The following is a 72,089-nucleotide window of genomic DNA, read 5'->3' as shown; positions in this document are numbered from 1 at the left end:
AGTCTTGCAGATTGCTTGGGATTATGCTTTCATTGTCTTGCAGGTTCCTAATCAACAATTACCTTCGAGAGACAGCTCCAAGCAGTCATGCCGTGGAACAGCGGGTAGAATGGCAAGTTCAGAACCTTTCCATAACAAACTCTTCATATACTTAATTCAGTCTACTTCTTTCTTCTCATTCGGAATTCTAAAACTCTGCATCTAGGGTTAATGAAATTTCACTTTCATTTATGAACTTTCTCACTTACGCACTTTCTTGTCTCTCATGAAGGTTGTATGCATTTGATGTCCACTGCAACTCTTTCTTCCCTATGTTTGTTTTGCTTTACGATAAGGGAAGTGTCAAGATGAAAACGTGCTGTTTGCGCATCTTCTGGCACAGTATATTAACAGCTACTGATTTTTTTTTTTAATAAAGACTGATGGCTTTCTTTTTTGTGGCAGTCATACATTATTTTCTCTCCCCTGTTTTGGTAGCTCATGGTTTCATTCCTGTTTTTCTGTCAAATTTGCTATTCATATATCATTACCTCAACTCCATAGCCTAAGAATATTTGTTGAAAATTGCTGTCAAATTTGCTATTCATGGTCGCAGCTGCCTACTATCGCCGTATGCGCATTTATTTTTATTTTTTTAATTCCTCAAAATTTATTTTTAAAACTTTTTAAAAAAAAAAGTGAATTAAAAACTGATTTTTCTTTTAAAAAATTTATTTTTAAAACCTGTTTAAAAAAAAAAAAAAAAATGGTAAAAAAATGATTTTTCTTTAAAAAAATTTATTTTTTAAAACCCGTTTTTTTAAAAAAAAAAAAAATGGAATAAAAAAGATAATTTTATTTTCCATCGAATTAAAAAAAGATTTTTCCTAAGAATATTTGCCTGATTTTTCTTTAAAATATGGAAAAATGGAAATAATATCTTGATTATTTTTTTTAAAATGTCTTAAAAGAATTTTCATGATTTCACATGAGGTGTCAAAATTTGAAAAAAAAACTGATTTTTTATAAAATTTTGAAAAAATTAATTTTTTTAAAATGTGAAAAACTATATTTATATTCATATTTTAAGAAAATACAAATTTTTAGAAAAAAATTAAGCTTTTTCCTCTCTCAAAGAGGGAGCATTTAGGGGTAAAATTTCCCCAGTTCGCTAAAAGCATTTATATCTGTGCTGAAATGACATAATATATTTCTGGTTACTCTCTGTACAGAGATTTTCTGTGGCTAAAATTTGTTGACAACCTGTGTACACAAAATAGTGATGAATTTTCTTGCTTCCTGGTTTGTGTGTTCAAATTCAGTCGTTTCTGGTCCTAGATGTCCAAATTAAATAAGTCATTAATTGTGACTGGCGGGCAGTGCTGTATGAGTTTTTCTTCCCCAAGGTATGTTTCCAATGTTAGTTGGATTCAATGTGTTTCATCCCTAGGTACTCTGAACAGATAGTAAGCATGGTCTAAAAACACTTGTGAAACTTAATATTCTGACTTAATGCACGACCGTCTACTGGCATGCTTTTCGTTTATGTCAACTAGTCGATATGGATAATGAACTCATCCCCCCCTATGCAGTATTACCCTTTTTGGAGAAGACAACATTCTTCCTGTATCCAATAGGCATTGTGATCGTCCTTTCACCCATCTGTAAGTTCTTATATTAATTCATGATTGTGTCGCGTTCATATTGGTCAATAAGGTGACAAATTTTGTTTCTTGCTTATAGTTATTTTGATTGGATTCAATCCATCAAGACACTTCATGAATATATACTTCAGCAGAGTATTATGAACTCAAGCTAACACTGGATGAGGACATGTTAGGATGAAAGATGCCTTCAGACAGGTCGTGAATAGGTCATTATTGAAATCATTTGCAGAGGCTTTAATTGTTAATGTGATTGGGGAACGTTTGTTTAGTATCATCTCTGGTTAGGTAATTTTGATGTTACGAATGAGAAATATATTTGACGGGAGCCTTATTTGTATGTCAGCTATAAAACTTCACCCGATGAGTTCATTTAATGTAAAGATTCTATTTTTGATTTGTTGAATCACAGAGGTGACTGTAGCATTGCTCGTGAATTCTCGTTCTGCGGTTATTAACATTTCCCATTTGCTGGTGTCCATGACTAATTAGCTTTTGTTCAACGTTGATCGAAATCTTTCTGTGTTTGGATCAAGAATTGTTCCACCCTTTGGTTAATTCAGTCTATTCAGCTTGTATAAATCAAGTCTTTTAGGGCATTGATAACCGGGGAGTGGTAATCACAAATTGAAATGGGAGGCCCTCTCGCACATACCAAATCAGATGAAGCGGGTGATCTACCTACCAACTTGACATATTTGAAGGAATCAAAATGTTGGACTTACTGGACCCTTAGCAATTACTGCAAGGATTGGTCATTGGGATCTCAGAAAGTTCTTTTATGAAATTTATGAGAAATCAAAATTCTTCAGCCTTAAATCCAGAAAGTCCGGAAGATCGTGTTTTTTTTTCTTTCAAAGATCATGTTGTTCCAACTCGAAACCGTCTTGACTACTGCATGGAAATAGGTTCACATTTGAGGTATTTTTCCTATATTTGTATTGGAGCTTTCATATTTCTTTGTCAAACAAATATAATGATGCGAATCGAGCTTCAGTGAGTATGTAAATATGCAAACATCAAGTGTTTCCTCTTTCTCGCTCTGGGGAAAAGCATTGTGATGAACTATCCTGACTAAAAAGGTTCATGAAAGAATGTTCTATCAAGTCAACGGATAGTGAGTCCTATTGAACATATTACTCCTTTGTGGACAATATATTTTCCCGGTAGCTTTGCCCATCATTGTTACCTTCCTAATGCCAACATTGGTGTCTGAAGATAATTTCTCTTGAAGGAAGGATAACATTCTCTTCTAGAAAGACTGCTAAAAGTGTTTAGATCAAATGCAGTGAGTGATTCCGTCCATACATGTTACACCTCCGCCAAAGGAAGGATAACATTCTCTTCTAGAAAGACTGCTAAAAGTGTTTTAGATCTTAATTCAAACTTAATACTCATTTAGGTCAAGTGATAAGAAGCAAGCGTGAGAGTGAATAGTGAAACATGGAAAAGCTCTTGCAGGATTAGGTTACTTCACTCAAGAAACTAGTGTATCTTGAATTTTAATATTACATAGGGTCAACACTTAATCATAATGCTTGTTGTATTTTCAAGTTTGAATTGGTCAAGCTGACATATTTCATTTTTTCCTAAACATGAAAGGACTTTGATGACACTCTCCAATCATCAGAATTTTAGAAATGGAAAATTAAAAAACATATAACCAAATGAACCCGGCTCTTACATCATTCAAAAATTCACCTTCCACCCACTATGTTAAAATGTAATCAGCTATATTCTACAATTACATATAGTTAGTGAAATTGAAGGACCATCAAATCTCAGTATTAAGGTCAGATCATCTTCTTGGATTTGTTTGGTTACTTTAGTCATTAAGCTGATATTAATGAGTTATGTTGTCATAACTCACATTTTTATTCAAAGAGGTTGGAAGAATAAATAAAATTTAGTGACGGATCCACCAATGAGCTTGGGGGTTTAATATAACTAGTGTTTCAGAATCAATCAAACACTATATATGCGTGTTGTGGGCGCCACCAAAAACAAGTATACACAAGTTAGATATACATTTCGAAATTTACTCTCTTAATTCAAAATCGACACCATCTAAATTTTGAATCCGGTAATGATAAAAATATAACAATTTTGTAATATGCGGTCACGAGAAGAGGAAGTTGCTTTCACGTACCAAACAAAGTTTTGGTTGGTATATTTCAAAATCGTCACCAACAACGAAAATAAAGTTTCACAATTATATTGCTTTCAAGAAAGAAAATCAAATACACTGTCACACTCAATCACCAAATACGAAAAATATAGGTGCAAATTAAAGAAAAAACAGGATACAAAGATGACAATATCAAAGTTGAGTACTTTAATTTCTCTTATACATAGTTCATATTATAGCCTTTTTTGATGAACCATTCCATGTTTTTTTTTTTTTTTTTTTTTTTTTTTTGTGTGTAATTACTGTTCAAGCTTGCTTCCAGCAACATCCACCACAAATCTGTACCTCACATCATTTTTCTCCAACCTCTCCATTGCAATGTTGATGTAATCCATTTTCACCATCTCAATCTGTGAAGTCACACCTTTTTCTTTGCAAAACTGTAGCACTTCCTCTGTTTCTTTCATGCTCCCAATAAAGCTTCCTGTAATGCTCTTTCTCCCTGATAAATATAATAATTAAGAATATAAGTTATACTGTTGATAGTATAAGAAAGTTTTACATGATTCAGCAACGGGGCTTAAAGGTTAACAAAGGGTTCGACTAAATTTAATAATTTTAGTTCAGATCCTATATTTGTATCAAGAAATCGACTAAATATGTACAAAAATCAAATTCAGAACACAATTACTAGCAATTGATGCCGCTATCGTAAAATCTCAAACACATAAAATTTAAATTCTGACTCTGCCCCTGACAATATTAATTCTATTTAATATAATAAAATCCATTTAAAATGGTGTAAAAAATCCATTCAAAATGGTGAAAAAAATTCTTGAAGTATTATTGCTCAAAACTTAAAACTTGTATAATAGAAGGTTCCATTAAAGTAATGTTATCAAATCCATTAGCTTTAATACGTGTATGGTTACTGTTGCTAATGTTGTCAATTATTGCCAACATGGTTCCCTAAAGACAGAAAATCAGATAAACCCAGAATGACTTTGTCCTTATCCGTCTCATTATATGCCGCAAAAATAGACAATAAACTTTGGCATTCTTTGACTGAAGAACCACTCTTTGCAACCCTTTGTTCTATTCTTTTCACATGTATACACATCCAATGTTGTTAGAAACCAATATTAACTTATGGCAAGAAATATTTTTACACAATCAAAATATAATAGCCAATTATAGCCTTATTTTTTTTGTTGTTCAGTTTTTATGGACAATACATGTAGTTATCTTTTATGTGACCGGATAACATTTAAAAAGATTTACACTGTAAGTATAAATCAGTTATAAATGACTTACCAAGCATAACCATGGGGGAGACAAATTGCAAGGGCTTGTTGATAACTCCCATCAAGATTAACTTGCCGTCAACTTTAAGCAAAGAAAGATAAGGTTCAAGAGGGTGATGAACAGGGACAGTGTCAATGATATAGTCAAGTGAATCAGCTGCCTCTTGCATTTTCTCAGTGTCTGAACTAACAAGATAATCATCAGCACCAAGGTGGTCCAATGCCTCTTGTCTTTTCTTATTTGAAGAGCTAATGACAGTAACATGGTGTCCCATTGCCTTTGCTACTTTCACTCCCATGTGTCCTACTCCTCCTAATCCCAAAATGCCACCTCTTAATCCACTCTGGTTAAAACCAAAATGGTTCAATGGACTGTATATTGTCACACCAGCACATAATAGTGGTGCTGCCTGTTCTGGTGCCATACCCTCTGGAATTTTCACCACAAACCTATGCCAAGGCAGAAAGAAACAGTTTAGTCTCATTTTTTATTTTAAAAATTCAAGAAAAGTGATCAATTAACCTATCGAATTGTATTGATTTCTTGATCTCCCTATTAACATTTTTCTTGATTTAGTAGCCAAATGATTTAATAAATTCTTTCGGGTTAAATGTAAAGGATCTAACTAATATACACAAACTTAATAAAATTTCTATGCTGTCAATACAATTTAACCATTATAGCTTTGTCTTATTTTTTACAATTTAATTTTTACAATTTAACTAATAGACGTTGTTACTGTAAGTTTTTTTACATTAGGTCATTCAAAAGTTAATTACATATATTCAATTTTTGACCAGCATGATCAATAACCTGTAAAATATGGTAAATAACAGGTTACAACAAGTAAATTTACACTAACAACGTATACATTCTTTTATGCTATCAATTTATATAACATTAGTTTCATTTTTTACGGGCGATTAACTATATTTATCTTTTGAGTTTAAGTTTTATGCATTAATACCTCAACACAATTAGGTCACTTATAAGAGAATTATAAGTAAATTTCTATAATAAGCATTAATCAGTAACAGGGTAATTCAATCTACTATAAATACTCTGTAGTATTCTATATATATATATATATATATATATATATATATATATCTACTTTAAATTCTTATCTTTTAGGTGATATGATATAAAAATTATTCTATGGACGTATATATATATATATATATATATATATATATATATATATATATATATACTTTAAATTCTTAGCTTTTAGGTGATCTGATATAGAAAAACTATTCTATGGAGGGGGTAGGCTTACTTTTGCTCAACCACCATGAAATTAGCAAAACCACCCTGGGTGGGCTTGCCATCAGTGTAGACATCATTGTAGTTCCATATTTTCTTGCCACAGTATTGCTCTATGTCTTGCTTGCAAGGCCTGCACTTCTTGCAACTTCCAACTAGCAATCCTACTCCAACTGTGTCCCCCACTTTGAATTTTGTCACCTCTGGCCCTACCTCCACCACCTCACCAACAACTTCATGTCTACATCAATTTTCACCAGCACCACAAAATAAAAAGTTACAAAGGGATAAGGATCAAAATAGACAATGAGCAAAAGACGTTATTCTCACCAACAACTTTACTTTGGCATCTAGGCCAAGTAAAAATCATTTACATAAATGATTAACTTATATATTTTCAGTGTAAGCTAAGTTACTAAATTCACTTTCATTTTTAGGTGAGACCAGTATATAAAAGTTAAACTCCTTAGGTATATAGTATATACTATGGAATATGCCACATCTCTTGATTAATGAAAAACATTTCAAGATTCGATCATAAGAAATTCTGATTTAAGAGAGATTGATTTATAAAAGTCCGGTGACGCCTCAACGGCTCAACCGATAGCTAAGCTTCGTTCTGCATCGATTTTCAAGCTAGCACCCCTTTCAACACGTTATCTCGCTTAATTCCCAAAAAAAAAAAAAAAAAAAAAAAAGAGAGAGAGAGAGATATGCAATTTTTTATTATGTATTTTTTAAAATCGAAAATGAGCCATTGATCCCATGAAAACAACGTTGGCTTTGTTGCGGTTCGCATTTGTGTCATGATAGAAAAAAAAGACAAGATATTTGGAACAGTCAATCAAATCCCAACAACTAATGGTTGCAAATTTACAAGGTTTTCGAGGATGGTGGACTGGTATTAAAAGGCAAAAGGACCACTACATTTTGTTGTCTTATTTAGCGGCTAAGATACGAATATCAATTTCTATATATATAATCAGATTGGCTAGGTGGTTTTATTTCCACCTCAAAATGTCATTCCTTTTGGTGCTACCAAGAAAACTGAAATTGACATCAAACAAATATTCAAAGGGCAGCATTTTGTTGTTGAAAAACAGCAGAATGAAAATTCCCCTCGCTGCTAAACGCTATTTTCCCTTCTAATTAATCAGATAGGGGTCTCCACTTACCCGTAGCGGAGTCAATTGAATTTTCTTCGTTAACAGTTATGCTGTAAAAGAATAAAATAGAGCAAACTTTTTTTGTATGCATATGAATGATTGAATCCTCTTGGTAAGACGAAAGCTTTAACTGTAGTGGTAAAAATGATTCGAAAGTGACTACAAGTCGCCATTTCAGAATAGCTTTCTTGCATCTTTTTAAATCGCCTTATTAGAAATCTTGGTTCCGCCACTGTCATTTATACCCATACAACTCAAACTTTCGATCCTATGCTGTGGATACCGGAAAAGCAGGGGAAACAAGAGAAGTGAAAAGAGAAATTACCCAGGAACCATAGGGTAGTTGGACATGCCAAGATCATTTTTAACCTGGTGAAGATCACTGTGACAAAGTCCACAGTACAAAACTTTCACTTGCACATCTTCAGGCCCTGTGTTCCTGGACATCATTAAAAAGCAAAACAAGTTCATAAATAATCCTAAAATTGGTTGAATTGTTACAACAACTAACAAGAATGTAATCGACTATATGAATTCTCACTGTCTATATCGTAATGTAATTTACGTTACCTGAGAGTGTAGGTATAAGGTGAAAGTACACCAGAAGGGTCTCTTGCAGCCCAACCAATAGCTGTTTTCTCAACTTCCAAGCCACCCATAGTTCTTTAAACTTTTACTTCTAGGAAGAAAGAAGAAGGACTATAGTTGGAGAGCAGAAAATAGTTCAAAGGGAAAGAGAAATAAAACGTTGTGAGCTATTTTAGTATCGTTTGGTTCACATATATATAGTTTTAAAGCAGAGGAAAGGCAGAGCTTAGGTGGCCTTTATAATCCTGGGATTATAATTTCGGGACTAATTTATCCCATATCTTGGGACTATTTTACACCATCTAGGAGATGGTATAAAATAGTCCCAGGATAAGTGGTATAAGAAGGTATATAGAACATACCATGGGATGCTTTTTATACTTTGTTTGGTATAAGGTATAAATTTATTGCAGGATAAATTTATACTTTCTACCAAACATGGTATAAAAAATTAGTCTTTGGGATATCCCAACTATACCTTTTCTACCAAACGACCCCTTAGTGGTCGATTTGGTTGTTTCAATCAATAGTCCGGATTATAATCCTGGACTAATTTATCCATCTAGGTGGGATTATTTTATACCATCTAAAAGATGGATAAAATTTGATAAGTGGGTTAAGAAGGTATAAGGTTATTCCAAAGGCGCTAATTTTTATCACGCTTGGTGCAAGGTATAAATTTATTCCCGGATTATTTTATACCTTATACCAAACGTGGTATAAAAATTAGCGCCGGGATAACTTCTCTTATACCATGAACCAAACGACCCCTTAGAGTTAAATAAAATTGATTTATTTCAGTAGCTAAGGTATTGACATCAAAGAACTATAATTAGATTGACTAATTAAATGATTATATTATAGAATTTCCACGTTTACGTGAATAGTAAGATAAAATTGCAATCCCTAAACTCTTTAATGAAAACTTTAATGGCGTTTGATTTAGAGTTATTGAAAGAAGTGTTTGTTTCAGCTTTTATGGCAATATTTTATCCAAATAGCGGGCCGGATTTCACCCTTTACTTTGTCTAACTGATATACATTGAGTATAACATGAATTATACATATATCATATATTTGTCCGCTATTTTTAATTTAAGCAATTGGGTCAACGGTTATTTAGGTTAATAATTTTGAAAGATTTTCAAACTTAAATTTTCGAGTTTTCTCAGCCATAAACCTTGCAAACTGAGTAAACCACCTTTAATATGCTAAGAATAAGCCGTAAAATCTGGTTATATGTGTTGCTCTATTGATACAACCACTTTAATTTCTCGTTTTCTTTTCCATCAAACATTTTTAAAAGCACATTTACAGCCTGTTTGACCAAGCTTTTAAGAAATTATAAGTATTTTTTTAATTAAAAAAATGTTTATTATAGAGAATTGTGGTGTTTGGCCAAAATTTTAGGAAAAAAGTAAGTGCTATTGAGTAGTCTTTCAGAAGAACAATAACAACATACTCAGTGTAATCACACAAGTGGGGATAAGGAGAAGGTCAAGTGTTCGAGAAATTTTTGTTTAAAAAAGGTAATTTTCTCGAGCAGCACTTTTCAAATGTTGACAAAACACAAATTGTATTCACTTCACATATGACATAAGTTAGTCAAACACAAACGGCTACTTTGTAAAAGTATTATTCCGAAAAACATTTTTCTAACATAAGCATATTTTGGAAGGTTGGCCGAACAAGCTATTAACTTGCTTTGTAATTTGGTAGGAAAATTATTTATTGTAAAACAAAATAGATCTAGAAAAAAATTGTTGTTCTTCATCTTCTAAAAGGTCTCAATTAACTTGTAATAAAAAGAATTATTATATTTACAACTTTACATTCCTTAAGAAAGATTGTTTGTTCTCTTCTTTATTTTTTCTTATTTAAGCATTTCCCTCTCACCAACTTTTAGATTGAAATTTTTTGGAAGGTAGAGTGTTAATTTTATTTTTTCCCTTTGGTCTGTCTTTTTCTTTATTCCTACAACAACAATAGATGGCTTTTCCAATTATCATCATCACAGGCCTTGATGAATTATGATTTCTTCCTTAAAAGAAATATTGTTCGGGGGATAGTTTTGGGTCCCAAGGGATTAGGTGGAACAGTCCGTCACTAGAACGTCAGTTTTAGGTAAGGTTTTTCTTTTTCTTTTGGTTTGATTTTTAATTTAGATTTTGTATTCTTAAAAGTTAGGTAATATGGGAAAGATGAAAGAGGTTGCTCATGCAAAAGCAGGTAACAAACGAATTAAGCCGAGGGAGTTTAACTTATATCAGTTCACTTACAAGATATTTACTGGTAACTTTTTATAAAAAATAAAATTTATAATTTTAGAAATAAATAATTTGATACTTTAAATTCATGTCTATATATATTACTACTTAATATAAGGGTGGATCCTTACTTTTTGTCGTCCTCACAAACCTTTGGTGGGGCCTCTTAGAAGAAATTCCTAATATATCCCAAAGCTTAGATTGTGATGTTATTTTAAAAAGACAACTTAGGCTGTGAAGATTTGTACAATGAGCTATGTAAATGGTACCTTGTAGTTGGTCTTATCTCATACCATCACCATTAGCTTCTAAATAAACGCGTGTATTTACTAAGGAAATCACTATTGTGTATTTCTTCCTCTGTCCTTTTCATGAAAACAACAGTTGTCCCCTTATCTATTTCTTTTTTTTCTTTTTGGTTTTTCACTCGGTATTCGGTATTCGTATTGAAGCCCTATTTAATTCAGATTCGCGGAATGTAAGACCCATTCAGGGGAAGCGCTCCCTAATAAGAATTTTTTCATACCCAAGGCTCGAACCCGAAACCTCTGATTAAGAAGGGAGTAGCACCTTCCATTGCACCACATCTTTGGTGGTTCTCCGTTTCATTTCACAACAAATTTGTCTAATCTTGTTAAAAGCCAATCACTCCAATAAGTACAACACCTAGCCAGCACATGTACAACACGTAAAAAGAACTACAACATTGAATATCCAAATGAAGATACAAGGGGTTACTTAAATGATAAGCACCCTCCTCCTCCAACCCGAACGTTGTGGGTTCGAGTCATCAACGGAGCAAAAAGGGGGAGCTCCTGCCCTTGGGGGGGTGGGGGTAAAAGAAAAAGAATATCCAATCGAAGACCTAATTTGATCTCTATCTCTTCATCCCTGATTTTGTCCTTCTAAGCGGAAACAATATTGCTATCATGGGGTTTTAAACCTATTGATACTAGCTTGCCAATTTTTCTACTATCACTAGGAAAGTTATTTTTCTCATTTTTAAGGAACTTATTTTCTACAAAACCAAACATGAAAAAATTGAAAAAATATTTTCTGAAATGTTTTCGTCCATATCGAACACACTAGGAGTGTGAAAAATCCGGTTTAACCGATGAACCGAACCGAGAAAAATGTTATTAATTTATCGGTATCGGATTATTGGATTAACGGTTTTTAAATAGTTTTTTAAATATTTTTTATTGGACTATCGGGCTGGTTTCCAATTTTGAGGTTTTAGTTAAAGGTTAAACCGATAACCCAATAAGATTATATTAAAATTACCTTTTTATCTCTAATTATATTAGCGACTTTAGCTTTTAAATACAAATTCTATTTCCAAAATTCTTACTTTTGTTCCAGGACCCTATTTCCGCAAGTGACACTTTAGTTCTCTCAAACTCGATCAGAAAGAAAACAAGTTTGTTTTAGCAATAACATCTTTGAATTTGCTTCTGCTTGTAATTTGTGTAGACTTTTATTCATGAAGGCAATGTATAGTCGTCCTCATAAACATTTGGTGGGGCCTCCTAGAAGAAATTCCTAATATATCCCAAAGCTTAGGCTGTGATGTTATCTTAAAAAGACAACTTAGGCTGTGAAGATTTGTACAATTAGCTATGTAAATGGTACCTTGTACTTGGTCTTATCTCATACCATCACCACTAGCTTCTAAATAAACACGTGTATTTACTAAGGAAATCACTATTGTATATTTCTTCCTCTGTCCTTTTCATAAAAAACAACAGTTGTCCCCTTATCTATTTTTTTTCCACTCGGTGTTCGGTAACCGTATTGAAGCCCTATTTAATTCAGATTTGCGCCGCGTAAGGCCGATTCAGGGGAAGCACTCCCTTACAAGGATTTTTTCATACCCAAGGCTCGAACCCGAAACCTCTGATTAAGAAAGGAGTAGCCCCTTCCGCTTATTTTGGTGGTTTTTAGTTATGCTTTAAGGCAAAGTCTGCCGCATAAGGCAGACTTTTTGCAAATCCTTGCCTTGTGATTTTTTTTAATGACTGAGCGGGGCTTCGAAACCAGAACCTCGGAGTATTTTCGGCCACCATTTTAAGCGAAGGGCAAAATTAAAGACCAGCAATTTGAGGGACAAAAATTAAAGACCACCCCAAAAGATGAACAATCCGCGCCAAAAAAAAATTTTTAACGTCGGTTTGGCCCGGGCCAAATGACACTAGCCTCATGCTAACAAATCATTTCACAAGCTTATGACCATGCCAATCTGTTGGTTAATATTATTTTATGCAATATTAATTCTCATTTATTCTTTTATATTTTCTAGTTGTTAAAATTTATTTGGTCCATTGTGTTATTAGAAAAAAAAAATTATGTTATGTAGGCTTTGCACTTAATCAAACGCCTACTACCCTATTCATCTTGTACGAGTTAGGTCATAGGTGTAGAATTCTTTGCACTTAATCAAACGCCTACCACCCTATTCATCTTGAATGAGTTAGGTCATAGGTGTAGAATTCAAATTTCACTAAAAGTTTTTCATCAACGCAATTTAACATGATTTCTAATTGAAGATAATTAGCCGCTTTAGCGATAACATTGTGCATAAAATAAATGTCACGTTTTAGTATTAATTAGTGTAAACATCGATTGTGAGTAAGATTCTTCTGTAGGTGTATCTAATCAGCATATGATCAAGAATACACACTCTCGTACTTTATCTCCAAATCTCTAATGGATAAATTTATTTTTACTGATTAGCTGTGATATCGAAATTTTACTTTCTTGCCAATTTGTTGGTTAATATTATTTTATGCAATATTAATTCTCATTTATTCTTTTATATATTCTAGTTGTTAAAATTTATTTGGTCCATTGTGTTATTAGAAAAAAAAAAAATTATGTTATGTAGGCTTTGCACTTAATCAAACGCCAGAATTCTTTGCACTTAATCAAACGCCTACCACCCTATTCATCTTGTATGAGTTAGGTCATAGGTGTAGAATTCAAATTTCACTAAAAGTTTTTCATCAACGCAATTTAACATGATTTCTAATTGAAGATAATTAGCCGCTTTAGCGATAACATTGTGCGTAAAATAAATGTTACGTTTTAGTATTAATTAGTGTAAACATCGATTGTGAGTAAGATTCTTCTGTAAGTGTATCTAATCAGCATATGCTCGGGAATACACACTCTCGTACTTTATCTCCAAATCTCTAATGGATAAATTTATTTTTACTGATTAGCTGTGATATCGAAATTTTACTTTCTTAGCTTGTACTATTTTCATTGCGTAAACCTAAATCTATACATACATATATTTTCGTATATAAAGAAGTAGAGAACTAATGGGATAAAGTAGACATGCCCCCACGACATGTCCGCTACAACTAACGAATCAGAGTTCACGTCGTTTCTTCTTTTTTGGAATATATTTATTGTGTCATTTCCACAAGGTGATCTTTTAGTACAATATTTCCTATTTAAAAATAGAATATATCCAATAATCGATCCATGCTATAGTAAGCTGTTATATATTTTTAACCAAAAAAAAAAAGAGCTGTTATATATTGATGTGGCTTTCTCACCAACTCATGCCTCAATCACGATTATAACAACAACAATATAGGGGTGTACAAAGCAAACCGACAAACCGCACCAAACCGATAAATCGAGTCAAAGTGAGAAAAAAAAACTCGACTAGTGATTTGGTTTGACTTGGTTTGGTGTTGGAAAAAAAAACGACCATAATTGGTTTGGTTTGGTTTTAACTAAAAAAAGTCAAACCGAATCAAACCGACCCAACATTACGTGTATTCGATTTTTAAAACATTTTATACATAAAATATTTATTTGTAAATATTTCCTAAATTTTTTCATAGTTAAGTCTTTTATCATATTATTTTAAACTTGAACTTAGAATTTTGAATGTCAATACGTTTTATATCTCATGGATGTGAGTAACTCAAATAAAATCCAAATTAAAACCAACTCAACACTAATCTTTAACAAAAGAAATTCCATTCTAACACTAGGAATGACAGTAATGTTGGATATCTATTCTTTAGTTTTGCATAATAGTTTAGAGCGTAAAAATACATAGCTTAATTATTTTCTCTGTCATGTAATTAATACTTATTAGCCGTACTTAATTAAGCATAACTTAGTATTTAGATTAAAGTCATTTTCTTGATAGCTTATTAATTAGCAATACTTATTTTAACCGATTTTATTATCTTTTTTGTTGAATATTTTAATACGATGTCATCACCCATCTCACCAATTTGTTATTTTCTTAAGAAACACCTTAGTTATATAGTTTTATCTTCTTAGGACTAAAGAAATATTTGAAGTAAAAGTCATATGTTTTGTATGAAGACTTTTTCGGAAAAAAACAAAAAAAATCGAATAACTTAGAAAATCCGAAGTTGAAAAGCCGAATTTTATTGGTTTGGTTTGGTTTATAAATTTAAAAACCCGACACATTTAGTTTGGTTTGGTATTTGAAAAATCCGAACCAACTCAGTTCATGTACACCCCTAAACAACATGATTCAACTACACAAGCTGCTTTTCCCCACTAATTCTAACCCTTCAATGTGCATAAAATTCAGATTCCATTCCTCAAGTAGTAATAACAAAATCAAGCCTTGATGTACAGAGTTCTAGGAAAAACAGATAGTACAAAACAGTTCTATTTACTATTTGAATTAAATGCGGGCAAAAATCCATCCATCTTTAAATTTCTCTATTACTCCCTCAGTCCCAATTTGTCTGGCTTTATTTATTTATCAGCTTATTAAAAAGGAATGACTCATTTATATATTTGAAAATAATTATTTTTAAACTTTTAATGTTATCTTTGATGCATTTTTATAGCCAAATAAATATAATATCGTTTAAGATTACGAGTTTCAAAAATCTTTTAATCATACAAATGTTATAGCTAGCTTATATCTTTACAAGTTTTAAGAATATGCATTTCTTTCTTAACCTTCGTGTTGAGTCAAATTGTACCAAACAAATTGTTGTAAAGGAGTACTATTCTGGTTTAGAATTTTAGGATTCTTTTTTATTAAAGAGTAATATTTCTCTAAAACCCACCTCTTCCATAACAAATTATCGTAACAGACACCTCCAATGATCAGGCTTAAAGACAAACCAAAGATTTCTGTATGTCATACATATGCTGTGCACGACGTGCAGACAGCAGAATCATGAAAATATTAGAACAATTAAGATACTGATTCCTCTATGTAAAATACAAATTAGGGATATTCTTGTTGAATGTTAACAAAGCTGTATATCCGTGTGATGTTCTTCTATAATATGTCGGTGAATTCAATTATTAATAACATCGATATTATTTTGTTAACAAAGGACCGACCATCAGGTGATGGCTGAGAAGCTAATTAGTATGCTTAAAAGATTTTTACACAGATTATATTATGATAAAGTTGTGTCTCCCGGCACAGTTCAGACGTAACATTATTGTTACTTTATGAACCATCTTTTACTAAAATTTAATGCCCTACTTTTAAAATCATGTTTTACTCCCTCCTTTGCGTTGGAACATTACTTCTTTCATTTTTCTAGTATTTCTTTTGGACAGGGTGGAATGTGGGTGAGGGAGGGCACGAGGATTTTTTTGGGGAAAAATGTGCACTTTAGCCAAAAAAATCCAACTAATGGGTTAATTTATGAGAATTCCATAAATTTGCAAATCATATATTAGTATAATGCAACTTACAAGTTGGCTAGTATAATATAAACCGACGTAGACACAAGGGAGATGAGGTTAACAATAAGTTGTGTTCAATAAGATTTATAAAGTTTACTTACAGAAGAGAATACAATTTGTAAATCGCGATTAACAGTGAAATTACTAGTCCAGCTATTCTTTCCATTATCTTTTAACCTTAAAATCACGTTATACTTGTGCAATTTGCACACTTATGGTATTCTTGTAAAAAACACACCAACAACAACAACATACGTAAGTATATTACAAGGTGGGGATGCCGGGAGGTAGAGTGTATTTGAGACCTTATTCCTACCTTTGGGAGGTTGGAAGGTTGTTTAGATAGACATAGAACAACTTGTAGAAATAATACACCAGTAAAAAATATTTGGTCCAAAGTGCACATTTTGGGAAAATTTTCGGGCACAAGGCTCAGAAAAGGGTCTAATAAAATTTGAACTTTACACCTCTTATCAACAAACAGCGTTAGAAACTCTATCAGTTGGGTAACACTCAAATCTCAGAAGTAGTACCAACTTTCTCAAATCGGGAAAAAGAAAAACAAGTATTCGCTTCAACAACTTCAATTATTCTTTTAAATGTCTTTTTAATAAAATCAATACGATGATAGCTCTAAACCTTTTATTTAAACTTCATGAAAGTCAATAACGTGTCTTTGTGGTATAAAGCACAAATTCTTTTCTTTTGTCCCATTAGTCTTGGGGAAAATTAAGTTTGTCAACCGTTCTAAAAATAACGGATTAGGACGAACGTCTTTAATCAAATGACAACGTTGTCATCTGACCGGAAACCTACCAATGCACACAATTGACTTCAAAGCGTGCAAGAAATAATGCAAATTAAATAAACCATAGCATCAGAATTGGAAGGAAAAAAAAAAAGAATCTGGTGTTTTGATTTCCAAGAATCTCCACAAATGAAGTTGACAGCTTGGTCCTTCGATATTCGATCTCATCTTTTACCTAAATAGAAAAAGAAAATCCTATAGTTAGGAACATTAAGCTTCTTTTGCGGGCTTGATGCCAACGCCAAGACTAACGAAGAAGCCTTTCGTCGTCAGATTAAAGAAAAATGTAACCGAGGTATGAATCTGAGTAAAAATTTCTCGGGCATATTATTTGTACACCACTATTTAACCTGTATTTAATTTTTAAACTTTTTATGCGTTTAACCACATCAGAACAATTTTAGGCATGGTGTCTCAAGTTACATGTTGGTAATGGCAGAAATGACTAAATTCAGCACATATTGCTAAAATTCACGCAAAAATGATTATATTCAGCCACACATGACTGAAAATTCACGCAAAAAATTGGTTAAACTGCAACCATATATGTCTAAGATTCAGGGAAAAATGGTTCAACTTCACCTATATGAATGTGCCTTAATTTCAACTATAAAAAACTTCAGCCGTATGTCTGAAGGTGTCTCGAAGTAGATAAGCTTGCAAATGTTTGCGCACTGCGAATATCCCTTAAGTGGGGCGGTCCCAAAATCAGGTATATGTGAACTTCAGCCTGAGTCTGACCTATTTAATGGGCCGAGTCCAGGTTCTGGCCTAAGGACTGATGCCCAGCCCACTCTGTCCAGTGGACTTGGACCTGAACTGCAGTAATGTCTCTAAACTGAGAGTCCTCTACTAAAGAAAACCGGATACAAGGCTTATTTCACGTTACGGGCCGAATTCATGTAGGCCCAACCATACAAGCTTTTGACTTGACTAATACAACCAAAATAGTTTTAGAACCTTAAACTCTAAAGGAAAATGACATAGGGTACCTACTTAAGATTCTTTATTACAAAATATATAGATTATTTTTCTTATTTATAAAACATAATGATATTTTACCAAACATGACAGATTTTCATATTTTTTTGTTTTTTTAAAATATATAATAATTTTTATTTATTTTTTAAATTTTTTTTGCTCAAAGGCTTAAAAAATTACCTCAAATTTTTGTGTATGAAATATGTATGTGGGAGCGAAATTTTTAATATATTTTTCATACCAAATGAACTTTATATACGAAAAATGTGAATGAAATTCTAAGTCTTGAGCGAAATATATACATTTCATACCATTCTCATACATAAAATTTTGAGTGTAATGTTTAAGCTTTGATCAAGATATACACATTTCATACGTTTTCATACACAAAATTTGAGTGAACTTTTTAAGCCTTGAGTAAGATATACACATTTCATACACAAAAATTTGAGCGATTATTTTAAGTCTTGAATGTTGTATACAATGTTGTTATAGTTGTATTAATTTTCCAGAAATCTAACATGAACTTTATACACGAAAATGTGAACGAAATTCTAAGGAGCCGTTTGGACATGGTTTGAGTCCATGGTTTAAAACCATGATTTGAAACCATGTTTAGACATGCAATTAGGATTTCTTAAGTTGTAATTTTTCTTATAAACATAAAAACCCCACAAGTTGTGAAAACTATCAGAATATTCTCAATTCTTATACAATATTACCAAATGAGCAAGTCATAGTTCATAACAAAATTAATACGCTACTAAAAGGCCTTTCTAAAAAATACAACATCAATTGATCAAACTTTAGTTCAATAAAAAAGAAAAATTAACATGAAATGTAACTACTCTTTAATATAAACCTCCCACATGGTAGACATAAATAAAGGTTGGTAAATGGTTGGTGAGGGTAATTGTTAAAAATATCTACCAATTTATAGGTTTTTTTTTTTTAACAAAATATAAACTTATGGGTCAAGTTTTATATTTAAAAGTTTTGAAACCATGAGATGAAATGCATGTCCAAACGCTGATTTCCATCTCAAAAAAAATGTCCAAACGCTGAGTTCATCTCATGATTTCAAACCATAGTTTCAAATCGCATGTCCAAACGCCTACTAAGCCTTGAGCGAGATACAAATTTCATACCATTTTCATGCACACAATTCTGAGCGGATTTTTTAAGCCTTGAACGAGATATACACATTTCATACATTTTTCATACCGTTTTCATACACTAAATTTTGAGAGAAATTTTTAAGCCTTGAGCGAGATATACACATTTCATACTACTTTCATACATAAATTTTTGAGCCAAAAAAATTATTTTTTTAAAAAAAAAAAAAGATAATGTTTTTTTTCAAAAGTATGTTTTGTATAGGATTTGTAATGTTATGTTATGTAAATATAAAACTATTGTTACCTTTAGTAAATATTTCTTCTTAATATGTATATATACGTACTTTACCCAACTCTAAAATGACGGGTTTTGGGCCAAAAACATCCTTAAACTATTCCCCAAACTTAGACTACATCCTTAAAATGTCCTTCTTAGTAGAAAACATCCTCCAAGTATTTAAAAGTTAACAACTTTCATCCTTGGTAGAAATTGTCAAAAAAAAACTAACGGATCCCACAAAAACATGTGCAGGTGTACGTGACTCTTAGCAAAACTCTCTAAATAAGTAAATCTTCAGAAACTATTTTGAAGAATTTCCTTACAGGCCAAAAGGAAGGTCATCCATTTCCTTGCTCTTTCATTTTCCTTCAAGGAGCTCTTGATAATTTCAAAAAGAAAGCAGAAAAAATATGAAAGAGAAAAGTCATATACTACGTTCTTTAAACCCTTTTAGGGTTTGGATAAGAAAAATATTACTGTGAAACAATCTTCATGTATTGATTTCTGTGTACCATGTATATATATACAAGAAGGAGATGCCTTACGAAGGCCAAAGAACCTTCTCAGCTAACAAACTTTCTAAAGCATAAATACAAAAGGGATATTATAAATATACAAAGACTTGTACTAAAATACCTTAACTAAAATCTATCCAGAATGTACATAGCTGCCTTATTTTGAGATGAGACACAATCTCCAGTATGCTTGGCCAAGTTGATCCTTCAATTTGAAACCTATATTGTAAAGAACTAAAGCAAAACGTCTATGCACCATTTCAATTCTCTCCAATAAATCAAGTCTTCATTCTGAGATACGCCGATAATATTGTCTGGCAACTGCGTTTAGCATTATGCAGAACCTGCTAATTAGCAATTTTTTTCCATTTAGTTTTCATGTGATTTAACATCAAAGAACTACCATTTGAAATGTGTTTCTTCTCATCAATTGAATCTGTGACCGTAAGAAGTGGTGTTTGCTGGAGACTTCCACTTCTAATAATGGAGAATGAAACTCGAATGCCAGACATTAAGATCAGAATTTTGGTCTCCTCTCTATCAGATTGCCCCGAAAAACTGTTGATCTCACTATAATTTGGCTTTGGAGAAGGTGAAGATGGTGTGAAATTAAGCTCCAGTTCCTTTCAGTTCGTAAAGGAGAAGAAGAGTAGATCATATCTCCTCACACCTTCCTAACATTTTTTGTTACATCAAACAATGGTGTCAGAGATTTCTAATTTTCTTTTTGAGTAGCTTTTTACAGCATGTAAAGGAATTATGGAGAAAATTTTCTGCTGAGAGTCACGTGAGCTGCACATGTTCTTGTGGGATCCGTTAGTTTTTTGACAATTTCTAACAGAAGGATGGAAGTTGTTAACTTTTAAATACTTGGAGGATGTTTTCTGCTAAGGAGGATATGTTAAGGATGTAGTAAAGTTTGGGGTATAGTTTAAGGATGTTTTTGGCCCAAAACTCCTAAAATGACTATAAACCACGCTAAAAAGAATAGAAGAGATCTGTGGATTGAGAAAACTTTAAAAAAATGCCTAGAAATTGCCAGGGAACATTTACAGCACCAGCTGCAATCAAGATTCTGCCAACTTTCAGAGTAATGAATTATGCTCCAACTTCAAGTCAATAGCCCAAGAAACTCTCTTCATTCAGCGATGATCTTGTTAACTACAAGTGCATCACATTCGCATAAATAATGGTCTCGTGACTTGACGTTCCACAAGGAAACATCATCTATTCCCAAGTTCTCGCGGGAAGATGTAATAATATAACCATATGTTCTCCAGTTAGTATCCTCATTCCAGTTCTGTAGTGCACTTGTGTTCAGTAGAAGCCATCATTCTAAGATAAATCAAGAACTCAAGCAATCCCAACTTCTTTGCATGTGGAAGGGTAAAGGAGCTTCCAGCTTGATACTTTCAACATGTACGAGATCAGCATCTGAAACTACTTGAGCTCGTTTCAAAGCTAGAGAAATGTTGGGCAAAACCATCTCCTTGCAGTGAAGGTGAAGATGAGGCTGCTTGTCTGTAATACTTCCATTCCCTAAACGAAGGCTGAAGGGATCTGTTTTTAGCCTGGGACTTTGCGCACCTCGGTTCACAGCTGAAGCTGGTGAAGGCAGATGTTTCAGCTTTCTATGAGCTTGCCAACCATACTTGTAATCCCCAACTATCGGCGTCCCTAATGCCTCAGCACAATGAACCCGCAACTTCGAAACAGAGATGGCGAAATGATCAGTCACTAGCTTAACAGCAAAAATTGAAGTTAGCATTACAGAAAAACAGTTTCCTGTACCTGGTGCTTTCGGCCGGTAAGTGGAGATAATTCTAGCCATGTGTAGCCTACAGTTCCAAAAGAGAAAAATATATATCCATAGACAAAGCTGTTTGAGAAGATATATGACAGTTGATTTCTTAAAATCAAACGAGGAACTTCCTCTCCACCAAAACAAGCAACCAAATTCTTTATAAGTGATTGTGTACCAATCCAAATAATGCAAGCTACGCTAGTAACTAACTTTGACCATTAGCACATCTTTCTGTTGTATAAGCAAGAGAAAAACTAAGAGTGATTTGGATAATACGTGCGTAGGTGCATTCTGCAATTAAAAATCTATCCTCGAATAAGTATACTTATGAGGAGTTTTTCCCGTTTTCCAATAAAGAAAATTCATGCTATGTCAAAAAGCAGCTCAACAATAGCATAAGCCCTAATATTGCCAACTATCCAGGACCTTTATTTGTTGCCTCCATCTTGAACTATTCAGAATTGAATATCATGCTTATTTATTGAAATGATTTGCAAAAAGAAGTTTTTCACCTATAGATTACTCTTTAGGTATGGGTGAAATTTGCACACTTCACATAATCATTTGAGATTTCAATTATTAACGAGAAATTGTTATGAAGTTGGAGTCCACTCAAAAGAATTACAACTCTCTTCAACAAGAACTTCGGTCTCTCTCTCTCTTCTCTATATATATATATATATATCTCTCTCTCTCTCTCTCTATATATATATATATATATGAGAGAGAGAGAGAGAGAGAGGATGCAGAGAACCCTCAGCAAGTTTTATGATTGATCTGTGTAATTTGTAAGGAATAAATAACTGACCGCATTTCATCCATCAAGTTACATGCCTTTGTTTATGTACGTATTCCGGTTAGCATCCAAAACTAACCTTTCTCGGAGGATCCAATGATGCGATACTCTGTTACAGCATACTGTGCCGATGGTTCTCTGACATCAGGCATAATTGTGATGCGCTCAGATTTCCCATTGTCCAACACCAGCTGAGGGAAGGAAAGCTAAGAATTCAATCTTACAGAAAGCGTATTCCTTAGCAAAAAAAATGTTTATCAATGAATCAAACAATTGATGCAGGAGAAAGAAAAGAGTAGGTCGAATTTCTGTTATGAAATCCCCCCTACGGTCCCAGACATAGCAACTCTACAGCTCCAGCACCGATAATTAACTAGCTGGAGCTCCATTAGAAAATAAGGGTGCATATGATACGATTGAGTACCGGTAGGGGTTCAGGGAAAATTTGGCATTTTCCCTAGATTCATAGTTATCATAGTTATTCATACCTGTGCATATATTAGTTGTGCATTCATCATTTTTCTAGGCAAGAAATTAAGGGGAAAAAACATCATAATCATATAGATTTTAGTTTGACATGTTCAATGCATTTCTTTTATACAACAACAACATACCCAGTGTAATCCCACGAGTGGGGTTTGGGGAGGGTAAGATGTACGCAGACCTTACCTCTACCTTTATGGGGACATGTTCAATGCATTTCTTTTATGAGGTTGAGATATTCAAGTCAATTATGCAACTACATAGTAAAATTCATTGGAGTTAATGAAATTGAGTCTTGAATCACGAGGCTCCAATTAACAAAGAACGAATATTTTTTTATGATCAAAAAATCCATCTAGATTCAACTCTTGGTTGGGGCCAACAGCATCCTTCGAAACTCGGAGATGATGGGGTCCACCCCTCTACCATTTTCCACTTCTATGCCAGACTTAGTTCGCATGGTGCAGGGCTCGAACTTGTGACTTAAGCCACAAGTCCCTCAACCTTTGCTAATTGAGCTAACCCCGAGCAACAAAGAACGAGTATAGTATACAGGTCAATGAACACGAATTGAAGTCCATCTCGGATTAGAATCTACATGATTATAATGAAGTCTTAACAAAGTTCTTAAAGTTATTTCGGACACAGAAAACTCTTTAACTTTTCATTTGTTAAAATACAAGCCATCTTTTTTGATAAAGATATCGAAGCCATCTGTTACAAGGTTGTTAAAAATCTTATATATAAGTCTTCACTTCCCGAAAAAAAGAAAAAGTTAAGGGCTCACCCCCCCCCCCCCCCCCCCCCCCCCCCCCCCCCCGGTCTTTTGTTTTCCTATTTGTTATAGGACTCCCCTTAAATTGTCTTAAAAGATAAATTATTTAGTATTGGGATGAACATGCTCAAATAGACTAGAATGAAAGTGGGAAATTCATCTAGACAATTCCAACTAATTTGGGATAGAAACATAGTTGATTGATAGATAGTTTTTCTAAGATTGATCGATACATCCTCTTTTTTATTGTTAAAATTGATTGATACATCTTAATACATGGAGTTGCTTAAATTCGCTAAAAACAAGATCAGTTTGCCAAACCTTTCCCAGTGGTGCTGATATTATCCCTCCGGAGCGTCTTGGACATCCTATGACAAGTGCCCAGTATTTCTTTTGCAAAATTCTTTTCTTGCTTTCAAGATCCTTTAGAAGAGAAAGGCAATATATCAGGTTTGAAAAAGAAAATCGAATTGGGAAAATAGTGCGATCATTAGCAAGTTCACCATAATATATCGCAAGGAGTAACAGTATACCTCATTTTGTGTATCAAATGTTTTCTCACGGAAGATCGAATGCAGAGCTGAAGCACTTAATTGTGTTCTTCCCATCATCAATAGTCCGCTGCTGTCTCTATCCAGTCTGTGTACCTAATAATCAATAAGCTTGTCCGCAACAGGACAGACAGACATAAGATTCACCAGAAGGGTACTCAAAAGACAAACAGAAGGACATTCAGAAATTAGAATGTCTTCTAAAATAAGTAGCTGAAGAAAGGGAAGAGCAATTAGAGTAGCTTCACACAGGGAAGAGAGATTTTCTTATTGCATAACATCCATGAAACTCGTGTCTAGCAATATGGAAGTATTCAAACAAAATCTATTGTTTCATGTGCACAGTTTCTAGACTTTAGCTAAAGAGAGAGATGTCCATTTTATGCACATATTTCTTTTCACAGCAATGAGTACAAAATGCTGCAGAAAAATTAGGACAAAAACAGCTACAGTTACTTGTTAAATCAATGAAAACAGAAAAACAAAAGAGAACAAATAAATAAAATGTTAATAGTACATCCTAGATATGACCATTGTGATTTTGAACAAACACTAAAGAAAGAAAAACAGGCAATTGATTTGGAAAAAATATAAACGCAGAAACCATGAAACTTACCAGGCGAGGGGCCTCTGAGTACTCGTATTTCATATACTTAGCAGCAAGTTCATCTAAACTACGTTTTATGCCAATTCCACCCTGTCCAAAGTTCCATTTCTGTAAGAAGAACATCAACTCTCACAACCCAAAAAAAAAAAAAAAAAGAGAACTTGGGTGTTGACAACTAACCTGAACTGGCATTCCTGGAGGTTTATTGACCACAATAATCTCTGGATCCTGAAATTTTTTCAGGAAAACAGAACTGCATCAGACTTAAAAAGCACATAGGTTGTGTTCGTTCCCCTTCATATGCAATAGGTTTGGGGATGTAAGTCCAAAAATGAGCAATAGATTTTGGACCTTATACAATTCGAGGCTATGTACAAACTTCCTTTCTTCTTCACTAGAAGGGTAATCAACTACTTTCTCGGAGGGAAACTTCTCAACAGTTATTGGAAGAAATATTCGATCTCCAATGTTCATTGACTCTTTCGCAGAAACCTTCCGGAAACATGAGATATTAGATTAAGACTTTGAAAATGCATAGAATTGGTCAGATAGCAGTAGAATACATCTCATTGAGATGTCAATAGATGAGACTAGGAAGATATCTTATGTGAGAATCAACAATTAAATCCCAAAAGAGAAACAAATCATACCCTCTTGGGTCTCTGTTCTTCAACATTAGAAGATTCTCTTCGAACCTGGAAAAAACAACATTGCTAAATCAACCGTGTGACATACTGTAGAAGAAACATTATAAGTAATTCTCTTTTAGTTTTGATAAGTAAGACATGTAATAAGTAATTCTTGTCAAAACTTGATGAAGGCTCATAATTGAGAATAATGTGTTCATCCCTGACAATGGCTTTTAACATGTCGAGAGAGCAAGAGATCTCTAACATAATAATATGTTTAGCAACAAATTCCATATATAGATTTTGCATCATCCAGTATTGTCTTACTTTTGGTTAAAAAAACAAATGCAGAAAGAAACATGATATCTAACATAGCTGCAAAATATTGGAAGTTAGAATATCTACTAATAGTCGCGGAATTCGTCAGGAAATATTCTTCCATAAAGTTGTTAAAGAAATGTATTATCTTTTACAAAGTATGCCCAGTCAAAAAGCTGAAAACAAGTTCAAATAAGATGACAAACTGTAAATATCAGCCATGAGCATTGCATTGTACTTGAACAAAAATTTTATGATTAGCCTGGTTGAGTTAGACCAAAGGTCCATTTTTAATTATGATTCTTAACAAAACACTACTCTATTAAAATAATTAAAAATGGACCTTTGTCCTAACTCCACAAAAATAACAGTTCTTAAAACCATGCATGTCTATATAATTACGGAACTTTCTATTCGGAATATGCAACTTAAATAAATATCATTGGCATATTATAGGAAATTTAGGCAAAAAAAGTTGTATCTTTGATGTCTTTTTCCTTTAAAAGTATACAGTCATAAAAAGATACGACACCATTAATCTGTAAAGAAGCATAGTAACAAAAATAATTAAATATGGTAACATTATGCGACCTGTCTTAAGCGAAAAAGTTTCTGGACTAGGGACTTAGGCAACTCAGGGCAGCAACGCTGAATCCATTTAAGTGCTGTGACGGAATTATCCATTTTAACACCGGCGAGCTCCCTCCCTAAAGCAGCACCGTTAACGGCGGCAGTAAAAGGTGGTAGGGTGAACCACTTATTGCCTTTCTCATTTTCATTTTTATTATCAGTTACTGTGGTGGCGCAGTAACACTGACACCGGTAAAAAGATGAGTGCGGTGTCTTGACGACTCGCCGGAGTAGTGACATAGCGGTGGTTCTTTGTAGGTTTTGGGCTTTTGTGATGACCCGAGAGGGGTTTTAACGGATTCCGTTTCAATTATTTGACCGATACGATTAGGGGTCTTTCAAAATGATCCTGAACTTTTGAACAATGTTACAGTTTCGTCCTTGAACTTATCGCTTTCATTGTTTCCTCAATTTGGAAAAGTTTTTCAAAAAGTTGCTTCTCAAAGTGCTGAACGTCTTATGAAGTTAATATAATGAAGTTGTTTACACAAAGAAAAAAGTGTAAATCGTCCCTTTTTTTTTTTTTTTTTTTTTTTTTTTTTTTTTTTTTGGTATCCGGGATATCTTGCTTCTGCTTTTCATAACGCTTATCACGCTTTTTCGCTGTTGGTTTCATTTTCGTATCGCTTTGAACTGCTTCGCTTATCTCCACCTTTTCTCATCACGCTTTCTCGAATGAGGGTCTTGAGAAAGCAAATTTCTCTATCTTCCGAGATGGAGGTAAGGTACGTACATTTTACCTTTTCCCTGCACTTTAATCGTGGATTTCATCGGATATGTTGTTGTTGTTTGGTATCTGGGATATACCTTGGAATTCGACTAACTCAGATTTGCACCAGAAAATCTCATTTTGGAAATAAAGATTTCCTATCAAATATGACTTCATTATCTCGAACCCAAATCTCTTATTAAGATTGGGACGTCATTATTATCCCAGCCTTTGACAATATTGTTGGTCGCCTTTTACTAATATAATAATCCCAAATTATAAGTACACCAAACGCTAACAACCATCGGAGAATAAATTTTAAAAGTTGGAGATTTAATAAAAACTAAATTAGATTAAAAACAATGTTGTAAATTGGACAAGGAACAATCTTAGTATTATGTTCTATAGTCTATACAAAGCGCAAATAAAAAGATATTGTAATCTATCGGAAAATAAAAACAAGCGGAGATTAAAAGTTAACAGGAAATTATATCAAGTTTTCTATATGTAATTTATACCAATAAAGAGTCTCACTCACAAACTTGACGCATGTAGTAATTTATCTCCATTCACAAAAGTTCTTTCAAAAGGAGACATCTAATACACTTGGTTGAGCTGTAAAAGTGAGAGATTAAGTTGTAATATCAATCAATGAAGCTTCACCATTAATGGTGAACTTAAGCTTCACGAACAAGCAAACAACAAGAGAGAAGAAAACTGGGAGAGAAAATATCTCATTTCATTAGAATGAAGAAGTATGTCATGTATACAAGTATGCTGCTCTATATATACAGTGCTAACTAACTATGCTAACTACCTTGACAGCTGGATCTTAGCTGTGCTAACTAACTAACTAACAGCTGGCAACTAAACTACAACTAATCATGAGCTTAACTAACACTAATCATGAGCCTAACTAAGTCCCTAATTGATCATATATACATATGCGAATATACAGAGGGATATACATATGCAGAAATGTGGCTAAATGTATCCATATATCTCGATACCCCCCTCAATTTGGAGGTGAGGTAAACACAGTCAACTTGTCTAAAATGGAATGGTGCTTGACACCAGTGAGAGCCTTAGTTAGAATGTCAGCCAGTTGATCACCAGTGCTAATGTGATGAAGGGAGATGAGGCCTTCTTGGAGCTTAGTCCTCACAAAGCGACAATCCACTTCAATGTGCTTAGTCCTTTCGTGAAAGACAGGATTCTTGGCAATTTACAAAGTGGATTACAGAACACAGGAAAGGGATTAGCAAATGAGACAGTTAATTTAGCAAATACAAATTTGTGCAAGTTCACCAACCATCTTTCTCGAGGATCAGTGCTCGGCCTCGGCGAGTAGGGATATAGTTTCTTGTTTCTTGCTCTTCCAACTAATTGGATTGTTGCCTAGGAGCACAATGTAACCAGAAACAGACTTTCTAAAGTCAGGAGTACATGACATGAATATGCCCAGGGTAGGATCATTCTTAAGGTATCTAAGCATGTGGAAAGCAGCTGATAAGTGAGGTTGTATGGGATCTTGCATGAATTGACTTAACTGTTGTACACCAAATGCAATATCTAGTCCTGTATTAGCGAGAAAGTTGAGTTTCCCAACTAGTTTTCTGTAGTAAGTAGGATCATCCAAGAGTGGTCCTTCACGAGCTCTGAGTTTGATGTTGGGATCAAGTGGTGATGATAAAAGAGACTGAGAATCACAGTGATACTCTTTGAGAAGATCCAACACAAACTTCCTTTGAGAGATCAGAATCCCATCATCCTTGTATAGTACTTCTAAGCCCAAGTAGTAATGAAGTTTCCCAAGATCTTTGATCTTGAACTGCTGGTGTAGGAAGGCTTTGAGTTGAGTGATCTCTTCAAGATCAGTACCAGTAAGCAAAATGTCATCAACATAGACTACAATAAAAACAACTGAACCGTTATGTTTTCTATGAAACAAGGAGTAATCATGCATAGAATGGTTGTATCCTCTAGAGTTCAGGGGCAATGAGTGCCCTTACAATAGTCATTTTGACAACAGGACTGAAGGTTTCAGTATAATCTATGCCATGGTGTTGAGTGTATCCTTTCACAACCAACCTAGCTTTGTACCTTTCTATGCTACCATCAGACTTGTGCTTAATCTTGTATACCCATTTACATCCAATAGCCTTCTTGCCACTAGGCAGTGGCACAAGATCCCAGATGTTGTTATCATGAAGAGCTGTGAATTCTTGTGTCATGGCAGCTTGCTAAGCAGGGTCCATGGCAGCTTTTCTATATGATGATGGTTTACAATCATGATAGATGTTTATGGCAAGTAACTGACTTGTGGAATCTAGAGTATCAGGAGAAATATGGTGTTTGTACAAAAATGAAGCTTGTAGAGAATGACCAGGTGGTGGTTTGAGGTTAGGCAGAGTGTAGACATAATCCTTAAGGTGAGATAGTAAGTTGTGAGTCCTGTTGGATATCCTAGTTGGTGGAGTAAGAGAAGAGGGAGTAAGAGTGGGTACAAGTAAGGTATCATTTAGGTAAGATGAGCTAGGTGTATGTGTAACTAAACTAGGAGGTGAAATGGGAGGTTGAGTATTTGAATGTGCATGTGACATAATGGGAGTAGTAGGATGAGGACTTGTTGGAGACTGTTCACAGGTAGGACTCTGAGTAAAAGAAAACTCATGCTCAAAAGGAGAGGGAGATGCATGAATGGTAGGAGATAGAGTGGATACACAAAAAGGGAATATATTCTCATGGAACACTATCTCTCTTAAAACTTGAATTTTCTTGGTTATCAGACTTAACACCTTATAACCCTATGTTCCAAAGGGATATCCTACAAACACATGTGGAGTAGCTCTTGGATTAAATTTGGCTATGTGTGGCTTTAGGGTAGTGGGATAACATAAGCAACCAAAGCTTCTAAGGTGTGAGTAGAAAGTTTTTTGGTTGTATAGGATCTCCAATGGGCATTTAGACTTGAGGGGTGCAGATGGTAGTCTATTCACAATATAGGTTGCAGTTAAGATGCATTCACCCCAGTATTTGACTGGGAGTTTAGATTGGAAAAGGAGTGTCATTGCTATCTTAAGTAAGTGCTTGTGTTTTCTTTCTGCAATGCCATTGTGTTATGGTGTTTAGGGGCAGCATTTCTGATGTATGATGCCTTTAGATTGGAAAAATAATGTGGACTCATTGTTATTGAATTCTAGACCATTATCAAACCTGAGAGTTTGTACTGTTGTTTTGAATTGGTTTTCAACCATGTTCACAAAGGCTTTAATGACATGTAGGGCATTGCTTTTACAACTAAGTAAATGTGTCCAAGTGGTTCTACTAAAGTCCTCTACAAGGGTGATGAAGTATTTAAACTTGTCATGAGTTAGAGTCTGATATGGACCCCAGAGGTCAACATGGAGGATTTCAAATATCTTAGTGGTGTTGTGTGTTTTAAGGGGAAATGGCAATCACTGTCTTGCCATGGGGTAAATAAGGCAAAAGAAAGGTTGTCTAGAAGAGAACTCCCTTTGGTATTGAGGATATGTTTTTCATTTTCACAAATGGAACATGACTAAGTCTGTAGTGCCATAGCAAGTCATCATCAAACTAATGAGAAACAGTAGGGAAACTATCAACAACATTGTCTTTATTATTGTGAATGGAGTTTATTACAAATGAGTAGGGTTGATAGGAGTGGAAATGACTTGGACAATGCACCTTGGTAACATGAAATGGAAGACTAGGAACAAGATTTAGATGACTTTGACATTGCACTTTGCTATTACAACAGAAATGACTAGAAACAGGAAAAGAAACTTGAGTCTTATTATGATCTTTAGGAGTGTTCCTTTGTATGCAGTTTGAACAAATGAAGTATAGACCATCAAAGATTTTACCAATTTCCAGAGGGCTCTTCATTTAAAGGCCCTGCAAAATACAAGAAATGTCAGAGAATGAATCAATACATTTAAGATGCATCACTAAGGAATGAATGGAGATCAGATTGTACTTGAAGGTAGGAACAAACAATACTCTGAGCACTAATTTTGACACTTCCAATTTCTGTGACATTTACTCTATATCCATTTGCAAGTCTAAGTAGTAAAGGTAAGGTAGGGTAATGAGGTTTGTCATCTGTTTTTTGTTGAATGTCATGTGGTGAGTGGCTCCTGAGTCTAGTATCCATAAGTCAGATCTATTCTTGAAACATCCACATGATGGTTTACTAAAATCAATAGAAGAATTAAATGTCATAATAAAACCTGCAAAGTCAACAGCTCCACTGTTCATTTGCACTTCACTTGTACTGTCAGTATTAGTGATGTGAAACTGCTGCATCATATTGATGAGTTGGTCATACTGTTCCTTGGTTATGTTTGGTGCTTGGTTCATCTGCACCTGTTTTTCAGACTCTGCACCTTCATTTGCACCAAAGTCACCAACTGCATTAGTTGTTATCCCCTTCCCCTTTATGAACCTCTGACCGAGTATGTTCTGATGTCTTTGCTGAAAATTGTTGAACGGACTTGTCCCTTGAGTATTGTTGTGCCTGTGTTGAGCATTATAGCTTGGATTCTGTGGATATCCATGCAACTTATAGCACATGTCTTTGGTGTGACCTGGTTTCCTACAATGTTCACAAAACAGCCTAGGTCTGTTGTTTGATGAGGAACTAGCAGCGCTATAGTTGGTTCTAAAATTCCTTCCACCTGAGCTTGAGCTTGCTCCTGAGGAACTTGCACCTGAAGGACCCACACTAACATTCAAGGAGCTAGATTTTATAAACAGCTGATTACTTGGTTTGAACTCTCTTTGCTTCACATCTTGAATTAATATAGCAAAGGCCTGTGCCATAGATGGCAAGGGATTCATCATCAATATACTTCCCCTAATCATGGTATAAACCTCATTTAGTCCCATAAGGAATTGGATTAACCTCCTATCTTGCTCAGCCTTGTGCATGTTATCCTTGGCACCACAATTACATGTCAACTACACTGAGACTTGGAGTTCAGGTTACTCAGCTCTTCCCAAAGTTTATTCATCTTTGTATAGCATGTGGTGATGTCCAAAACTCCTTGATTCAAGTCATTTATCTCCTTTTAAATTTGGAACAATTTTGCCCTATTGGTTTGATTATATCTGTCCTCTAGTTCCCTCCACAGTTCCATTAAATCACAAACATATTTTACACTATCTGCAATGTCCTTACTGAGAGAGTTTAGGATCCATTGAGTCACCATATCATCACATGTCTCCCATTGTCGACAATTTGGGGAATTCGAATCAGGTTTTTTACATTCTCCATTTATGAAGCCTTGTTTGTTCTTAACTGAGAGTGATCTAAGTATACCTCTTCTCCATGAATAATATCCTATTCCTTCAAATCGAGTTAGAACTAAGGAGATACCTGGACTATCAGATAGATGAATATACAATAGACTGGTTGCATCGATTGTGGTAGCACCAGTAGTTGTTTCTCTCTACCATTTTCCTTTTGTAAACTCGTATATCAACTAAACAATATTGTGTTTTCAACTGAATTTTGATCACAAATTGATTTAAGCAAGTTCGTATGAGCCAATTGAAAGTATATATTGAAGAATTATCCAAAACAAACTTCGAACTTATGAGAAGAACAAACAATTCTGATAAGCAGCAAAATTGAAAGAAAATTGAAAAGGAATGCAGATAAGAGAAGTGTATATCGATATGGTATATTAGTTGTATACTTGCTCTGATACCATGTAAAAGTGAGAGATTAAGTTGTAATATCAATCAATGAAGCTTCACCATTAATGGTGAACTTAAGCTTCACGAACAATCAAACAACAAGAGAGAAGAAAACTGGGAGAGGAAGTATCTCATTTCATTAGAATGAAGAAGTATGTCATGTATACAAGTATGCTGCTCTATATATATAGTGCTAACCGACTATGCTAACTACCTTGACAGCTGGATCCTAGCTGTGCTAACTAACTAACAGCTGGCAACTAAACTACAACTAATCATGAGCTTAACTAACACTAACTAACACTAATCATGAGCCTAACTAAGTCCCTAACTGATCATGTATACATATGCGAATATACAGAGGGATATACATATGCAGAAATGTGGCTAAATGTATCCATATATCTCGATAATGTGCATTCGATGTTGTTTAAAGGCTTCAGTAAGATTTTTGCCTTATAAGAGCTACTCAAAAGTCATTATTTACTAAAAACCAGTAATTAAAACATACGCATTATAATTCTCTTTTTGAAAACAATCAACAACAACTCGAATCTGAAGAGACCTAAAATTACTAAGAAGTATTTACACCAAATTCTTTATTCTTAATTTAGAGGATTGAACAAGCTGTTGATTTTCTTTTATTTTCATTTTGGCAAGGCTATGACAATGATTCTTTGAACATAATTACAGTAACATCGCTCATGTACGGTGCCACAACCTTTCTTTTTCCTCCCCAGGTACGATGATCCTCGGCCACATATTATAATTTCAGTATAACGTATTTCCAAATCAAACAACTCATAACAGTATCGTCTAAAAGGTACATCCAGATGAATTTTCGTGGACTCCTCCCAGAATTGGGGAAGAAACCTAATTAGCTTCCTCGAATTTGAACAAAGTAAAAAACTAGTATATATGTTTGAATTTTGATACTTTCCCCTACGTACTAAAATATAAGCTGGACTGCATATGATTTTGCTTTCACTTGTTAATTTGAAATGGCGGCTAATTAAATGGTAGGCTAATCTACCCGTGGAAAACTAAAAAGTGTCACAGTAACTGTATAGTTGAAAATTCAGCGGAATGAGTTATGAGTATACATTTACAACCATTGATATAAATATATGTGTACTTAAAGAAATTCCTTATTATTGAATAATATAATATGCGATAAACTTTAATTTCTTTATATCATGTTATACAAGAAGAGACCGCATCAACCTCTTTCACTATCACACATGAAGAATAACTAATTACGTACACAAACTACACTAAATGCATCAAACCTTTGACATAATCCACAATATCTGGTACAAGTGATCGACACGTAAAACCTTTTTTGTCTTCTTAAGAATTGCTGAGTTTTATTGACAACCTACGTACTTGTTGCTTTATAGTATAGTACTATATATTTCTTGACTTTTGCATGAGATGAACCACTAATTATAAGTTTCTTAAAATTATGGCTAACTTTGAGGAAATTTATTACTTATGGTGCCCCTCACCAGGACTAGGACCAGAATGTAAAACATCAACTACAAAATCATCACTAGGTTTCTCAAAATCTCCATATTCGTGATGGCCAATTCCAGGACTAGGCCCAGAGTGTTTCACCACAACATGAAAATTAGGTTTTTTTGGGTTCTGCTCCATTAATGGCCTAGCTTCTGTGGCACGAAACAAAACGGAGCTCATCAAAAGGAGATGAAGAAAGAAGAATATTGTGAAGTATTGAATTACCTGAGCCATAGAAAAAGTATTATTTTATTAATTTGGACGAGTACTTTGTGTTTAGGCTCTTCTTACTTTGGGAATATTGTAAGAATGGTTATGCTATAAAAACATTCATGCTTGGGTATTTATACAGAAATGAATGGGAGTTTGCATGTAATACTATCAATAGCGACATAAATTTTGACTTAGAAAAAGCATTATTTAGGTTTAGGGTCCTTCAATATTATTGACAAGTAGCCAAATATTGAGTAAAGAAAACTGGTACATTACCCAAAGAGTGTATTTAAGAATGTGAAGTAAAAGATTTAGTTTGGAAGATGACTCCATCAATAAGGTAGGATCAAAAGGTACTGAAAGTTGCCTGTGGAATATAATTTTTTGTCAACGTTTTGTCAAGTTTCAAGGTTACGTGGCACCTAATTAAGTTGCTATATTGAGCATGAAATATGTCATTTTCTGAGAGAATAATGAGAGCGAAGATGATCAATATTGGTAACTGGAGATCAGATTGGAGACGCTTTTATTTTATTGTTGTTTTAAAGAAAAAGAATAAAAGAAGAAAAGGTTGAATAGTACCAGTAGCAAATTCCTTTGAAGTGAAAGCGTTCTATTTTTTTTATTAACTTAAAAATCACCAAAAAAAATGATTGATGAACAAGATATAAGGATTCTAAAAATTGGACGCGCCCCTTCATTTATTTATAAACGCTATCAAATCAACGCAGGAAGATCAAGAGGGACACTTTAGTAGTAAAAAAGTTAGCGCTTAGGTTTGTAATAATCTTGCAAAACTTGGTAATCTAGTATTATCAACTCCTACGTACCTACTACTTAGTATTAATTAAAAAAAAAATCTATAGGTTAACAAAAAAAAAAAACGCTATCAAATCATCCAAAAAAAAAAAAATTCTACACATAATTAATTAACCTCCATAAAAAATGGAATTTGTGATCTTGAAATTAAAAATGATAGGTTACTTTATATAAGATGAAAATGTAATTTGGTAGTGTGAAATACTTTTAACAGTATATACAAATTAAAAGTGACCAAATCCCTGCAATTACATATATTTATCATGCTTTTGTCCGTATTAAAATTCAAATCAATAACGTGCATCTAATCCACGCATCAAGTACTGAATTTTTATCACTATCCAAAGCCCTGAAAAATTCCCTTCGGCCTTCATGGCGAAATATTTGACTTAGACTACAGCATGCTGACATTAGAAACTATTGCGATCAAATGAAATTAATTAATTAGCATCTAACTATGTGAAAATAAGAATGTGTTTTAACGAAATCAAGCTTTTCTTTAATTTTCTCTAAAACTCGCGCAATGCATGGCATAAATTGTCCTGCATGCATGCATCTGTCCACATATATTCATTTAGTAGGATTAGCAGTGCCTTTTTTTCCAGCACATTAATTTATGCTCAATAACAAAGTTTGTTAACCAAATCGTGTGTACTTAACTTTATTTAACTATTTGTAAACAGTAATTCAAACCTCTGTTTCTCTTTTAAGAAAATATTATTAATACTCCCTATTCCATAAGAATCGCGAGCGATTGACTAATTAACAAAGAGGAAGTGATTTTAAGAACGCAATGTACCCGTCCATGTTATTGAAACTTGCAAGTTCGTTAAAAGGAGAAAGGACTTTGGAATAAATGGCAGACCCACTAATTATCACTGTTTTAACTTGAAAAATCGCAACCCCTTTACCTTTTTGGGCTGTTGAGATCTCACGATTAAACAATCTTGTAAGTTACTAAGACTTTAGGAAAAGGACCTAACTTATTTAATTCCCCTCCCCAAGAGGTGGGGGGGGGGGGGGGCGGTGTTGCAGTGTGCAAGGGTGAGGAGAATTGGTTTTGAATTTCGGTACTAAATACTTCATAAAAAAAGTTGATTTTTATGCATTACATGAGTGTATAGATGTTTTACGATCAAGTTAAATCAACTTACACCAACTAATTTGGTATTTCTCATAACAAGTATTGTAAAATAGCTTAAAACATAAACTAATAAAGGGTTGGTAGTTACGAGGAATAAAAACCACTTTCTAGATCATGAAGTATTGATTTAGTAGGGGTGAAGACCACTTTCTCTGCTTAATAATCATAATCAATAATATAATTTAGTATTATTAGTTAAATATTAAAATGTATTCCAACAGAAGATATATCTTAGATAAAAATCCAATATTGGTTTACGGAAGATCTTAGATCCTTTTTTTTTTTTTTTTTTTTTTTGCAGACCCCTGATATTCCCATAGGATTTTGTCATTTTGGATATGATTCCATAATAACCTAATTATTTCATCTTCGGTATCAATTGGGACTGTTTAAAGCATAGAACTCCATTTTCCAGGCTTTTTAGTTAGTTGGGCCGATCCACATCCCGGTCTTTGTTAAGTTCTTGTTTATAATGGCCCGTAATGGTAACATATTAGACAACATTTTTTTGTGCGGAATGTCCTTCAAAGGCACTGGTCTTTAATTTTTTTCCCCTTAAATTTGAAATCTTTGATTTTTGTCCTTTGTCTAAAACCCATGAGTTTCGCGTTCGAACTCCCGCTCAGTAAAATATTTACAAAAAAAATTGCAAGTTTGTAGCAAACTTAAGCCTATTCTGCCCGAAAAGTTAGGCCTTAAGGCCTAATTTTGGGTAAAAGTTTGCCTTAAGACAAACCTCTGCCTTACAATTTTTTTTTTTTTTACTGAGCCGATGTTCGAACCCAAAACCTCAGCATATTAGGCGAAGGACAAAAAATAAAGACCAACAATTTGAGGCACAAAAATTAAAAACCAGTGCCTTTGAAGGCCAATCGTGCAAATGACCCATTAGACAACAGTATCGTATTTTTTGGGCTAAGAGGATCCAGCTTTCCTTAACCTCTGTTTAGTATCATTGGGCTTTTTATATTCAGGTTGTGAGCTGGATTTCAATTTTCCGACTATATAGGTTCTTTTTTTTGCGCGGATTGCCCTTCATTTGGGGTGGTCTTTAATTTTTGTCCTTCAAATTGGGTGGTCTTAAGTTTCTTTTCCTTTCTCTAACACCCCCGAGATTGTGGGTTCGAACCCCAGCCTAAAAAAAAAAAAAAAAAAAAATCGCAACGCAGAATTTTCGCGAGGCAAAATTTTGCAAATGCGGCATCTGATTCACTATTGGGCCTTAAGGCATATTTTGCGTAGGCGCGGCGCAAAATTTCCTGCATGAGAAAATTCTTCGGCGGGCTGTGAAGGGCAAAATTTAAAGACCACCATTTTGAGGGGTAAAAATTAAAGACCACTCCCAGCGAAGGGTAATCCTGCAAATTTCCCATATAGGTTCGCCGATTTGGGAAGAAATTGACGAATAGCTCTTTTAGTACCGCTAATTAAGTTTAATGATGATTTTAAATTTTCTTAGTGTTTAATCACCCTTTAATGTGAAAAATATTGAACAAAGTACCTTCATCTAAAACACAAAATAATCCAATATAGTAGTCGAAATTCGAAGCTTTTACAAGTAAAACTTTATCACATATGCTGTAATTTAAAGTTTTAGTTAGATGAAACTCCAATATAAATTTTAAAATTTTAAAAGGTGAAACTCTAAACATGTAATTTGAACCTTTATCACACTTAGAGAGGTGTAACTAGTAGGGGTGTTCATGGTTCGGTTTGGGTCGGTTATTGGTTAAAACCATAACCAAACCAATTTAGTCGGTTTTTAAATATCTAAAACCATAACCAAACCAAGTAAAATAATAACCACGGTTTAGCCATTCGGTTTATTGATTCGGTTTGGATTCGATTTTTTCAATTTATGACTAGCCGTGACAATTCAAATATTCTCTCTCTACATTCTTCAAATTTCTTATGTTTTTTTTTCTCACGGCCAGCATGGCGAACTTTGCCGCATATTGAGGAAAAACATCACGTGTGATGTAAAATGAAAAGAGATAGTAGGGTTTTTACTTTTTACCATATGCTACGACTTATTAGAGTTGAAACATGGATTTTGTTGGACATATTCTTTTAAGACATAGGCCTAAAAATACCTAGACTAAAATTAAATTAATAATTAAAAGGTATAAAATATCTTTAATTATTTATGAAAAGTTAATATTATACATATAAATAATTATAAATTTTATGTATATAATTATCGGTTTGGTTCGGTTATTTATTCGGTTATTTTTTACCATAACCATAACCAAAACCAAATATTATCGGTTTTTTAATTTAAAACCAAACCAAAACCAAACCAAATGTCAATTATGAGTGGTCTTTGACATATATATACATCTTAAGGGTAGAAATATTTACGAAACGTGACGATAGTTTTATATTTACAAACATAACATTACAAATCCTATACAAAACATCTTTATATTTAAAAAAATATATATATATTTTTAAATTATTTTTTATTTTTAAAAATCATTTTTAAAAAAATATTTTTTTTTTTTTAAAAAAAATATTTTTTTTTAAATTTATTTTTATTTTTTTAAAAATTAATATTTTTTTTTTGCTCAAAAACTTATGTGTGTGTGTGTGTGTGTGTGTGTGTGTGTGTGTCGCTTCAAGACTTAAAAAAAGTTTTCAAAATTTAGTGTATGAAAAATGTATGAAATGTGTATATCTCGTCAAGGCTTAAAAATCCGCTAAAAATTGTGTGTATGAAAACAATATGAAATTTATATCTTGCTTCGTATGTCTTAAAATTTCGCTCACATTTTCATGTATAAAGTTCATGTTAGATTTACGTAAAATTAATACAACTACAACAACATTGTATATAACTTTTGATACAACATTCAAGACTTAAAATAATCGCTCAAATTTTTGTGTATGAAATGTGTATATCTTGCTCAAGGCTTAAAAAGTTCACTAAATTTTATGTATGAAGAACGTATGAAATGTGTATATCTTGACTAAAGCTTAAACATTATGCTTAAAATTTTATGCATGAGAATGGTATGAAATGTGTATATCTTCCTCAAGACTTAGAATTTCATTCACATTGTTTGTATATAAATTTCATATTAGGTTTTTGAAAATTAATACAACTACAACAACATTGTGAATAATTTTCATACAATATTCAAGGCTTAAAGTTTTTTTCGCTCAAAATTTTGTATATGAAAATTATATTAAAAATTTTTTTCACATACACATTTCATACAACTTTTCATACACAAATATGAGGTAATTTTTTAAGCATTGAGCAAAAAAAAAAAAATTAATATTTAAAAAATATATAAAAATTATTTTTTAAAAATAAAAATATTTTTTTTTAAAAATATTTTTTATAAAAAATATATATATATTTTACGGAAAAAAAATAAAAAATGAAAAATATATGAAAATCCGTCATGTTTTGTAATATATCATTATGTTTTGTAAATTTAAAACTATCGTTACGTTTCGTAAATATTTTCCTTAAAATGTATATATACGTAGCTTTTTTATTCGATTTGGTTAAATTTTCGTTTTGGTTTTAATAAAAGCGTAAGCAAATTTGCAGAATGCTTAGTAACCATTGCGCTATATGATCAAATAGTATCATTTTCCCTGTATGTTTTTAGTTTCAATAAAAATAGAACACCTTCAAGGAAAAATAAACATCAACAGGGAAGAAATTGATTACTGCTTATTGTGGGGCAAATAATTATCTAAACCACATAACACAACTAAGTCATGATTGCGGTTATTACCCTCTAGTAGTCTAGTGTGCTCATCATCACTTATTGCCTTTTAATTTTATCTTTTCAGAAAAGCTAAGGTCTATACAAGATCAATAAGTGGGCCAGCTAAATCAACAATAATTAAGGATAGTGAAAACAAAAAGGTTATAGGAAGGATTGAAAGAATAAAAGGAAATGGCTACACGTGTATATGTAGCAGTGAAAAGATATTTGCAATAGTCATGTTTTGTTCACCGACAATAATTCATGTGCTATTTCATCCATTCATTTGTTACTCGAGTAGTCGAATTTTGCAAGATAACTTGTACAAGTTGATTTGTCATTCTTAGTGGTCGTTTAGTGCGTAGATAAAATTATTTCAAAATTATAATTTTAGGATTAATTTATCTTATTTTTTGAGATTAATTTAACCCATTTAGGAGATGAGATAAAATAATTTTAGAATTAATGGGATGAGATGAGATATCTCATCTTTAAGTTTGGGATGCACTTTATACTTTATTTGGTATAAAATATAAATTTATGTCAGGATAAATTTATACCTTCTACTAAACATGATATAAAATTAATCTCATAATTAGTATTGAAATATCCCAACTAATATTGTGTACCAAACGACTCCTTAAGCTTTCATGAAGTGCTTTGTGATTTTCTTTGCGGTGAATTGTGCACCTCGATAAAATATTTGCACCTCATCACGGTTAGCTATATATGTCACCCTATTAATTAGTTATCTATATTAAGTCATACTATTATTTGATGTAAATAATTGCCGGGTACGAATTTGCCACCTTATGACGTCATTGAACTGACCGCAAAAGTTAAAATTACAAATAAGAAAAAGTTTTTATTACTCTGATCTCTCAGTGCAAAAAATTGGTTCTTCTTTGCAGCAATTCAAAATCTTATAAAATTTAATGTTATAGGTCATTATTACTCTAAATCATGCCTTAATGATTTAAAGATTGGGAATATTAAGTTATATGCACTTTTTATTTTGTACATCGCTTAAGTTCTAGGACAAAAGAATAGATTTTTGTTCTTCTATCCAAAAAATCTTATTTGATTTATTTAAATGCTGATTTTTAAAATGTGAACAATGACACGAGGACGACGTAAGACAAACAAAATCTCTTTTAGGAAAGCAGAGACAATTTTAAAAAACAATCAATATCTAGATTTAAAGAACTTAAAAATAATACTTCCTAGCTCCGTGCCAAAAAAATATCCATGTTAGCATCTAAGTTTTGGCGTGAATGCAGTCATAATTATTCTGAAATTTAATCGAAACAAAATTTACATTTTCAATAACTTATATAAAAATATTGAAATCATTTTTGTGGAAATAAAAAATGCCACGTGCACAAACTTTGTAGCGCCGATACTTACTAGTTGCTACTTTCAGAATTAGTCACCATGTCTACCTTCTGCCTCTTCTGGATATACAAAGTTACTATCTGGATAAAATGCATTAGAGTCTTTGATAGGAAGGATAATTTATTGTTGTCAACGTTATTAGGAAACTCAGTGACGGTAAAACTTATTCACGCCTGATAATTAGATCGATTCAATAGATGAATGATATGAGTTTGGACATAAACCTCCAATTGATATATAATTTGCTATGGAGTGTTAGATATTTTATATCATTCAAGTTCAAACCTTAAAAATAGAAAAACCTCTAGAAAGCTTTTGCTCCTCTAACGGATCATGTCTTTTGCGCGAATCTAAATTAATAACCGGACAAGTAAGCGTTAGATATCAATTGAATATAGGAAATAAAAAAATCACACTGCAAGTCGCCGAAGGTACCTTACATGCTTTCCCTCCATGGCCTTTGGCAATTGGCTTGATACACTTTTCTGTTTGTTAGTTACGGTCCATTCGATATATATTATAATACTAGTTATGTGAGGCGTCTTGCGCTAAACTTCAGATATAAAAGCGAGATATTTTAACTAAAGAAATATAATTTGTGTTAGTAATAAGTGTACAACAACAACAACAACAACCATATACCCATGTAGTCCCACGAGTGGGTAGTTATATAAAAGCAAAATTTTCATTCCACTCCTTTAATATTTTAACTTCCATTTTGATGAAATTATAACTTATGTATCCTAATTTTCCGAAGTTATTTAGTTCTAAATAAATAATCTATACATAGTTAATGAACTTTTAAGACAAATACATAATTTAACTTGTGCGACGGATGGAGTGCCTCCTCTCTTAATTAGGGATTAGGGGTTCGAACATGGATATGAAAAAAAATCTTTGGAGGAAGCGCTCCCCTAGAATAGGCGCGATGCGGTGCGAATTATTCGGATTAATTGGCTCGGAATGCGGATATCGAGCACCAATCAGAAAATCAAAGAACGTGAAAAATGAGGTAGGAGGTTTGATAGCTTTTGAAAAGTAGACTTTAAAAACAAAAATAAAAAAATTGACATAAATAAATAAGATTAGGACCTAAAAGTAATTAATTAAAAAGTTTTAAAAAAATTTGAAAATTATTGTAAGGACTACAAAAGTCCGGAGCTCGATAGCTTTTGAAAAGTAGACTTTAAAAACAAAAAACAAAAAAATTGACTTAAATAAATAAAATTAGGACATAAAAGTAATTAAGAGATAATAGTCAAAATACCCCCCAACGTTTGACCAAAATGCCAACTACACACCTAACCTTTGCGTTGGACCTATTACCCCACGAAATTTTTTTCGGTATTAAAATGCCCCTTTTTCTTTGATGTGGACAAGAGCGTGAATACACCGCTCGGTGGCGCGTTATAGCCTTTAAAAAAGAGCATGTGACGTGTTTTTGGAGCGCCACGGATCGCCACGTAGATGCCATGTAGATTAATTTGAACTCCCTCCATTTTTACACCCAAACGGCTACTTCATCTTCTTCTTCACCCATTTAATACCCATCTCCATTTTTTTGTCAAAAAAGCAAACAACTCCATAACTTCAACCACTCTAATCGTTATACCTCTAAAAATCAACACCTTAATCGCTCCAATCGTTGGAAAGAGGTTCGTTAGCTAGGGTTTATTTCTCATTTATTTCTCTTTAAATTTTCGTTCATGTGAAATTTATTGTTTTAAATTTCTTGAGTGATTCTTGCTCATATTTAGTCATTTTTCATTTCTTAGGGTTTGTTATGGAAAAAATTGACCTTGGTCGATTGTGTATGGATGAGTGATCTATGCTTAGGCCGTGGTCCAATGTCAACACGGGAATTTGTTGCAAATGCAAACTTCTTGGTCTAAAAACAACCCTGGAAGAAGATCGGTCTTGTCCCTATTATGGTGTATGGTCTTGCTCCCATTTTTTGATTTATTAAAAATTAAATTTGTAAAATTATGCTCTGTTTTGCTATTTTTCAGGCTCAAAAATGCAAGTTTTTTTTTTGAGGAGGATAGAGATGAAGTTGATCCAAGATCAAAATTTATCCTCCAAAATTGGTTAACAAAATTAGAGATTTAGAGAAGGAATTGGTGCAATATCGGAGTTTGAAGATGGAATTGGATGAGATCACTACTAACGATAATAATTCGGTTAGTGTTGACATGGGTTTGGTCGAGGTTGATGGACCAAAAAAAGAAGACACAAGGAAGACTAAAGGGGTAGGTTCCATAGGAATTTCATTTTTTGTTTTGTTGTTTGTGTTGTTGTTGTGTTCATAAGTTTTGTATTCCGTAGTGGCAATTCAAACAATGGAAAAATCAAATTGCCATAGATAGTGGTAGTGGTGGTAGTGTCTCGGCTATGTTATGTTTTGTTTGCCTTTTGTTATGGCAAATTTTCTAACATATACATCTATTTTATCATGTATGAATGAAGAAGTTTGATGTTAAGGTGTTTTGAAGTATTTATCCGAAATTAAAATTAAAATCAAAATCACATCCACATAACATTAATCATTGTCTTAATCAAAATAGTAGCATACATGGACATGTTAAACATAGACAATTGAATAATAGAGATCTACTAATCAATATTTATGATCTCTATCTCTTTTTTAAATACATGAAATCCTATGCCATCTCCACACTCACATTTACACACCCAAATCTCTAGTGTGTCTCCCTCTTTCAAACCTTTTGAATCTATAAATGCCTTTTTTCCCATAAACGAGCTTTTTTCCCAATTCTGAACGTCATCTTGTGAACGGTGTCATCTTGATACTTTAGTAAATCAAATAATAATAACAAATATAAAAAAAACTTACAAAATCATCGGGAGTGTATGCGGATCCTTTTGGTATGATGTAGATGTTATATGTTGTTGTGTTTGTTGTGCTCTGTGTGGTGCACTACAATCTTTAAGAAAATGGTGTGTGTGTGTAGTTATATAGATGGTTTCAACATTTTTTTGCACGGATCCGGCATAACTAAAAAGTCTTTAAATTTGCCCTTTGCTTGGAAAGATAAGCGAATACATGAAAAGAAAGTTAAAATAAAAAAAATAATTTCCTTGAGCGGGACTAGGGGAGTGTATGCGATCGGCGCTCTGATCTTTAAGAAGAAGTTAAAGTTCTTCAACTAAAGTCTGTCAAGGCAAAGTCTTTTAGTTAAACATAACTAAAAGTACGCCGGCATATAAAATTTAAACTTTGCCTTATAAGGCAAACTTTTTTTTTTGGTTGAAAGTCTATTTTATTCCATCCAAAAAACTTGTCAACACAAAGTCAAGCCGACCTTCATTTGTACATGGTAAAATTCCTACTCACTAACTTGTATAAGTCAAACTAGGAGCAACTATTACATTAAAAAAACAACGACCGTTTTAATCAACTACACTTAGCTAGGGATAGCAATTGCGAGCTCGCCATTTGAAATTGTTCTGCCTTGGATGTGAATATGTTGTGCAATCTCTGCAGAGTCTATTAGGAAGAAACCGAGTATTTTGAAATCGAGTAGGTTCCTTTCTCTCCAAACCAATGCCACTAGCATACCAAAAATGCAGCAAGTAATGGAGCGTGCACGATTTGTGTCTAGCAATGTGTGAGATCCATGTGATTTCATCTTGCCATTTCTATTCTTCTAGTGTACCGGCCATACCAACAATCGTACCACAATCCTTTTGTGATGGAGCATTCAAAATAAAGATGGGAAAATATTTCTTGGGTGTGAAGATGGGAAAATATTTGTGTGATTGCTAATCTACCTTGTATTGCCGGCCAAAGTGTGAATTTGTATACGGGATGGACATTTGGTTGTAGCATAATACTTTTCCATGTAACTTTGGTATATATGCTTGAAAAAATACATATATATGCTTCAAGGCAAAGTTTGCCCATAAGGTATAAGTATGCCCCCATCGGCATAAGTTTGGTAAATCCTTAACAAGTTTATGCCGATGGGCATACTAATGGGGCAAACTTTTATCTTGATCCGGCATAAACTTATGAAGGAATTATCAAAGTTATGCGGAACCGGCATACTTATGTCAAGTCTGCCCATAAGGCATAAGTATCGGTCCGCATAACTTTGCTAATTCCTTCTGTTGTACCGATGGGGGCATAGCGAAATTTAAACTTTGCCTTGCGAATTTTTTTTAAAATTTTGACTGTGTGGGGGTTCGAACCTGAAATTTAAACTTTGCCTTGCGAACCCTTTCGAATTATTAGGCCATTTAATGGTCACGCCATTTAATGGTCCTTGACCATGTCGTATGTCTTTAATCGTCTTTGTTGACCATATTAAAATGGAATTGGAACACGTTAAACGGCGAAATGGAATGGAACACGTTCTATGTCTTTGTAGTGTTGTTTTGATTAAACGAACAAGACAAAATACTAAAATGTTGTTTTGATTAAACGAACAAGACAAAATACTAATATGTTGTTTTGATTAAACGAACAAGACAAAATACTAAAATGTCAATCCATAAATGTGTACATTGAAGAGCTGCAGGACATTTTCATCATAATTATATTTTCCATGGTTTGCTTGGTGTGAACAGGTGCTTTCTTGGCTTGGGTTTGCTGATTTACCTCACCTTTTGTCATTTTCTCTGTATCTCTTGTAGTTTCCTGGTTGTGATTGCTTCATTGCCTCTCCATTTCGGCTTACTATTTGCACTTGGCTTGTAGCCAATGTCACCGATGTGCTTCTCTGATCTGGTCACCTTTGCTTTACTAGTTGACACAATCCTGCTGCTTGACATGCCGGCTGTTCACGCAAATTATACCAAGGAGTTAGTAATGGAAACAACACATAAAATAACACTTAGTAATGGAAACAACACATAAAAGAACACTTGTGCGTATTAAGGCACTCACGTTAAGCTGTTTTTGAACCCATTTTACGCCGGAAAACACCCATTCCCATTACTCTAGGCCTTTTATATGGTGCACTAGTGCCACTTCCTCTTCCTCTTTTAGCAGTGGGCTGTGCACTAGTTCTTTGCGGGACGAACATGAGCATGAACTTCTTTGCGGGGATTATTTCCTCTTGCTTGGGCGGTTTTCCTAGGTCTTCCTCTTGGCCTCTTTTCAACAGTACTAGTTTTGTTGGTGGTTTCTTTGGTCTCCCCATGACCTTGCTTGAAGATGGTGGTTGTGATGTGTTGGCCCTTTGCTAAACTTCTTTGATTCTGTCCATCTTCGCCGAGTCTTTTTTGGACACCTCTCTTGTTGTGGCCTCTATTATGGCGATTCTTACAAGTCATGGCCATTCCGGTTCTTGGCATCTTCCCGGACTTTGGAATTTCACCTCCTTCCTTCCTGGTCTTTTGAGGCTTACCAGGCATGCTTTTTATGTACGGTGGAGCCACACTAGGGCGGGTAGAGACAGGCCACATTTCCATGTTTGTGACTGGTTGAAGAACATGCTCATATGTTCTTATGTAAGTCTCTTTGCTATAGCAATGGTCAATGTAGCCAAGTGGATCATACCTTTTGAACTGAATTGCAGCTAAAGCATGTGCACATGGGATGCCTTTTAGCTGCCACACCCACTGTTTACCAGCTTGCCTTTTAGAAATATCCACGGTGTGTTGATATAGTCCTTCCTAATTTCAAAACCCAGCAACTCCATTAAACTCAATGTTACATTGCATTGAAAGTGTAGCATTTTCCTCTAACACCTTCGTACACATTGGAGAGTAGTTACATTTCCAAGTGTTTACAAACTCCCTTAATGTTCCAATCCTTGCCATCATTTTCACCCTAATCTCCTCAAGCATTGTTATTATAGTTTTGTGCCTACCAGTTAGCCAATAAACAAACAGTCATATTGTTATCTACAAACGAGTTTGTCAAAACGAAGAGCAACAAGAAGGTAAATATGCATTACTCATACACAGCGACCATGATCAAGCATTAAAACACTCGGCCATATTGTTATCTAGAATCTACTTTTACATTAGTGTTGAAGTAGACCTTACACCAATAATTTATGTTGTAATACATCGGTTTGTCCATCATTTTCGTTGGACAAGCAACTTAAATCTTTCAATATTTCTCCTTAGTTGAGACTCAAAGGTGCTTTTGGCAATTCTCCAAAAAAATGCTTTGTCTTCTTTGTAGCCCTCTCCGATCTTTGCTAAAGTTAGCTAAGATGTGCCTAGCACACTTTACGTGTTCAACGGCCAGGTAAAAGATCTTGAATAGCAACAAATAGTCCCACGAAATAGTAGCGGTTAGTATAGATGAAAACACATGACTTTTCATGAAAAAAAATTGCAACAAATCTCTAGTGTACATACCTTACGCATATCTTGTTATCAATGTTAAATGTGTCCCATCTCCAAGTGCCAAATCTTCCTTCAAAATTCGATAAACCAAGTCCAAGTGCTCTTGTTTTCATACTCCACCTGACCCATACCGGAGGCAACATTTGGTTATTACCATCTTTACACACTACCAACAAGCTGTCCTCTACAAACCCCTTTCGAAAACAACCATCTAAACCAATACATTTTCTACGAGTCTTTGAAATGCTTTCTTCAAAGCATCAAAACAGATATAAAAGCTCGAAAAGCAGGCCTACTATCGGCATTTGGTTAATGAAGTTTAACTACACAAGTGGAACCGGGATTAGTCCTTAACAATTCATCCACGTAGTCAAGGATTTTTTCCAAACTCTGAATGTGATCTCCCATGATTTCTTTCGGTACTTTTGCTCTTGCTCTTTCTAACTGTGGTCTTACCAACATGAAGATTAAACTTTGTCCTAATTAGCTCTTTGTTGAACAACTTTAATGTTTGGTGCTCGGTTATTCTCTTTCTATAAGTCTCGACAATAAACTTGGCATTACACAAGTAGTTTACGCTACTTTGGAGGCAAGTATGCTTTGGAATGTAAGTTTTAATTTGGAAATCATCGTGGTTTTATCAAGCCTAGCATACAATAACCATGGACAACCATCCTTGCACCTCACCCTAACCCTTGTAGGCTCATTCACTCACTTTTCTACTTTAACCCTTTTCTACTTGACATATTTTATTCTTTTGCTCTCTAAACTCATCAACATCTTTAAAGACCATACCCAACTGCCATACAACTTTCTTGGCAGTGGGGTCATGAATGATTTTGTTCTTATCATTCTTCCTTCTTGTAAACCTTTGTCTTCTTGGCAGATTTACCCCAATGATTCAATGTCCTCTTCATCATCCCAACCCTCATCCTCATCTATTTCAAAGCTATCATCAATGAGAACTATCAATGTAAGGTTCATCACCTCCTAACCTACCCTCGAGACTAACCTTACCTATTCTAGTTTCATCGAATCCTAGATCCACACAGACTTGACTGCTGGAACCTCTTCTTTTGTCGGTTTTGCCCTCTCACTTCTTTTTCTCCTCCGAAATTCAATCCTCCTTTCGACCCTCGACTCTCTTACCTCATCGACCTCATCACTTGCATATTCATCCTCACCTTCCCCTTCTATGTCATCTACGGATTGTTCACTATCATTAGTTGAGAAATCAGAACCCTCATCTAAGGAATCGAGATCCAATTTGGACCTACATCTTTAAGATCTTCATGAACAGCAGGTGTAGAAGAGGAAGGTCCTGCTGTATTTTCAGCAGTAGTATCAGCACAAGGAAAAGAGGAATGGGGTGTTGTTTCTTCAGGAGCAACAGCAGGTGTAGGATAGGTAGGAGGTGTTTTTTCTGGAACAGAAAAATTTGAAGTAAAAGAGGAATGGGGTGGTGTGTTTTCAGCAGTAGCAGCAGGTGTATAGGAGGTAGGAGGAGGTGTTTTTTCACAAGTTTGAGTAGAAAAGGACAAAGGTGCATTAGGACAATTTAAGGGCTCCTCAACAACCCTTTCATTACTACATCTTTCATCGGCCCCTATCGCCCGTGCCCCTTTATTAAAAGGGGAACAAGATTCCTCCCTATCCTCATGACTAACATATTCTAATAAAGGTGGGTCAACAACTGCTTCATCAACCATGTGCTTGACAAAAACCTCCACAGTGTCACCATCATTCAAACCCACAGTCATATTTAAAATAACCTCATCACTATCAACATCTACCAAAATGCCACAATGAGGTGGCTTAATACTGAATGTGCAAGTAGTTGTGTATCCTAATTCTTTAATAAAGTCTCTCAACTCAAAAAAAGACAACATATCAACATCGACATTGAATATATCAGTAACTTCCCCACCTTCATATATTGGCTCCCCATTATTTAAGTATAACACACCTCCATGGTACCATCTTAAGGTTACATACACAAAATCAGCCATGTACTACCTAAATACAAAATAAAAAAACAAAGAATACCAAGTAATTCAACTTAATGTCAAACGGAATCAAAAAAATGATAATAATATGCACGATGGCGAAAACCCTAGACTACATCGTTTTTTGAAAAAAAAAATCAAACAATATGCACAATATGATAATAAATGTCTTGATTACGATTAGGGAACTATGAAAATTTGTTTTTTATAGTCAGATTTCAAACAATATGCACAAAATCCTAGTATCATTTTTTGAAAGAAAAAAAAATGTAAGGAAACTAACCTTTCCTAGATGAACAACAATGAACAGCAACGAGAACAGCAACGAAAATATGTACGTGAGAAAATGAAAACAAAGATTGGGGTTGAAAATGGTGTTTATCGTGAAATTTGGGATGGTTGCTAGGTTTTTGTGAATAAGAGAATTGGGGGTGATTTAATTTAGGGCTACGGGTCGGGTTGCGGGTCAAAAAAATGTGACAAATGGCGTGTGGAAATTAAATATGTGACACGTGGCCGGGCGCGTGTGGACAAGCGCCATTTAATAATTGGGTGGTTGGCATTTTGGTCAAACGTTGGGGGGGTATTTTGACTATTATCTCAAGTAATTAATGAAAAAGTTTTTAAAAATTTGGGAAATTATTGTGAGGACTACAAAAGTCCTCACATTCCCTCTTATATATAATACGTAGACTTTAAAAAAAACAAAAAAATTGACATAAATAAAAAGGGGCATTTTAAAAAGTAATTAATTAAAAAGTTTTTAAAAAAAAAAAAATATCGGGGGGGGTAATAAAACAAAAAACAAAAAAAGGTTAGGTGTGTAGTTGGCATTTTGGTCAAACGTTGGGGGGTATTTTGACTATTATCTCCTTGTATCCTAAGCTATATAACATGACACTTTATCCAACTATTTTTATATCTCGCGTAGACATATGTCATAGTACTTAATATTTATTCCCTTTTCATGTATAGACGTATGCACTTAAATTTTAATTATACTTAGACATATGCAGTTCAATTTTAATTCTCCTACACAAATTTATTTTCTCCGTGCACTTTTACTTGTTCACTTTTGACTTTTCACATTCTTGCTGAATATTTATTCTCTTCTCATGTATACATGTATGCACTCTAATTTTAATTTTCCGACACATGTTTATTTCCCCCGTGTACTTTTACTTGTGCACTTTTGACTTTTCATATTATTTAAGAATTAATAAATGAAGTACTCCCTCCATCCCATATTAGTTGGTCACATTACTTGGCTTTTCACGTTCTTTAAGAATTAATAAATGAAGTACTCCCTTCGTCTCATATTACTTGGCCACATTACTATACTTGACTTTCTTCTTTTCGTGACCTCGTAGGCCAAAATTAAGACCGAATAAAACGATTCAGCGTTAACGCCGCGTGGTCCGTTTCCCGGCTTCGCTTGCGCTCCAATCTGACCTAGCTGGCGAGCGATCCCAGTTCGCGCATCTTCACGGAGAATTCAATTTCACCGGGTCCATGTCGGAGACAGCTGGGCTGCAAAGGGTTGACGGGCGTGACTCGGCTGGTAAAAAGAGAGATGGTACCGAAGCGAGAGGCCAATGCACCAGCCAGATTTATTATAGTCATACTCTATTTCGTACCTGGTAGCTAGCCTTTCGCTTCCTCCTTGTACTAGATTTTGACTTGAATTCCCCCTGAAAGCGAGAACGCACTATATGCCTTTAAAATAAAATAAAAGGCTGGAAAAAAGAGAGAGCTCCTTTCTTTTCTAGCTTTGGCGGGAGGAATGAAAATCCTATCCTATACGAAGGACTATATACAAAAAAAGCACGCTTCGGTCCAGCTTGTTGTTACATGAGTTTTGCCTTCAGCAGATGCATCTTATTACTATATTGATGATCTTGTATACTAACTGAGTCCACACTCGCCCGAGAACACGTACGTCCTCCCTGTAATTGTCTTGTCTTTGTTATGGTTTCAGGGCCTACGTCCACCCGTGTGGAGCCACCATCATTCGCAAGGCTTGCCTTGCATTATAGGTGTTGTTGCGTCTTGAGATCCTAATTGCCATGGTTCCGCTGCATCACAAGGAGCAATTGTGAGGAATAGCCCCAACCGGCGATTTCCTACAAGTCTCTCTTTTTTTTGGGGGGGAGCAGAGTGAATGAACATAAATCTTTCCAAATATCATGAATATCCTTCGCCCCTTGTCTCCACCTTTCATTCGTTCTATAATTCTCCTTTCTACCCTTGTTCGCAGCAGGCCCCGCGAGTAGTCCAACAAATGAGAGGTTGTCGACGAAGGGGGTCAAAGGTTGCGCTTGCGATAATCCGAAGGTTGCGCAAGACCTCTTCAACCTCGCCCGCGTGTTAGCTTGCTTGTACTATCGCTCGCCTGCATAAACATGCTGTGCCGGGTGACAGGAATCCTCTGAGGTTAGCTGAACAGGCTGACAGTTGGCAGAAAATGTTGAGCAAAGCCCGCCGGCAACGAAGAGTGAGGCTAATCCGTAACATCAGCAGAAGAATGAGGTTCGAGTTGATGAACAGGAGAAGGCCGTAATACATCTCCATCATCATTCTCCCCTGGGGCTGATTAATTAGGTGCAAACAGGATGCCACTTTCAATGATGGACACCGGCCCTTGTGTTAAAGTAGCAGCGAGTTTCGCTTGGAAACCAGCAAGTTTCGAGTTTCCAAATAAGTGGTACCCTTTCTTTAGAGTCCGGTAGGAGCTTAGCTTTCCCTCTTTTCAATCTATATCAGATCCTCTATTACTTCTTCGCTAATACCTTTTAGCTTTCCTTTAGTTGCTACTTTTTCCCAGTCCACACCTGTCACACCCTAATTTCCGATAGGGCATGATGGGCACCCGACCCTTACTTAGGGCCGAGCGAACCCGCAGACTCTCGTAATACTCATAACCATACTGGGCCCGCAAAACATAACATAAGCACATAATGAAATTTTTTCGGAAAACATAAATGCCTTTCCTCTTTTACAAATCAAATAAAACCTGTAACCATAACAAATCTGTAAACACATGAAATTCATAACACAATGCATAATGATACATCGGCTTACATAGCCGCTTACAAACGAACATCTCATACACACACCTTGTCCTCGCAAAGTCTCTAACATGAAACAGGTACTCTCATAACATAAATGCTCGACTCGGCGGACAGCTCGGGAGAAATGGAGCTCGCCCAATCGGTCGGCACATCTTTACTCATCTGTCCGTACCGCGGCATAAACGCGGCCCGAAGAAAGCGGGGTCAAGATGAATACGTCTTGAGCATATGCAAAGCATAGCATACTGAAAAATGATATCATAACCGAAGTAGGGAGTACGAAAAGTGAGCATAATAATCGAATACCAAAGTACTCACATTTGACATGCGAATCATACATAAGAGGTACAAAAGACAAATATGATAATCGAATGCCAAAATGCTTCGCTTTCTTTTGAAAAACATTTCTGCCTCATACATACGGAAAATCAAACACATCGTATAGTGACATTAACCGAATGCGAAGAACGTACGGCCCGATCCAGAAATAATACGATAATGCCGAGGAACGTACGGCCCGATCCATATATAATGTAATAATGCCGAGGAACGTACGGCCTATCCATATATAATATAATAATCATATCGTCATATTATCACACATCATATCACATATCATCACGTCATCATATTATCATATCACATACCACATACGGTCCGTAATGGGACCGGCGGACGTAACGTGATCGCCGCTCCATCCGGACGCCACAACATATCATACTTCGAAGGTTTTATATCTCGAACATCTCTCGTCACACATCATAACATATATACACGGTACCGGCCAAGTTAGGGCTCGGCGACGGGACACATCATACTTCGTATCACATCATACTTCGGAAACACATCATACTTCAGAATAGTGCGCACGATAACAACCGGCCCGGGATCCGGTGAAAGATGTAATAGCAGAACGCACGAGCAGAATCGTAAGTAGCCATATGCATACAAATCTCACACATACACATACCGCGGTCAAGAATCCAGCGGTCAATATGGCACATACCCCGACCAAGAAGAATCCGGTCAATATCACACATACCGCGGCCAAGAATCCGAGAGGTCAATATCACACATACCGAGGCCAAGAATCCAAATGTCAATATCACACAACATACCAAACCGAACCTCAGAAATCATAGTTACGTATCAAAATCATGTGCATAAAATCCTCATTTCAAACCCGACGAGATAAATAAGTAATCATACTCGAAATTCGGAAAGATAGTCATATTAAACTTTTTCAAAAAATAGGTCGTCAAACTATACAAAGGAAAGTCGCGGGACCCACGGATGAGCGTCAACCCAAATCCGGGCCCGCCTATGAAAGTCATAGTCATTATACGTTATGAAATCATTTACGAGCATATCGAAGTCATCCGGTTTTGTCTATGAAAGTTACGGACGTTCGTAGTTACAGAACTCTTTTAAGAACAAAACTCTTTTGAAAACAAACTTTTATGCAACTTTTTGAATTTAGACATATCGAAACATAAGAACCATAATTCGACTACATTACAAATACGAATATCAAGAAGCACATAAGAATCATAGTCATGTTCGGAACTTCAGAATGGAGTAACCCCAAGGCACAAATCGTGTCATACCTTAATCCCGTCTAAGACATGCCAAAAGAAAGAAAGGTAAGCTTTACATACCTCGTCCGCTTCCTAGGCTATTCCGAACTTAAGCCTCGGCTTCTCAAAATCTACAATAACGTCATTAGGCATCAACCATTAGTCATAAGCATCGAAGGATCCAATTCCAAGCTCGCACTTTATTTACAGAATTTTGGGCAGCATTTCCCCTATAAACTCGGCATCCCCGAGAATTCAACTCGGCCAATATTATCAACAACAATACCAACAACCATATAAACAATATCAATAATCAATTCCAAACGCATTCTAACATTGATAACTCCTTTCTACATAATTCGACAACATTCCATTTACGTTCAAATTAACCACATATGATCAAGCCAACGTCAATGCTTACATACATTCAAGTGCTAATCCGAAACCATTCAAACACGATTCAAGAACATTTCCAACAATCCGCACAATATTTCAAACAATCCAATTTATACTCTACTCCACCCGAAACCTCAAATTTCCATAGGAACATCACAACACACTTCTTTCCTCCAAATTCACAAACTATACCAACATTCCACACATTAACAACATTAACCACAATAATACAAAAACTATATTAAAATTACATTATTTCTCCCAACAACCTACAAACGATTCCAACTTCCATTCAAATCATTAAACCATCATTTTCATTATGGAATCCATGCAACAACAACCAAAAACATTAAATAAAATTAGTTCTCCACTTCTACCCAACACCATACCCACACGGCCACAACTCCAACATAACTATTTTCATAAATTTCATCCTTTTCCACTTACTACAACATGCACAACCATTCATAACATATAAAAAGAGGATTAAAACTCACCTTTTTCTCTTAGTTCTTCAACATGACTTAGGTTGAGATTTGCATGAACAAAGGCAGCTTGCCCTAACAATTATTCCATGTTGTTTAGCACCTTCCAAAGAGTGGAAAACATGAAGGAAATATTTTTTCTTCATCAAAAATCTAATGGCCAAATTTGGCCATGCTTGGCCGAATTCCCCTCTTTTTCTCCTTCTCCATATTTCTTGAAATTTCCTAAATAGAAAATGATGAAGATGACTTATTAGTCATCTTTATAACTTGTTATACTTCCATGTGGCCCATGGCCCACAAGTCATGTGCATGGCCACATGGCTTTTTAATTTCATGAACACTAAATTTCCATATTTTCATGAAAAATTTATAACTTCCACTAATTCACTTTTGACCCCAAATTTTCATGACATGTCTAACTTTTCATAATTCATCTTTTGGTTCCAAATTTTCCTTATTCCAAATTTACCCTTAACATTCCATACCAATGAAAAGATGAATATGTAACTTGTGCATTAAAACAAAATCGAAGGTCACAATTCTCAACCTCGTATCCCGAAACGGTCTTGTCCTTAACTTTTCGTGGTTAGCTCGGAATGTCCCGACGTACCAAAATACGGGATATAACAACGCCCAATCAGAGTAGTCAGTGTGCTTGCTCCGTCCTTCTTTGACGAAATGGATGTTGTGGGAGAGGTTGGGAAGGAAGGACTTCGCTAAAGATGGTCTATGCGCGAGGAAGGTCTTTTTCCTTTCTCCTTCCATTGCTATTGCTATAAGGGCTGCTCGCCTTTATACGGCTTGGCTTCGCTATCGCTCGTAATGGTCGGCGCATTCTGCCATGCAAATTCCTATTATTTATAGCTAGAAGCTTCGCCGAAGCAAACAAGATGGTCGCTTCCTGTCGTAGACAAGGCTCGTTTCGTATTTGACTTACGAGCTCGTGTAGTACTCACCCCTATCTCTAAAGGGGCTTATGCGCTCCACTCGTTGTCTACTAAAGGAGCGTTAGAGCGAGCGAGCGAAGCCCTCAATTTAGTGGCTTCCCTCACCCTCCTCTTTCATTTTCGCTTAAGCTTCCGGGCTTTGTGGGGGGCTCGAGAGATGGAATAGATAGGGCCCCACGAGTTTTGAATTTCGGGGAATTCACACGAAAGGGAACGAGGAATTCTCAACGAAAAAAGTGCTCTCTGAACCAAACGTGAAAGTCGTTTTCCATCAGACTCGAAGAGAAAATCATGATGATGATGAAAAAAGCGTGAGGAGAATTCGAAACTCGAAATGTTAGAAGGTGCAAAATCAATAGGTGCAGGAGAGTCGAATCGGACGCTTAACCCCCGCCCCCAACTACGGGGGAAGTCACACTTTAACTTCCTGCCTTGACCTAGGCCTCACATCGATCGTTCTTTCACATTCTTTAAGAATTAATAAAAATGAAGTACTCCCTTCGTCTCATATTACTTGGCAACATTACTATACTTGACTTTTCACATTCTTTAAGAATTAATAAAAATGAAGTACTCCCTTCGTCCCATATTACTTGGCCACATTACTATACTTGACTTTTCACATTCTTTAAGAATTAATAAAAATGAAGTACTCCCTTCGTCCCATATTACTTGGCCACATTACTATACTTGACTTTTCACATTCTTTAAGAATTAATAAAAATGAAGTACTCCCTTCGTCCCATATTACTTGGCCACATTACTAAAAATATATATTTTTCTATTATATATAAGCGTGGAGGAGAGACGAACACCGCTCCTCCAGCTTGTACCACGAGCTTCACAAATTGTACACGCAATGAATGCTTGTACCATAAGCTATATAACTTGTACAATTTATCCAATTATTTTTATATCCCACGTAGACATATGTCATAGTACTTAATATTTATTCCCTTCTCATGTATAGACGTATACACTTCAAATTTAATACTCCGACACATTTATTTCCTCCGTGCACTTTTACTTGTTCACTTTTGACTTTTCATGTTCTAGCTGAATATTTATTCTCTTTTCATGTATAGACATATGCAGTTCAATTTTAATTCTCCTACACAAATTTATTTCCTCCATGCACTTTAATTTGTTCACTTTTGACTTTTCACATTCTTTAAGAATTAATAAATTCCGCGTAGATATATGCCATAATACTGAATATTTATTCTCTTTTCTATTGACAAACACCTCTCCTCCAGCTTGTACCATGAGCTTCACAAATTGTACACGCAATGAATGCTTGTACCATAAGCTATATAACTTGTACATTTCATCCAATTATTTTTATATCTCACGTAGGCATATGTCATATTACTTAATATTTATTCTCTTCTCACGTATAAACGTATACACTTCAATTTTAATTCTCCGACACATTTATTTCCTCCGTGCACTTTTACTTGTTCACTTTTGACTTTTCGTGTTCTTGCTGAATATTTATTCTCTTCTCATGTATAGACATATGCAGTTCAATTTTAATTCTCCTACACAAATTTATTTCCTCCGTGCACTTTAATTTGCTCACTTTTGATAATACTGAATATTTATTCTCTTCTCATGTATACACGTATACACTTCAATTTTAATTCTCCGATACATATTTATCTCCTCCGTGCACTTTTACTTGTTCACTTTTGACTTTTCACGTTTTTACTGAATATTTATTCTCTTCTCATGCATATATCCATAACTTTTGGTACAAATTTGCATTGCTATTGTTCGTTCCCTTTTCACGTTTAAAGTATTGAGAAAGAAAACGGGGATAAAAGTCACTCCCTCTTATCACGTTCTTTAAGAATTAATAAATGAAGTATATATTTTATCATAATATCCATATTTATTGTTGTATAGTCTCAATAGCCTTAGAAAATGATTTGAAAATAAGTAATTAATGTAAAGAGTAAAATAAGACGAAAATTCCTTTCTCTTGATATGTTAACTTAGACAATTACTTTTATCTCTGTTTTCCTTCTTTGTCAATACTTTACTTATTTTACTCTCCTTTGCATTCTCTGATTATTGTTCCTTTACATTTATAAAACGTATTACTTTATATTTTCATTTCGGAATTAAAATTTGGTGATTTACGATATAACATTATCTTTCTAATTTTGATTTCTTTGTAACAGTTCTTTTGATCTATAATTGTTAATATAAAAAATTATAATATAACTAATTTACCCCTTATTAACATATTTTTTTAATTAATTTAATAAATATATTTTATGAGTTTTGCTTTTAAAAAATTCAATATATACAACAATGGTTCTTATGTTTGGATCTGAACAGTTAATTGATTGAGATGGATATCAACTTGTCGGTATACATATAAGATATTAAACAATTTAAAAGGAAAAATCTAGAATCAAAATATTAATTTTCCCTCACCTTCTTACTAATTTTCTTTTTCACATTGATGAATAACTTTTTCGTCATGACTATGACAAATTTTTAAGTTATTTACAAAATACAAATACGAAAAGTAAAATTTAATTAAAATGAATAAACATGTTCGGGCCACATTTTCGGCCCGTGCGATCTAGTAATGAGTCTAAACACGCAAGTGACACTAAATTGAGCATGTACCACACAAATTAATGAGCGGCGAAATCAGGATCTCCGCTAAGGAGTTCAAAATATGAAAAAATAAACACACAAAAAAATTAAATAAGGTTCAACATTTATTTTATATATATATATAAAAAAAAATTAATTATGTATAAATAGCATAATTTTTCACCGAAGGAATTCGGATGAACCTCACCCCTTCTTGGTCTCCGCCCCTGTAAACACGCCTTTCAATTTTTATTTTCTTTTTAAAGGCGGCATAGACCTTTCTACTTAAACAGCTTATCCATTTACTTTGAGAACTCAGAACATTTTCTTGTTCTTAAATTCCAAGAAGCAATTTGCAAAATATACACAAGTACTATGGGCTCTCACTGCGCAAATCCACCAATTCATGTCTTTATGGTCTCATTTCCAGGCCAAGGACATGTCAATCCTATGCTTCGTCTTGGCAAACGCCTGGCAGCCAAGGGTATTCTCGTCACATTTTCCACGGCTGAAAGGTATGGTTGTCAAATGAGAAAAACCAACAATAACCTAAGTGATGAACCAACTCCCTGTGGTTCAGGTATGATGAGATTTGAGTTCATTGATGATGCTTGGGATTTTTCGAAGCCCGGGGGGAACGACCTCGGACTGTACCTGCAGCATCTAGAGTCAATAGGTAAACAAGTCCTTCCTCAAATGATTGAGGAAAGCAAGAAACAGGGCCGCCCTGTTTCTTGTCTTATCAACAATCCTTTTATTCCTTGGGTTTCCGATGTAGCTGAAATCCTCGGAATTCCTAGTGCTGTCCTTTGGGTTCAATCTGCTGCGAGTTTTTCTTGTTATTACCATTATATGCATAAATTAGTTCCTTTTCCTACTGAGTCAGAGTCCGAGCTAGAAGTTCAATTACCAGCCATGCCCTTGCTCAAACATGACGAAATTCCTAGCTTTTTGCACCCTGCTTCCCCGTACACTATGTTGAAGAAGGCAATTTTAGGTCAATTTAATAAGTCTAGTCCATTTTGTATACTAATAGATACATTCCAAGAACTCGAACTCGAGCTAGTTGAGCACCTTTCCAAACTTTGTCCAATTAAAACTGTTGGTCCATTATTCAAGCACCCTAAATTAAGTTCCCCCGATGGAGAAGATTTTCGTGGCGATTTATTCACATCTGATAGTGGCATAATGCAGTGGCTAGATTCAAAACCATTATCCTCTGTTGTATACATTTCGTTTGGAAGTGTAGTCATATTGAAACAAGAACAAATTGATGAATTGGCCTATGGGTTGTTAAATTCAGGGGTGAATTTTTTGTGGGTATTAAAAGAACCATCCCCAGGGACAATTTATCTACCAGTAAAATTACCAGATGGATTTTTGGACAAAGCTGGTGACAGGGCTAAAATTGTCCAATGGTGTCCACAAGAACAAGTTTTAGCACACCCATCATTAGCCTGTTTTCTGACACACTGTGGATGGAATTCGACTATGGAAGCAGTATCAATTGGTACACCAATTATTGCGTTTCCTCAATTTGGTGATCAAGTTCTTGATGCTAAGTACTTAGTGGACGTGTTTAAAGTTGGTATTCGATTGTGTAGAGGTGAGGATGAAAATAGGATTATTCCACGTGATGAAGTGGAGAAGTGCGTTAGGGAGGCGACAAGCGGAGCAAAGGCGACGGAGATGAAAGAAAATGCATTGAAGTGGAAGAAAGCGGCGGAGGATGCGGTGGCTGAAGGTGGCTCCTCCCAGTTGAACCTGCAGGCATTCATCGATGAAATTGTCGCAACATGTACTGCTGAAAAGTTCGAGAAAGCTGGCCTGAAATAATTTTTTTTTTTTTAATCTCAAAAGAGTGGGTGAAAACTGCTCGTCGCACTTGTTTACGTTAAATCATACAGTACTTATTAACGTATTATAATTATATAATTTAATAAGATTATAAAATATATTGATTATAATAGGTAAGCATGCAATGAAAATTTATAACAGTATGTTTTGATCTGGTGTAATCATTCTGTGTGAATAAGTTTTAGTTGAAACTACGTTACAGCGTTACTTAGAAAAATTGTAACTACAGTAGCTGAAATACTTTGTTGTATTTGAAATTTGAAACATGGAATAGGGCTATTTTTCCTTTAATAATCAACTACCTTGTCCGCTTGCCTGCTAATTATGAAGCAAACTCACGTGAGATTTCTATCTTTGTAAAACATGTTAGGTTTAGGCTTGAAAAAACAGAAAAACTGGTAAATGAATTGTTAAAAGCAGTGACTTGTGTGTTGTGCAGATTAGTGAAGAACTTATCTTGTTACGTTTTCAGTATCCAATAGTTTACTCAGATCTATTGCAATTGAAGGAAAGGAGATAATAGGTTCTTTTCATTGGGTTAACATTTTTATTTATTTGTTCTTGGGGAAATACGATGGGATCAGAAAGATCCAACTAGATATATATTACTCTCTCCATTCTATCTTAAATGTAGCTTTAGCTTTTTTCATAGTCCATTAAAAAACTACCTACTAAATATAAGAATACTTTACTGAATTTAATTAAAAGTATATTATTTTTTTCTCTTTTATTAATAATAATATTAAGGATATAGTTAAAATATTTGTTCACTTTAATTTTGAATTTCTAAACTGACAAAATATTTTTGAAATAATTTTTAAGGTAAAGTGACTATTAATTTCAGACACAGAAATTACTTGATTTTATTAGTCATATGGTATAATATACGTAAAAAATCAAGGAGCCGTCCGAAATTTGGTAACATAGACAATTTCAAAATATTTAAATCAAACACTAGTGTCACCATTGAATACACGATAGCTTTTTTCATATAATTGACGCAATCTAGTACTATTAAAATACACTCCAATATTTATAGAACTAAATGATGAGATCGATGAATCTAAAAATGGATCGATCACTATTTCCTCCATCCCATATTATTTGGACACTTTTTCTTTTGCACGCACTTTAAAAATCATAGATAAAAGATATATTTTACTATCTTGTCCCTATCTCTCTTCAATAAGTACATTCTAATCAATATTAATTATTTTCAAGAACATTTAATACTAAGGATAAGATGTAAAAGATTTAACTAATTTTATTAAATCAATATTGATTATTTTCAAGAACATTTAATATTAAGGGTAAGATGTAAAAGATTTAACTAATTTTATTTTGGTTTTACAAATAAACATGTAATTTGAGACATATATTTTTAATAATATGACCAAATAATATGAAACGGAGAGCGTATTACTTTGGATTTCCATATGCAAAGGACCACTCACCATAAATGTGACACCTCACTGACATTACTAACACATATGCTCTTCCCGAAAATTCAGATGCGCTGCCTTTGGGAGCTCCAAAGAGAGACTAATTACCCATGCAACTGTAGTGTAAAAGGAAGAGACAAATTTAATTCTTTTTAGACTCGACAAATTTAATACAGCAATAACATATCTACTATAATTTTACAAATGAGATCTGGAAAGATTAGAATGTATGCAGATTTTACTTTACCTTAGATTAATTATTAATACTCGACAATTTAATCTTCAAGATTAATTATTAGCACTGACATTTATTATCCTTATGAAATTACGTGTTCAAGTTTAATTTAATTTCTCATCTTTATATCAAACATACTGCGTTTAGATGCAGCTTATGATTGAGGGGAAGAAAATTGCGAAAGGACACGACTCCTGGTTCAAGTAATTATCTAAACTCTTAGCCGCACCAGTGGTCTATTACAAGAACACGTTTCTATTTCAGTTTTCAATTATCATACGCAGAATTAAATGGCTATAGAAGCGTATACTCCTTTCATTCCATAATTAGTGTCACCTTAGCCACAAAATTATTCTATAATAAGTGTCACTTTAAGAAATCAAGACATAAATTGACTAGTTTTTTCTGATCCTACTTTTAGACAATAAAGCAACATCTTAATGATGATTGAAAAAGCCACATAGTAACTTGGTGTTGTTGAATTCCAATGTCAAAAGGTTTACTTTTTGTGCATGCTCTAATCAAAAGATAAAAGAAATTTATTTTATTATATAGGAATAATTTGGTAAACTTCACATTGCATTATTGGTTTCTTAATATGCGTGTTTTTGGTAAGGTGACACTCATTATGGAACCGAGGGAGTAATTTGTTAACCTCTTCATTATGATTTTAATTCTTTTTCTTTAAGCGTACATGAATACTCCCTCAGTCCCAATTTACATGACACACTTTTTTTTTAGTCAAAACAATAAAAAAATGACATATTTCCTTATTTTACAACAATTTAACTTTAAACTTTACCTTTTACGTGAGATGATCTATACCTACACAAATATCTTTGGCTTGTTTCAGACCATTAGATTTAAAAGTATTTGTTTATTTCTTAAACTCCGAGCCTAATCAAAGTAAATCACACAAATTGGGATGGAGGGAGTATTTATTTGCTTGATAGAGTAATACTTTTTGTGGTCTAACGATACTTTTTCCACCTGTATATCAGTAATACTTATTCTTGTACATCAATATATGGATAAATACGACCTACGAGATTTAACTAATTTGACTGAAATGCCAATAAATAATTTGATATTTGAATTAGATAAATTTGGCTAAGCAGAGTCGACTTCATTACATTAGAATGAAGAATTAGGGTTAAAATGTTTTAGAAAGTTACATAAAAAGTACTACACTAAACTAGTTTTTATTATTTAAAGTATTTTTAGAGATAATTGAAACATTGTGGAATTGTGGTACTAACATTTTTGTTTGACTTTCTCGAATAACAATAGTAAAAGTTGATACACATGGAGTGGTTAATTATTCAATGATGCAGTAAGTAAATTACTTCTTGCAAATTTGATATTTTTTGGTATCTTTTAAACTAATAATGAAATTAATGCACAAACAGAGCTCATGTAAATTATTCGAAAGCTGTGGAACACATCAAGAGCAAGGCGACGATACCCGGTGACGCATGCTCATATGAAATCATGGAAAGAACATTAAATCTTACGAATGCATCTAACTGCATTTTGACAAACAAATGACAATCATAGTCATACTGATAGTGATTGACCTGTACTTTTGGCTGTTGCCTTGTTAACGCAAGTAATTTATTCATTGGGAGTGGACGAAAGGTAGGAGATGGAAAAAGACGTGTAACTATGAACGAGAAAAATAGTAAAATGGTCCTTTTTAAATATATTTGCATTATTTGATCCGTTAAATTGGTTTAAATGAGCAATTTTTAATTTTTATCTTTGCCGAATAGTATATAACAAACTTCGATAAATTTAAAGAAAATTGTAAAAAAAAATTCATCCAAAATACGAGAATAGTCCCGTAAAATCCAAAAAATGAAGCACCAAAAATAACACCAAACATTAGAAATAATACAGAATATAGTAAAACTTGTATCTAAAGAACTGCACCAGACATCGAAAATAGACCGAGCATATGAAGAAAAGGCAAAAACTACCGTTAGTTCCTATTAGACCTATTTTTCCTTCAAATTTCCTGTTAGATGTAAAATTTAGTTTGTTAAATATTTGAAGGAGATAAAAGATACTCAACTTTTATAAACTTCAAAGGATCAATAAAGCTCAGGTATATATTGAAGAAATTAGTTTGAACCTATCCCAAACGCAAGGGACCATTAACGCAATATTTATCAAGTGGTGACATCTGAGTTATGTTGAATAATGTGCCTCACACGTCACAAGAACTGCTTTCTTATCTTCTAGCAGAGCTTTTGGCATTTTTCGTCCCAATATATTTGGTGAGAGTTTACCGAGCGTCAATTTACTAGAATAGCATAATTAATTCATTTAAAAATTAATTAAAAACTACCATGTCAGAATACGTAAAACATAATTTTTGCTTGCGTGCACGAAAAACCCTCGAGGTAACTTGCACAGTAATTTTTCTTCCAGATTTGTCTTATATCTTCAAAAGTACAAATTAAACTCCATTATCAAACGAAAGTACGTATACCCAAAGTTCTTCAATTTAAAGCTTCACTAACACTTGATGAAAGACGAATAATAAAGATTATTAATGCAAATTCATGATAATAAATGCCCCAACATAACCAGGTGGAGTGCTACTGGAGTATTCTTTACAATTTCATTCATATGGGCGTCAAAGAGATTGAGAAGTACTTACAATGATTTATTCCAGGTTGGAAGATCCACATAGAATCTGGATAATAAAAAACTACATGTAGAGTACTGTTTGTATTTTTATTTTTTGTATCTCTAAGGAAAATAATTTTCTTTTAAAAAAATTGGAGTACCGGTAAAATTATCTCCATAAAAGTTATAGGCTAAGGTTCAAGTCATGCAATAAATTGTTAATGCTTGCTTCAATTGTTAGGGTAGACTACCTACAATACACTCTCTCTTATGGTACAACCCTTACCCGGATCTTGTTGAACACGAATATTTTATGTACTTTTTGTACCAAACTCGATTTTAGACTTCAGATAAGCACCATGATTTTGGTATTTATTTCTCTCTCACTCAAACCACCCCATTTATGCAATCAAGCTGCTGAACTTGAAAATCTTTGTTGGTAGATATAGTCTAGACTATCAAACGCAATTGGTATTACCTGCTAGTTGCTCCTCCATCTCAATTTATTTAGGCACTAAGATTAAAATGTTAAAGGGACCATGTCAAAGTTGAATTTGATTAGTTAAGTAAATTAAAATTGGTAAAATTTGTGAACATTTGTAAATAATATTAGCAATAGATTGCAAAAAGGAACCTCGTCCAAAGTGGTATGTATCCCTCAACCCTAAGAATGGAAATACGTAAGAGGTCTAAGATATATGACCTCCATATTTTTATAATCATTCTTATAACAATTAATTATTCATTTTATTTACCTTTTATGTGGTTTTTGGAATCTAAACAGCTGTTGTGGCTTTCAGATTCAACGCATGGCTTTGTTTCGACTCCTGAAAATTGATATATTCGATGGAGGAAGCATCAACTTGAAACCATCTAAAAATCAATTATATCAAACGACTCATAATTCAGAAACTGACAAGCATTAAAATCGATTGAACCAAAAACGAAGAAGAAAATTCAAGAAGTTCCTAAAACTAATACTACTCCATTGTGAAATCGACAAACTTCATAAAGTTTTCTTATTCTTGTGCCGCTCCCAGTTCAACAATTTCGTAAAATCATCACTTGCAAATGTCATTCGTTCTCAATTATTTTATGTGGCAGAAACTATTAGCCTGTTTGCTTAAATTTCTACAATCTGTTCAGAGTTGTTATTTTTATTCGACTAGTCAATCTCAAAAGCAATTTTTCTAATACTGAAACAGTGATTTCTGCTTGGTTAGGGTTCCAATTTATATTAACTTGAGGTTGTTATAGAAATTCATAAACTTAAAAATCCATCCCTATATGGATGAGAGTCTAGGGGTGGCAAATCAGCCCATAAAATTGTAACCCGCTTATTTTATTGGAAAAATTACTTTGAGAAGTCACGATACCATAAATAAGAACATAAATAGCAGAACTTTTCATATTCTACAAAAAAAAAAAAACACTGTTTATTACATATATAACACACTAAAAGAAATATATGAAGAATGGGAATATCCTCAAAATCAGGGATCCAGTCATATCTTTTAGTCTTTATTTTCATTTATCCATCATTTAAGAGATAAAAACATCATTTATTCTCTTATTTAAGATAAACATCTACTACGCATCAATCTTCTCCAACATATATATCCTCCATCTCCTCTTACTCATCCCTCCATTCCTTCATTTTCCTGTTGAAAAAATACCATGTTTATTTATGGTATAAATATATTTTTGCAAAAATACTATGTGTGTGTGTGTGTATATATATATATTTGAGAATACCATGTATATTTATGCTAAAATATCATGTATATTTATGGTATAAATACATATTTTCAAAAATACAATGTATATGCCATAAATATATTTTTGCCAAAATACCAAGTATATTTATGGTATAAATTGATAATTTCGAAAATACCATGTATAGTTATGATAGAAATTTTACATGTATTAAGAAAATAGGAATAAACGTTTAAAAAGAAAAGGAACAAAACTATTTTTTCGAATGATTGTATCAATTGTATATGGAAGATAAATATCTGCCCAAAAAACAGGAAGAGTCAGTTTGGGATTGATTCACGTTCAACTGAATTATAGGGATTTTCCTTTGGAAGTTTAATATATAGTTGCTATCAAATGAAAACTAACCTTGCTAAGATTATGCAATTATTTTCTAATTATTGCCTATTTATGTTCTTTTCCCTTTTTTATTAGCTCACCCCATTTTGACCCGCTTAATTCAACTCATTTAAAAACTGGGCTTATATGCGGCCTATACTGATCTTTGAGAAACTTTGTCTATATATTTTTAAAAAGATATTTTTTATCTAATATGTTATATATAGTAATAATATAAGATTTTTTTTAATTAGGTACTCAAACAAATTATAAGAAAACAAACAAAGAATTTAAATTTAATAAGAATTGGGATTGGGTTATAATGACCCATTTTCTTAGCCCATTTCAGTCCAACCTGTTTCAGTCCAAATAACTATTGGGTGGATCAGTCCATTTTGATATACCCAAATTCAGCTCAATCCGCCCAGTTAACGCCCCGAGATGACAGTAGTGTGGTCCTTTCCCATATCTAGACACCGACGTTTAGTGAAAAATGCTAACTGCGCTTTAACTTGTCAATTCATAGTTTTGTCATCCAATGCCCAAGTGCAGACAGTGCTCTCGACACAAAATGATTACTGCATTCATTTCTATATAATTGAGCCATGAATACCAAATTAAAGTTTGTAACAAGTACAAAAGACTTAAGTTTACAATTACGTGACGCTAGTACACATAAAGTGACAATTTCTTCATGAGAAGACATGTCAATATTCCAGTATTTGGAAAGACTTAGTAGTCCTATGTTATCCCATGTCCAACTCCTTAGGGAAAGTTGATTTGAGAATGATGCTCAGTACAATACTAGAAGGCCCACGAGTTCTTATCACCGTCATGGTACAAAAAGTCCTTGAATAATCTACGTTTCATATCATCCATTCTAGAAGGCAGTCAATTATTGTATGGCTACTTATTTAAATTTGCAAAGATATATAAAGTCAATTTATGAAGCAAGTGAGAGTAATATTGATGAACTCTATCATATATATGAATTGCGGGGTCTTTTTTGAGGAATGAATTAGTTTCAATAACGTTTCATGAAAACAATGTTACATGAACATAATTCAATAAGAAGGATATACTCTAAAGGCGAAACAAGAGGAATTAAGCATATTTCACCCGAAATTATTTGCACATATGGTCTTTAAAGTAATGGTGAAAAGATATTCAACTAATTCAAGTGATAATTTAGAAGATTTACTTATCTTTCATTACCAAACTCAACATTTGAGAAGTTGGTTTATAAGAATATTAATTGAAGTGCGTTATATCCGATATATCAAAATATGCTTCCATCAGGATGAGTAAAATACACGATATATTATTTTCCCTCAATCAAGATTCTCCCATTGAGTTTTTCTGATAAGGTTTTTAATAGTGCATTTATCAATGCATATTAATTACACAAGATATGTGTACTCTTTTTCCTTCACATGAATTTATTCCTAATAAAATTTTAACGAGGTACATTTTTGTTAATGGACATAGGTACATTTTTGTTAATGGACATTCAAGAAGGGGAATGTTATAAATAATAACATTATGGTGGACGTCAATAATTCCTAAATGTATAAATTCCACTACTCACCATCATGTTAGTACATCCCACACCTTCATAGCTTCCTCCATGATCTCAATAATTAATATCATATTTAAGACCACATTTTTGTTTGACTTTCTCGAATAACAATAGTAAAAGTTGATATACATGGAGTGGTTAATTATTCAATGATGCAGTGAGTAAATTACTTCTTGTAAAATTGATATTTATTTTGGTCTCTTTTACTAATGAAATCAATGCGCGAGCATAACTCATGTAAATTATTCTAAAGTTGTGGAACACATTAGGAGCAAGGCGGCGATATCCAGTGACGCATGCTCATATGAAATCATGAAAAGAATAGTCGATCTTACGAATGCATTTTGACAAACAAATGAAAAACATAGTCATACTGATTGAGCTGTGCTTTTGTCTGTGGCCTTATTGCCAAAACGCAATTAATTATTCATTGGGAGTGGACGACAGCTAAGGGATGGAAAAAGACGTGCTAATATGAACGAGAAAAATAGTAAAATGGTCCTTTTTAAATATACTAGTGCAACATGAACAAACTTATACATTATTTTATGAATTTTGTAATTCAAATAAAAGTTATTGAATTCACGTGACCCCTATCTGTTCCTGATCAAGGATAAATTTCTAAGATAAAATGGTAACTAATTACTTCCTCCAAATTGACTTTAACAGATTGTGTAGATTAATATTTTCGTATAGAAGAATTCATTTTTACCACATAATGATAATACAATAATTTATTTGTTCCAAACTTGTATTTTTTTTTGTCCGTCCATAATATGTGATAATTTATCCCTAACTTTATGTTTTTTAATGTGCAATGGCTATTTATTTCAATGATTTATCCCCAACTTTATATTGCTTTAGCGATTTTTTTTTTTGCCAAAATAATGCAGTTACAATTATGTGTTTTTTTAGTTCTTCGTTAGGTTCAATGACTATTTTTAACAGTATATTTCTTCTCTTTCGCGTCAAATCCATTAAAAATTTAGTAGGAACTCATTTATTTTAACTGAATAAAGTTGTTTAGCTAAAATAGTGGATTTTCAGTTGTTTAAATTTTTTATTCTTTTTAAAGTACAATAACTATTTAATTTAACCGTGCATAATTCATTTTTCTGATCAATATTTTTAACCAATTATACTCCTTTTAATAGACTTTCCATGTTAAGTGCATCAAATAAAACAGATGTTTGGAAAATTGCACTTTGAAGTTTTTACTTTGATTCAAATGGTAAAGCTATTACAATTTGGAGAGTAATACCGTGAGTTCTATGGACCCCACGACTCGACCCCAGCAATGCGTGGATGACTCAACTAATTGACTATATTTACCGAGAAAAGCAGAAGGACAAAAAATGGAATAACGGTAGAGCCAGGGGCAAAAGTCCAAAAGGTTAGCTTTATTTACAGATAAGTATTAGGATAAGTATAATAGTGATGAGATAATGATAATGATAATGATAATGATAAGATAAGATAATAATAATGATAATATCGATTAGCCTGTGCACATTTACATAGTATTAAGATGATATTTTTTGTCCTTTGTTTCTAAATTGGAAAGCAATGTCAAAGATTGTATATTCAATTTTCTTCACTTGAAAATTAGTAAAAATATACAATAAAAAATGTTATTAACTATTATAACGTTTGGTTGTTTTCCTCATAAATAATAGTATAAGTTATACGAGAATTTATGTATTATCGTATAACTCATACATTACTACATTACTAATCGTTGCATTACAATTCCTACTATAATACCTACAATATTAATCCCGACATAACTTGTCTCTTAACAAACGATCCCTAAAGAATAGTTTAGTTTGTGGTTTTGGTGAAATATACATGCTAATTTAAGTCTTTGTAGTTGTATGAGTACACTAATATTGTTTAAGTATACAGTGCATAAACTATGCTTAGAAATTAGAATAACCTAAAATTTGATTGCATGGAAATATTTCATTATGCAAATCTTCTAATTTTTTGTTGATCCTACAAAATGTACATTTGATGAACATTCGTTTATTAAATTTGTATTCTATGATTAATAGTTTTGCCTATAATTAGTACTAACATAACCTTAACATTCAAACTTATATATTATACAATTATAAATTTATAATATTCTATTTTATTTGGTTGAAGAATTGATTAGAAAGAACTATCAGAAACAAAAGTTGGGCTTGGTAAAATTTTATAAGAAATGACACTCCGAAGAATAGCATTCGGATGTGTTATTTTTTTTCCAATAGAGTACATCCACTGGATATGTGCAGAAAGAAAAAAAATGATCAGATGAAGGCTAAGTGACTTGAATACTTTTCTTTACTCTAATCTAATTACACAATGAATTGAATACTCAAATACCAAAAATGTTTTTTGCCATAAAGAGTTGTTAGGCACAGAAGAGTAAGGAGAAATGAAATTGACAGGCGAAACAGAGATTGGGCCCATAAGTGCCCAACGAAATCCAAACAAATACAGGGAAAAGTAAATGGGTCCACAGCCGCAGAAAAGCTCATACAGAGTATATAATGAATATAGTATGGGCAATTTGCAGGATTACCCTTCGGTGGGAGTGGTCTTTAATTTTTATCCCTCAAAATATTGGCCTTTAAATTTTGCCCTTTAAGCAGAATTTACATGACACAGGTAGAATTTATATGGTACATGCAGAATTTGCCTAGGCAGATTTGTAAAAATTTTCCCTGCAACTTCTCTCTCTCACGAAAATTCTGCCTTGCGATTTTTTTTTTTTTTTTTTTTTTTTACTGAGCTGGTGTTCGAACCCACGACCTCGAGGTGTTAGGCAAGGGGCAAAACTTAAAGACGACCAATTTGAAGGGTAAAAATTAAAGACCACCAAAAATGAAAGGCAATCCATGCAAAAAAAAGATATAATATGCCAATATAGGCTGGTCTTTTTTGTCCACAAGTGCAAAAGTACCTCAATAGAGCAATCTGGTACAATATCTTTAAAGCTTGCGAGAGGGGGCTTTTTGGTCAATTCACTTTGACCCCAAAGCTCCTTATTAAGAGCCCGTTTGGATTGGCTTATAAGTGGTCAAACCAGCTCATAAGCTGTTTTTTGGTTTTTTAGGTATTTGGCAAAGCAACTTATAAGTTAAAAAAGTGCTTAGAATAAGCCAAAAAAATAAGTTGGGGTGGCCTAACTTATTCTTTTGGCTTATAAGCTATTTTTT

General features: G+C 33.9%; 4 protein-coding genes across 6 annotated transcripts; 1 reads left to right on the top strand and 3 right to left on the bottom strand.

Annotated features, from left to right (window-relative positions):
- Positions 1–3,838: 3,838 nt before the first annotated feature.
- Positions 3,839–8,273, bottom strand: LOC132064850 (probable cinnamyl alcohol dehydrogenase 1). The gene is made up of 5 exons (XM_059457990.1): positions 8,079–8,273; positions 7,834–7,947; positions 6,356–6,583; positions 5,086–5,525; positions 3,839–4,273 (listed from the first exon to the last, which is right to left on the bottom strand). The coding sequence occupies exons 1-5, from the start codon at positions 8,165–8,167 to the stop codon at positions 4,071–4,073; spliced, it is 1,074 nt and encodes a 357-aa protein (XP_059313973.1). The 5' UTR covers positions 8,168–8,273; the 3' UTR covers positions 3,839–4,070.
- A 12,447-nt stretch (positions 8,274–20,720) lies between these two features.
- Positions 20,721–26,776, bottom strand: LOC132064849 (RNA pseudouridine synthase 4, mitochondrial). 3 transcript variants are annotated; one of them, XM_059457987.1, is made up of 10 exons: positions 26,335–26,760; positions 25,447–25,491; positions 25,148–25,288; positions 24,977–25,024; positions 24,806–24,904; positions 24,172–24,285; positions 23,960–24,061; positions 22,460–22,571; positions 21,572–21,618; positions 20,721–21,485 (listed from the first exon to the last, which is right to left on the bottom strand). In XM_059457987.1, the coding sequence occupies exons 1-10, from the start codon at positions 26,611–26,613 to the stop codon at positions 21,126–21,128; spliced, it is 1,347 nt and encodes a 448-aa protein (XP_059313970.1). In that variant the 5' UTR covers positions 26,614–26,760; the 3' UTR covers positions 20,721–21,125. The 3 variants fall into 3 exon arrangements, with proteins under 3 accessions (XP_059313970.1, XP_059313972.1, XP_059313971.1); XM_059457989.1 differs by having other exon boundaries at positions 24,806–24,886; positions 26,335–26,752; XM_059457988.1 differs by lacking the exon at positions 21,572–21,618 and having other exon boundaries at positions 20,721–21,517; positions 26,335–26,776.
- Positions 26,777–30,699: 3,923 nt separating this feature from the next.
- LOC132064848 (uncharacterized) lies at positions 30,700–32,050 on the bottom strand. The gene is made up of 2 exons (XM_059457985.1): positions 31,336–32,050; positions 30,700–31,000 (listed from the first exon to the last, which is right to left on the bottom strand). Exons 1-2 carry the CDS (start codon positions 32,033–32,035, stop codon positions 30,966–30,968), a joined length of 735 nt encoding a protein of 244 aa, XP_059313968.1. The 5' UTR covers positions 32,036–32,050; the 3' UTR covers positions 30,700–30,965.
- Positions 32,051–59,322: 27,272 nt separating this feature from the next.
- LOC132064847 (gallate 1-beta-glucosyltransferase 84A24-like) lies at positions 59,323–61,060 on the top strand. Its single transcript, XM_059457984.1, has one exon. It carries the CDS (start codon positions 59,418–59,420, stop codon positions 60,876–60,878), a length of 1,461 nt encoding a protein of 486 aa, XP_059313967.1. The 5' UTR covers positions 59,323–59,417; the 3' UTR covers positions 60,879–61,060.
- The last annotated feature ends 11,029 nt before the right edge of the window (positions 61,061–72,089 follow it).

Source organism: Lycium ferocissimum, chromosome 7 (genome assembly GCF_029784015.1).
Source record: "Lycium ferocissimum isolate CSIRO_LF1 chromosome 7, AGI_CSIRO_Lferr_CH_V1, whole genome shotgun sequence".
Taxonomy (NCBI): Eukaryota; Viridiplantae; Streptophyta; class Magnoliopsida; order Solanales; family Solanaceae; genus Lycium; species Lycium ferocissimum.
Note: the sequence above shows the minus strand (reverse complement) of the source record. Positions and strands in the feature narration are given on the sequence as shown.

Coding starts and splice junctions, on each gene's coding strand:
- LOC132064848 (XM_059457985.1), bottom strand. CDS start 32,035: ATGCACAAGGCTGAGCAAGATAGGAGGTTAATCCAATTCCTTATGGGA. Junction 31,001..31,335: donor TGGAGCTGTTGACTTTGCAG/GTTTTATTATGA, acceptor TGTATTTTGCAG/GGCCTTTAAATGAAGAGCCC.
- LOC132064849 (XM_059457987.1), bottom strand. CDS start 26,613: ATGTCACTACTCCGGCGAGTCGTCAAGACACCGCACTCATCTTTTTAC. Junction 25,289..25,446: donor AAGAACAGAGACCCAAGAGG/GTATGATTTGTT, acceptor TGTTTCCGGAAG/GTTTCTGCGAAAGAGTCAAT. Junction 24,905..24,976: donor CTCCAGGAATGCCAGTTCAG/GTTAGTTGTCAA, acceptor TTCTTCTTACAG/AAATGGAACTTTGGACAGGG.
- LOC132064850 (XM_059457990.1), bottom strand. CDS start 8,167: ATGGGTGGCTTGGAAGTTGAGAAAACAGCTATTGGTTGGGCTGCAAGA. Junction 5,526..6,355: donor TTCATGGTGGTTGAGCAAAA/GTAAGCCTACCC, acceptor GCCTTGGCATAG/GTTTGTGGTGAAAATTCCAG. Junction 4,274..5,085: donor CTCCCCCATGGTTATGCTTG/GTAAGTCATTTA, acceptor TATATTTATCAG/GGAGAAAGAGCATTACAGGA.
- LOC132064847 (XM_059457984.1), top strand. CDS start 59,418: ATGGGCTCTCACTGCGCAAATCCACCAATTCATGTCTTTATGGTCTCA.